General features: G+C 41.1%; 2 protein-coding genes across 4 annotated transcripts in view; both read left to right on the top strand.

The window, feature by feature from the left end:
* LOC124123905 (protein MTO1 homolog, mitochondrial-like) overlaps positions 1-36,407 on the top strand; it is a 203,011-nt gene extending 166,604 nt beyond the window's left edge. For both annotated transcript variants that reach the window (XM_048381332.1, XM_048381333.1), the window contains exons 9-17: positions 19,391-19,464; positions 24,441-24,557; positions 25,483-25,613; positions 26,008-26,212; positions 28,413-28,575; positions 30,824-30,942; positions 32,683-32,779; positions 34,746-34,800; positions 35,295-36,407. In XM_048381332.1, coding sequence (XP_048237289.1) covers positions 19,391-19,464; positions 24,441-24,557; positions 25,483-25,613; positions 26,008-26,212; positions 28,413-28,575; positions 30,824-30,942; positions 32,683-32,779; positions 34,746-34,800; positions 35,295-35,432 — 1,099 coding nt within the window. In that variant the 3' untranslated portion in view covers positions 35,433-36,407. The remainder of the gene's footprint in view (positions 1-19,390; positions 19,465-24,440; positions 24,558-25,482; positions 25,614-26,007; positions 26,213-28,412; positions 28,576-30,823; positions 30,943-32,682; positions 32,780-34,745; positions 34,801-35,294) is intronic.
* A 5,346-nt stretch (positions 36,408-41,753) lies between these two features.
* On the top strand, positions 41,754-70,324 carry LOC124123901 (sodium-coupled monocarboxylate transporter 1-like). Of its 2 annotated transcripts, none has more exons than XM_046487095.2 (16): positions 41,754-42,123; positions 42,540-42,608; positions 51,433-51,484; positions 52,040-52,107; positions 52,844-52,924; positions 54,878-54,951; positions 56,581-56,721; positions 57,423-57,558; positions 58,416-58,501; positions 61,491-61,606; positions 62,771-62,841; positions 65,587-65,673; positions 66,465-66,655; positions 67,646-67,746; positions 68,104-68,228; positions 70,030-70,324. In XM_046487095.2, exons 1-16 carry the CDS (start codon positions 41,779-41,781, stop codon positions 70,117-70,119), a joined length of 1,833 nt encoding a protein of 610 aa, XP_046343051.2. In that variant the 5' UTR covers positions 41,754-41,778; the 3' UTR covers positions 70,120-70,324. The 2 variants fall into 2 exon arrangements, with proteins under 2 accessions (XP_046343051.2, XP_046343053.2); XM_046487097.2 differs by having other exon boundaries at positions 42,001-42,123; positions 42,521-42,608.
* Positions 70,325-72,089: the final 1,765 nt, after the last annotated feature.

Genomic DNA, 72,089 nt, shown 5'->3' with positions numbered 1-72,089 from the left:
GACACTTTTTTATGTACAAGTGTTTCTTACCAAAAACCAATATAAATAAAAGAGTGTATCTTCAAAAGATATTTTTATATCATGAGTTAGAGAGGTAATGTACAATATATAAACATTATTTACATAATATTTTTTATTTTTAGCAACATTAAACAATGTTGATGTGCAAACATAGGGTTACGGACACACCATTCAGCTCAATTTAACCGCAATTAAGCAGTTTTAATTAAAATAAAATACCTAAAAAGAATTACTGAAACTTAACTTTCAGACACCATGGTATGTTCTACGAAAAACACTTGTGTTTAAACATATCGAAAATAAATATTTTAATTGTTATTCAACTCGGACTAAAAAACTCACTTTTTTTGAGAATGACCCATATACTGATATACTGCATGGCGGTGTTCATGTATACCGATATACTACCTGGCAATGTTCATGTATACCGATATACTGCCTGGTATTGTTCATGTATACCAATATACTGCCTGGCATTGTTCATGTACATACCGGTATACTGCCTGGCGGTGTTCATGTATACAGAAATACTGCCTGGCATTGTTCATGTATACAGAAATACTGCCCGCCATTGTTCATGTATTCAGATAGGCAACATAATAGAATATGTCAGCTCATATGGGTAACAGAGTCTTCATGAAGCCTATCTGCCATATGGGTAATGTTGTCTTCATGATGCTTATCTTCATATGGGTAACAGAGCCTTCATGAAGCCTATCTGTCATATGGGTAACAGAGTCTTCATGATGCCTGTCTGTCATATGGATAACAGAGTCTTCATGATGCCTATCTGTCATATGGGTAATAGAGTCTTCATGATGCCTATCTGTCATATGGATAACAGAGTCTTCATGATGCCTATCTGTCATATGGGTAATAGAGTCTTCATGATGCCTATCTGTCATATGGATAACAGAGTCTTCATGATGCCTGTCTGTCATATGGATAACAGAGTCTTCATGATGCCTATCTGTCATATGGGTAATAGAGTCTTCATGAAGCCTATCTGTCATATGGGTAACAGAGTCTTCATGAAGCCTATCTGTTATATGGGTAACAGAGTCTTCATGAAGCCTTTCTGTCATAGTGGTAATAGAGTCTTCATGATGCCTATCTACCATATGGGTAATAGAGTCTTCATGAAGCCTTTCTGTTATATGGGTAACAGAGTCTTCATGAAGCCTTTCTGTCATAGTGGTAATAGAGTCTTCATGATGCCTATCTACCATATGGGTAATAGAGTCTTCATGAAGCCTATCTGTTATATGGGTAACAGAGTCTTCATGAAGCCTTTCTGTCATAGTGGTAATAGAGTCTTCATGATGCCTATCTACCATATGGGTAACAGAGTCTTCATGAAGCCTATCTGTTATATGGGTAACAGAGTCTTCATGAAGCCTTTCTGTCATAGTGGTAATAGAGTCTTCATGAAGCCTATCTGCCATATGGGTAACGTTGTCTTCATGATGCTTATCTTCATATGGGTAACAGAGTCTTCATGATGCCTATCTGCCATATGGGTAATAGAGTCTTCATGAAGCCTATCTGTCATATGGGTAACAGAGTCTTCATGATGCCTGTCTGTCATATGGGTAACAGAGTCTTCATGAAGCCTTTCTGTCATATGGGTAACAGAGTCTTCATGAAGCCTATCTGTCATATGGGTAACAGAATCTTCATGATGCCTGTCTTTCATATGGGTAACAGAGTCTTCATGATGCCTTACTGCCAAACGGATAACAGAGTGTTTTTCTTGAAGCCTATCTGTCTACTCATATGGATAACATACTGTCTTCATGATGCCTATCCTTTTGTTGTGAAAGCCTAGTGATAGGGAAAAGGTGCTTACCTTACAGCGTAAGCTTGATGATGGGGAGATTGAGATCGTAAGCTTCAGTCGGTTTCGTCTGTTCAGTCTGCTGTCTCGTCTCAATCTGTCCAATGTCACCTGTCAGATTTGGCGGGTAAGTTGATCACGTGCCTCGATCACACCCGGAAACATACGAGTAACATCGGGTGGCCAATCCGATGTAACCCAATGTACGAGTGTGGAAGCACCAATCACTACGGGTTCGGACAAGACAACCCAGTTATCATGACATTTACCTACACAATTGGGATACAATGACCAGCCTAGCTATGACAGTTTGCATGTATTAAGTACAATACTTAATTTCCATTCTTACAGGTGGCATGGGTGGCCCAGTCGTCTAAGGCGCCGGGATTCCCTGTGCAGAGTTGCATCCCTTGGGCACGCCAGAAACCTATGATTGTGGGTTCGAATCCCGGTTCGCCCTGATTATGTTTTAGGTTTGTCAGCACCATACCCGTGCTCGTGGGTTTCACAGAAGTGGTAAACGTCTGAGACCTGCATCACTTCGGGCTTTCCTCCCACATTAAGCTGACGCGCCGTGTTGTAACTGGAATACTGTTAAAAGCGGCGTTAAACCCAACTCACTCACTTACTCCATTCTTACAGGCTGCATTTGAACCAAATACACAACCAGGCAGCATAGTTATACAGGCATCAAAGATGTTTCGGTTCAGATCCTTACACCGTTAACAAGCTTGACTGACAAGACAGCCTTGCTTGACAATGGTATAAGGATCTCTACCGAAACGTCGCCTTTACAGTAATACAAGAAGTTGTTATCCATAAATTGTGCTACTTTGTCATCAGTCAGCTTCTAAGGAATGCCTATCAAACAGTTCATGATCATGGATGATCGACGACTCACCTCACCTCATATTGTAGACAATACAGCAGGCGTCTCTCATGAGAGAGTTGAAAACAGGACAAAGGTACCAGGGCTGCAGACTCCTGATCAGAAACTCAGAAGGTTCTTCATCTCTTGGGATAATTTACGTTGTTTTGAAGCCGAGTCAGCTGATTTGTTGAGCAATTTGTAACCATGAATGAGCCTTGGGTTTATCCATTGTCAGCCAGAGACTACACAACATTCAAAGCAATCCTTTTTTGATACATACGTAGACATGTGGGTAACAGAATCCTTTATGATATCTACCTGCACATATGGGTAACAGAATCCTTTCTACTACCTCTCTACACATGTGGGTAACAGAATTCTTTATGATATCTGCCTGCACATATGGATAACAGAATCCTTTCTAATACCTCTGTACACATGTGGGTAACGGAATCCTTTATGATATCTGCCTGCACATGTGGGTAACAGAATCCTTTCTAATACCTCTGTACACTTGTGGGTAACATAATCCTTTATGATATCTGCCTGCACATATGGGTAACAGAATCCTTTCTACTACCTCTGTACACATGTGGGTAACATAATCCTTTATGATATCTGCCTGCACATGTGGGTAAAAGAATCCTTTCTACTACCTCTGTACACATGTGGGTAACAGAATCCTTTATGATATCTGCCTGCACATGTGGGTAACAGAATCCTTTATGATACCTCTGTACACATGTGAGTAACAGAATCCTTTTTAATACCTCTGTACACATGTGAGTAACAGAATCCTTTATGATATCTGCCTGCACATGTGGGTAACAGAATCCTTTATGATACCTCTGTACACATGTGAGTAACAGAATCCTTTATGATACCTCTGTACACATGTGGGTAACAGAATCCTTTATGATATCTGCCTGCACATGTGGGTAACAGAATCCTTTATGATACCTCTGTACACATGTGAGTAACAGAATCCTTTATGATACCTCTGTACACATGTGGGTAACAGAATCCTCTTTAATACCTATGTACACTTGTGGGTAACAGAATCCTCTTTAATACCTATATTCACTTGTGGGTAACAGAATCCTCTTTAATACCTATGTACACTTGTGGGTAACAGAATCCTCTTTAATACCTATGTACACTTGTGGGTAACAGAATCCTCTTTAATACCTATGTACACTTGTGGGTAACAGAATCCTCTTTAATACCTATGTACACTTGTGGGTAACAGAATCCTCTTTAATACCTATGTACACTTGTGGGTAACAGAATCCTTCATAATATCTGCCTGCACATATAGCTAACTGTAACCTTTACGTTTTATAACACCTGCATATATGGAGAGTTTGTGTGTAATAATGACTCCCTAGCTTGTCCGTGGATGTTCAACACTACAACTGATACATTCAGATATTGACTGTGCACCAACACCACCAATAGAATATTCAGAAACATTTTTACAGTAAGCATGTTAAGACAAATTCCCCAGTACACCAGTACCATGGCCGTCCATCCCCACAGAATATACATTCCAGGTAAACATGATGCACAAAAAATATTACTGTGGAATTTTAGGAATCTGGTCAACATGCTACAGAAGGAAGCCAATCCATTTCTCATATATTTCCCTCCCACGACACTCTCCATATAACGTTCCTCCCCATATAACCTTATTCCCAAATATCCTGCTAATTTGATAGAATTACCATGTTGATCTCATGGCAGCTCAGAATTCACACTGAGTTTTACAGCAGGCGGAAAGAAAAATGGGCAGATAATCATGCTATTGTTTAGTGATCTTTCCTGTTCCCTCTGCCACCCAATAGTCTGTGGAGGTGTTTTTCACAAGAAGGTATACCCTCTGTTATAAATGTGTTTTTTTGTGGGTGTTTACTCCCAGATATAACGCCCATCCCATGTTATCCAATGGGATGTTGAGATGGGGTTTTTAAGCATCAGGCATTTCCCTTTTACTATCCAATATTTTGGTATCTGATATTTACCCACTGTTATCCAGTGGGGTGCTGAGCTGCTTTTTTTTACCAGATATTTCCCCTCTGTTGTCCATTGGGATGTTGAGCTGGGAATTTTATACAAGGTATTTCCCCTCTGTTATCCAATGGGTTGTGGAGATGTTTCTTTTATATTTGGTATTTCCCCTCTATTATCAATGGGGACGTTGAGCTGCATTTTTATACCAGGTATTTCCCCTCTGTTATCCAATCAGGTGTTGAGCTGGTTTTTTTACTACCAGGTATTTCCCCTCTGTTATCCAATGAGATGTGGGAGTGCTATTATACTGCCCCCTTTGTTTTCTAATTGGCTGTTTAAGAAAATACTGGATACAAATAGTTTTACAAATAAGGTAGTTGTTTGCTGGATGTCTTGAGAAACATTCATGCTCAGCTCCCCCATTCTGAGGAAATAGTTGCGTCTTGGGGCGGTGAGAAATAACTTTTTCTGTCTCTAATGAAAAATTGTTATTTAGTTAGTTCCTAAATAAACAATCTGAATATGCGACACTTAATTATGGATCAATTATAGACCAGAGAATGGGAATTTAATTGGTTGGAGGGGTACAGCCAGGGGCATTATTTTTCAAAAATAAACATTTGTTTTAGAGACTGACTTAAAAACATGGTCTTAACACATTCTGAACAGTTATAAACATTAAACTCACTCACTCACTCACTCACTCACTCACTCACTCACTCACTCACCCTTCCATTCACGCACTCACTCTTCCACTCATTCATTAACTCACTCAGCTCAGCCTAGTTCTCTCTGTAGGAATCCCATGGTGCTATTTCTATTTTAAGGAGTCTTTAAATAAAGTATTTGAGACTGTTATGAACATACGATTTACTCACTCACTCACTCTTCCACTCACTCACTCTTCCACTCACCCTTCCACTCATGCACTCACTAGTACTCACTCACCCTTCCACTCATACACTCACTCACTCACCCTTCCACTCATGCACTCACTCACTCACCCTTCCACTCATGCACTCACTAGTACTCACTCACCCTTCCACTCATACACTCACTCACTTACCCTTCCACTCATGCACTCACTCACTCACCCTTCCACTCATGCACTCACTCACTCACCCTTTCACCTATGCACTCACTCACTCACCCTTCCACTCATGCACTCACTCACTCACCCTTCCACTCACTCACTCACTCTTCCACTCATTCATTAACTCACTCAGCTCAGCCAAGCTCTCTCTGTCCCATGGTGCTATTTCTATTTTAAGGAATCTTTAAATAAAGTATTTGAGACTGAAAAAGGTTAACAAGTTGGAACTCGCCGTATATCACCCCATATATCATCCCGTATATCATCCCGTCTTGCCTTCAGACACTTTTATCAGAGACACCCCTTGAACAATACTGCGTGCTCCAACTTGTCAACAGCTCATTTGGCTTCATGAGAATTCTAGCTCCTACCACTAACATCCTAAGATTTCAGTGATAAAAATTGCACATGGTAACTGTTGTGAGAGTGTTAAATTACCCATTAAACTCATCACAGACAGTGTAATTGCATTCAAATTCAAGGTTACTGTGAGGTGAAAAGACTTAACGAGCAAAAATCCTGAATGGTTTAGAGGTTCCCGAGATAGTGACTACCCAGCAGCTGCTGAAGCCAAGAGCTTCCTTCCATTTGAACCCCCGGTCCTTTGTCATCTGTATTTACCAGCACTGCACCGATGCTGGATGGGAAGTTGAATAAGTTCCAAAATGCCCCTGGCACAGCAGTGCGAGGAATCCCCCCTACAGAGTTAGCTAAATGACAATGATGCCAGTCTCAGAGATTTGGCATGGTGCCATCCTCCCGTAGAGTCTCAGACTACATGTACTTTCTGCAGGAACAGCAATATGCAAGGGAGATCACTCTAAATGCACAGTAAATCTTGGCAGGGAATGTCTATGGAATTCTTGCAGACAGAAATCATCTTTCACGCTATATATTTCTCTGTATTGCTGAGTGTTGGTGAAAAACATCTTGTCATGATTTTTCTTCTGAGCTTGATTCAGTCTGATAACATGACACTATCAGTGCTTCGCTCTTTTTTTCAAAGATAGCACTGGTGTTTTTGTCATGATGATTGTTGTGTTTGGGAAACTTATATTTAATCCCACCTGTTTCGTCTGACATGTTTTTGTATTACAGGACATTAACATAGTGATGTGCAATTTTGATGTGATAAAATATATTTGCATTTTAGCCCTATATGGACAGGGGTGGTCGGGTAGCCTAGTGGTTAAAGCGTTCGCTCGTCATGCCAAAGACCCTGGTTCGATTCATGACATGGGAAAATGTGTGAAGCCTATTGCTGGAATACTCACTCACTCACTATATGGGCAGATGATATTATTTAGTGACTAACATCACAGTTTTGACTTTATTATTTTGATCATTACACCATCCATTGTCACCATGCATTTTTTTCATTTAGCATAGTTTATAGTTTCAACAAATATATTAATATTTTAGGGGTAGTTTGGAATTTTTTATCCCCAAAATCTGGTTGGAAGGTTGAAAAAATTTCAATTTCGATTTAAATTTCGAATACATTTTTTTAATTTCTTCAAACTGTTAAGTAGGAAGGAAAAAAGGTGGAGGTAGGAGGAATAGAGAGGGAAGCAAGTTTAGAGTTACCTCCCTTCCATTATAGACACTGATCTGTCGTGATTAGTGATAATTTATTGTTTATGGATGTTTATAAACATAAATGTTCAAAAAATTTAAAGTATAACTTTTTGAATTATTTATTTATACTGATTGTGATGGTAAATGAGGTTGGTTTTTAACATTTTGCTTATTTTATGGTCAGCGAAATACAAAAAGGTTGGTGGATTAATGTAAAGCAAGTTTTAAAAGTCTAGCCTTAGATGTGTTAGATTTAATTTCTCATGATATTGACCAGGAAACATCTGATTTCAAACTGGGGCCTAGCTTGTGCTGTGAACAATGCTGTGTTGAGATGATATATCTCAAAGGTATCAACCAGTCACTGTTTCTTGAGAACACTGAATCGACTTTGTGGTCCATGACATATTAGTGATTGTGAAAGGTTATTTTTTGGTACAATTATTTCATTACATGGTGAATAAACACAGACAAGTTACAAAGTCCAACGATGAACTGTATATTGTACTCAACTTACACAAATGTGATTTTCAAGAGTACAGTTGACCGTTACACTGTTTTGATGTCACAGTCACTCTAATGTAATATTGTGATGTCACAAGCGGACGCATCACATTGTGTGGGGAAGGCATACAACACATACAGAAATGCAGAAATAAGTATTGTAGTGGCAGGAAAATGTCCAATAATTGTATAAAATTATTCAATTATTTGAGGCCATTTAATTTTGGTTTGAAAGTATCAGATGTTCTGTAACATCTATTAGCATGACAGATCAACCTTACATCAAAGGTTTCCGTTACACTGACATCTTACCCCTTACATCATAGGTTTCTGTTACACTGACATCTTGCTCCTGACGTCCTAGGTTTCTGTTACACTGACATCTTACTACTTATGTCCTAGGTTTCTGTTACACTGACATCTTACTCCTTACGTCCTAGGTTTCTGTTACACTGACATCTTACTCCTTACGTCCTAGGTTTCTGTTACACTGACATCTTACTACTTATGTCCTAGGTTTCTGTTACACTGACATCTTACTCCTTACATCATAGGTTTCTGTTACACTGACATCTTACTCCTTACGTCCTAGGTTTCTGTTACACTGACATCTTACTACTTACGTCCTAGGTTTCTGTTACACTGACATCTTACTACTTATGTCCTAGGTTTCTGTTACACTGACATCTTACTCCTTACGTCCTAGGTTTCTGTTACACTGACATCTTACTCCTTACGTCATTGGTTTCTGTTACACTGACATCTTACTCCTTACGTCATTGGCTTCTGTTACACTGACATCTTACTCCTTACGTCATAGGATTCTGTTACACTGACATCTTACTCCTAACGTCCTAGGTTTCTGTTACACTGACATCTGACTCCTTATGTCCTAGGTTTCTGTTACACTGACATCTTACTCCTTACATCATTGGTTTCTGTTACACTGACATCTTACTCCTTACGTCATTGGTTTCTGTTACACTGACATCTTACTCCTTACGTCATTGGTTTCTGTTACACTGACATCTTACTCCTTACATCCTAGGTTTTTCCTACACTGACATCTAACTCCTAACGTCATTGGTTTCTGTTACACTAACATCTTACCTCTTACATTCAAAAGAGTACACCCTGAACCTTGCTGAATCTGAAAATGTTTCATCAATCAGTTGCTACTTACCTACAACTTTACAATATGAGATTATATAGATTATAATAAAAGGGTAAACATGAATATTCAAAAACATGTAACAGATGTTCCCATCCACCAAAACAGGAATCCTTCATAATCATACATGCAGAAAACTCAGTGTGAATGCCAGCAGAGTTCTGTAGACAACTTTTATGAGATACAATTACCTATGGCCATATAAACCAAATTCAGCTTCATAATCCCAGCAGTTTCGGGGGAAATGTTGAACATATAGTAGATCTAGATAAGACTATCCATATTTTTGTATGTGTTTTTCATCTCCAACCTCAACCAGCAAGAGAGCGGGCAGGGGAAATAAAATATACAAAAAAAAAATAAAAAACCAACCTTTTTCTCACTAATTGTGTAAATTATTTTATAACATTTTAATATTTAAACACTTGGTACCAGTTTTTAGATTTATTTATGATGTAGATCAAGTCGCTTTGCTTCGGAAATGAATTTTTATCAACATTTTATAAACAAAAGGTCAAGCTGACCTGGTCTTTTATGAGTGTGCACTGGTAGTAGTATTTTTTTTATCACATTGGTGCATGATTTTACACAGACGTGGGGAAATTTGAGATACTAAAACTTTTCATTGTTTCATGTCGGAATGACAATTCGGGCAGGGCAGGGGCTGGAAACTCAGATAAAAATACTGGGAATGTTAATGTCAGTGGACATATTATGTTATTCTGATACAACAAACCTATACTAAGTATCAAATGATATGTTGATGCGTCCATATTTTAATGTTCCAAAATGGCTGCCATGGCAACCATGTTTTTAAACGGATAAAATGCTGTGAGTTGGAGACATCTTTTCTGGGATCCTCCACATCAAGTTTCAGCTCCAGAGTAGATGTAAAAAATGTAAACATTTACAAAAGCAGATTGATGATTCATAAACAGGCAGATCAACTAATAATGTTAGCTCACTTGAACGTTCAGTTCAGGTGTGCTAAGGCGATGGGGAAGCCCTGTTGTTAAAGCATTCGCTCGTCATGTCGAAAACCCAGGTTCGATCTCCAAATTGGCAAAATGTGTGAGGCCCATTTCTGGTGTTCCCAAATATTGCTAAAAGTGGCGTAAAATTATACTCACTCACTCACTCACTCACTCACTCACTCACTCACTCACTCACTCACTCACTCACTCACTCACTCACTCACTCACTCACTCAGGTTAACTAGGGGTCGTTGGGAACCCTTTGGTTAAAGAATTCGCCCGTCACGCTGAAGACCCGGGTTCGATTCTCGACATGGGTACATTGTGTGAAGCTTATTTCTGGTGTTCCCCTTTGTGATATTGCTGGAATATTGCTAAAAGCGGCGTAAAACCAAACTCACTCACTCACTCAGGTTAACTTAAACAACTAACTTACAGATAATACAGTGTCACACACTTGTACAGATATTAACCCCATACATGATATAAAAATAGATGGGACCTATTTGTTTTCTAAAGTAAACATCCCAATTTTAATAATATGCAACATTTAACTTTGTAGGCATGAATATTTCCAAAACTAACAGCTCACATGCACAGCCTGGTTTAGGCATTAGGGTCACACCATCACGCCCACATACCAGGTGAATAATTTGGGGAATGTTTTGTGAATGAATGTGTGAACGACCATGCAATGCGCAAGTGCTTCACCAGCTTGCAAACAGCTGTCAATGCACAGAGGTGCATGAGTAACGACACTGCGCACCCCGGCCCAGCGTTGTTGAAGATGTCTGTCAGCTATGGCTTGGAAGTCTACAGTCCCTGTGACCCTAGACTTACCCTTGCTATGTTCAAGGGGATGCAGGGTAGAGGGAGATACAGTAACGACCCTTTCAAGGATGCTGGGTTGCTGGTGGTTGAGGAGTTATATAAGTCTCAGCTTGTCGAAAAGTTTTTATTTGTCACATGGGTATAATTTGTGAAGCCCATTTCTGATATTGCTGGAGTATTGCTGACATATTGCTGACATATTGCTGTAACGGCATAAACACTGCTCGTTCCTTTCTCCCACTCCCTCTTGCTCGCTCATTCACTCACTCACTCACTCACTCACTCACTCACTCACTCACTCACTCACTCACACTCACTCACTCACTCACTCACTCACTCTTACTCACTCATACATTCATTTCTGCCTTATTCTGCCAAATGGATAGTACCTCCAAAGAGAATAGGAATTAATAATAATAATAATAATAATAATAATAATAATAATAATAATAATTTAGAAGTTGATCATTGATTCATCTAGATACATTGAATCTTCCTGCTGAATCTCCATTGCCTTTTGATTAACACTGAAAATGTAATGCTGAGATCTGTTGGCTTTAAGTATAATGAGCTTCATCATCTTTTGGGGACCTCCTTTAAGTAAATTACCATATTTCAATCTGAGAGATCTTTAAGTAAATTATTGTCTTCTCTTCTCAGAGACCTCCTTTTAAGAGAATGCGACAAATCCCATCTGAGTCCATTGCACGATATCATAAGCACGTTTATAAATGAATATCAAAAAGTGATAGCAAGTGTTCACAAAAAGGTGAGATTTACCTGCCCCATGACTGGCACATGTCATAAACGCATGCAAAGGCAAGTCAGTTGTTCACCTGAAGAAAAACACTGGAACAAATGGTAATTGAGGGAATCGTATCAGATGTCTTTTTGGCACTGATGCATCAAATTTCGAGATGTCCTCCACATGACTTCCATAAAACAAATTGACCTTCTTTTCATTTAAGATATTTTCTTTCTGTAAATTTCAATCTTCCCCACTTGGAGACCTCCATTAGGTAAATTACCATCTTCCCATCTAAGAGACTTCCAAGTAAATTACCATGTTCCCCACTCAGAGACCTCGATTAGGTAAATGACATCTTCCCCACTCAGAGACCTCCATTAGGTAAATTACCATCTTTCCCACTCAGAGATCTCCATTAGGTAAATTACCATCTGCCCCACTCAGAGATCTCCATTAGGTAAATTACCATCTGCCCTCAGGGACCTACTCTGAGTAAATTACCATCTTTCCCACTCAGAGACCTCCATTAGGTAAATAACCATCTTCCCATCTAAGAGATCTCTGAGTAAATTACCATCTTGTCATCTAAGAGATCTCCGAGTAAATTAACATCTTCCCCTTGGAGACATCCATTAGGTAAATTACCATCTTGCCATCTAAGAGATCGCTGAGTAAATTAACATCTTCCCCTTGGAGACATCCATTAGGTAAATTACCATCTTTCCCACTCAGAGACCTCCATTAGGTAAATTACAATCTTGCCATCTAAGAGATCGCTGAGTAAATTAACATCTTCCCCTTGGAGACATCCATTAGGTAAATTACCATCTTTCCCACTCAGAGACCTGTATATCCCGAGACACCTCCATTGAAAAACTTACCTCCTGTCCTCTTATTCAGTCGCCTTTAGTAAAATAGTCATCTTCTCCTTTCAAAGATTATCTTTAAGTAAAGTGTCACTATTATCCCCTTTCAAACACATACTTTTATAGTTAGATAATGATCTTCCCTTCTCAGATACCTCCTTTGAGTGGAATAACCATAATCACATTGAAAAACCTCATTGACTAACATGTGATTTTGTAGTTAGGAATCTATGCTATGTAATCAAGAGTATTTGTTGCTGACTCAGCTGGTTACTGCGTGGGAGGATGAGGATGAGGCGACATGTGGCAGAGTCACGCTGATCACTACCTAATTGATAGGCTGTTGGAGTTGCCAGCTAACACTGCAAAATTATTCTCTTTGTTCTCCTGGTCAATTAGATTATGAAAGCTAATAACATCAAATATTGCCAAATACACTTCTCCCTACAGCAAATGTTTAAAAAATATCTCAGAATTTTATTTAATATAGTAATTCATTCTGATATTTTTTTAAAATATAAAAAATATATCCATAAGTAATTATCTGTTATGTATGTGCTGAAGCGATTGATGGAAGCTGAAAGTGCTTGCCTGTAAAAGGATTTATTTATTCCAAGTTTTTATTTACTGCTGAGGAGTTAAATCTAATATACAAATCTTATATACCGTATTCGACGTAAAAAGCGCCCAGGTCGCTCTCAAAAATAGAAATAGGGGGCTCTTATTAGAATATTATTTTGGTGGAAAAAACAGAGTTGAAAGATAAATTTCATGGTTTATGCTGACGGCCTGAACTGTTTATATACGACAGATATAATTTTCCTGAATTTAATTGCCCTTAATTAAGGGTGTATATAACACACACGTGCGTATTATACATGAATAAATAAGTCTTGTGTACATTGATCAATTGGAAGGGGTGCTAATTGGGATTGTTCACTTGCCAATATATTAGCAAATATCGCCGTGGGCGCTTATTAGAGCGGGGCGCTTATTACGTCGAATACAGTATCTTGTATTTCAAATTTGACCCCAAAATACATATTACTCCACTTTTGATAGAGATATTTTCTATTTTTCCTGTACATAGCTGATTATTCCTATCAAAAGTTGAGTAGCATATTTGTAAAAGGGGGATTCCACATGGGCCATTTGTAACTTCAGTTGGGTGATGGGGGTGGGGTTGTGGTGGTGTTTGGAGTGGTTCCTCAGTTACCCCCAAATTGCAAAGACTATATGTAAACCATTATTGATCATTATACTCATTATAACAGGAGTGGTCCCGTAGCCGTATGGTTAAAGCGTTTGCTCGTCATGCTGAGGGCCCGGGTTCAATTCACGACATGGGTGCAATGGTTGAAGCCCCGTCCTTTTGTCTCTCACCGTGATATTGCTTAAATCGGCGTAAAAAAAACTCACTCACTCACTCACTCACTCACTCACTCACTCACTCACAAATTATAACAGCCAAATCAACATAGTAAGAAACGCACATACAAAATATCATCAGATGTAAAAAAAGGAGGGGGAGGGGGGGGTGGCCACTGCCAGATGACCCTCCACCACCACCATCACCACCACAACCACCACCCCAACCACCACCCCAACCACCACCCCAACCACCACTCACTACCCAACCCCAACCCCAACACCCACCCTCCTCTGGATCAGCCACTGATACACACTGTATATCCTGAAAAAATGATGTCATAGAAACAATATTATGTTTTAATCCATGTATTAAAAGATATAGTCAATCTCTAACAAAAACCCAGTGCTACCTCCTCACAAGACTACCATATCAAAAGGTTGTTACCCCAACAAGAACATCTCGCAGGAACACCCCTGGAGGAAAGGCGGTGGTATAGGAGCAGTTATTTTCAGTTTTGAACATCCGTAGTTTGATAGAGTAACCATCAAGACAAAGGGATCCCTTGGTAGATCTATTTATATCATGATTTGATCAATTAAGCTGTTAACCCCATTCCTAAGTTAGAATACTATAAGCTCGGGATTATCGCTCTTTAGCTTGCATCAAAAATACATTTTCCTACACTTATGTGTAATTCAACCTGCCATCCAACTATTTCAGACAAACAAGAGTTGTGTTCTGTTCTAGATATTCACCTCCATGTCATGGTAGGAGTGTTGTTCACCATGTCATGGTAGGAGTGTTATTCACCATGTCATGGTAGGAGTGTTGTTCACCATGTCATGGTAGGAGTGTTGTTCACCATGTCATGGTAGGAGTGTTAATTCACCATGTCATTGTAGGAGTGTTAATTCACCATGTCATGGTAGGAGTGTTATTCACCATGTCATGGTAGGAGTGTTATTCACCATGTCATGGTAGGAGTGTTGTTCACGATGTCATGGTAGGAGTGTTATTCACCATGTCATGGTTGGAGTGTTATTCACCATGTCATGGTAGGAGTGTTATTCACCATGTCATAGTAGGAGTGTTATTCACCATGTTATAGTAGGAGTGTTATTCACCATTATTATTAATTATTAATTATTATTTATTAACCTAGTTATTGATAATTATTTGATATTTTAAACTGCAATTATCATGAAAAAAACAGATGTAGATTTTTCTTACATCATTTTATAGCCAGTGTGATGTATAATACAATGGCCAAGAAAAACAGTGTGAAAATCTAAACTTAGCGCTGTTGCACTTGAAATTATGATTATATGTTTTGAGGTCTGTATTTATAACAACTCAAATGAATCTTAAAAACGCTAATGAGAAGCTGTGGCTTAATTAGCACCGCCAGCTAGGCCTGCAAGCTGATTAGGTATTACCACCAGCCGGGGACCGAATAATTACATGATCATAACATTAGTTGTGGTTAGACATGCATCGTATAGGGGGCACGGGTGGCCCAGTCAACCAAGGCATCGCGATTCGCGGTGCAGAGTTGCGTCCCTTAGGCACGCCAGAAACCTATGATTGTGGGTTCCAATCCCAGATCGCCCCGATTATGTTTCTAGGTTTGTCAGCACCATACGTGTGCTCGTGGGTTTTACTCACTCACTCACTCACTCACTCACTCACTCACTCACTCATAGAGTCCATGATATGTTGATCATCCTGGTTATTTCGTCACTAATTAATGTTGGTCACAGGTTCCAACATGTAGGGGTTCACATGTTCTCCTTCCACAGAAATCACCAAATTCATCTTCCGCGATACATTCAATTTCCATGACAACTCAAAAACTACGATCAACGTCAGAGTTGGACATATCGGCAAGTGATGATCGATTTTAGCTCACGATACCGTAAAAAGGAGCAATGTAAGTGTGATTGAAGCTTCATCATTTGATACAGATATCAGTCAATATTTTAAGCAAAGAAAGCCTCACAACAAAATAAATAAAGTACTGAAACATGAACAATAAACACACTTCAAGAAATATCATATTTCGGACATCCTTTTCCCGAGGAAGAGTGAAATCATTTTGTGATATAAATGGCCTTTGTCACATTTCCATTGTGGAAAGAAAGAGGAGTATATTTTAATCTTTTAATCCGAAGAAGGAATTACGAAGGAAAGTACAGTGTACAAATGGTCATTCACAGTTTCATTGTGGATAGGAGAATTTATCATATAGGGGTAGGTTTATCGGCAGGTGAAGCCAACGGCTAAAAATGTTATAGGTTGGGGTTATATACGGACAAAGATGCAAATTTGAAAGGTCAGGTAGGTACTACTTTCAGAGTTTACAAACAAACATGGCATCATCCTTGTCTAAACCATTGTGAATGTGGAAAAATTACTGGGATAATCGGTATTATTAGCAAAACAATAGTCTAAGCTCCTGAAGATCAGTGTCTAGGCATTTTACAAGTTTGGGCAATTTTGGAGGTATAAATTGCAAAACAATTTAGCAAGGACACGGGCCTAGCGGGATCACTTTCCAACCCTCTTGTAGACCTTGAGGGTTGGGTCCTTTTTCCCCTGATTGATTTATTTGGATTAAGCCGAAATATGTCTGAATCTTGTCGCTGTGTGTACATCTGACTGCACTTCATAATGTTGTGGGTGTGGCTGTATTTATGCAAGGAAACAATTCAAATCAGTATTAAACTGCAATAAATCATTATTGTTGGGGCATAATAATATAATTTCATCCATGCCAACCTCAATGCGAAACACCCACTATATATCATATTGTATTACTTTATCATATTGTTTTTTAATTACGTACCTACAGATGAACAAACTCAACGGTAGTTCCCTTCTTTGAATGCTTGATGAAAGACAACATGTACATTTTACCAAACATTTATTCTTCTCGTTAATCTGTGGATCCGTCAACAGTTTATGTACACAAATACGTTTCATTTTGTCAAAAAATAAATATAATAAAAAAAATATAATGCCTCCCTCCTATATTTTAAAACAATAATATAAAAATGTATTTAATTTATTTTGGCCTCCTCAGTGAATGATGCAATGTTCTGTAACTATTACTGTTGGTCTTTGAATCCTCCGACCTAGGATCTGAACACCTGATCAGGTCAGACTGCCATTAAATAGTCAGACAGTCTTACGATCGACATGTGTTAACACAGATAGTATTTTCCTAAAACCTACCTCTAGTGGACATGGCGTCTCAGACATCAGGCGGCTCCCAACCCATGACTTCTCACTGTATTTTGCCATAGATAACAATGATTACACGGAAGTGAAGAGTGGGTGTAAGGAAAGCAGCATAACACATGATGAGCTGTAAGAAGTGTGCAGGAATATCCTATTTCAGTAAATGCTTCGCATTAGTAAATGCTGAAGCTTGATATTTGCCGTGGCGTGCCACCAGAGCTTATGAACAGTTCGTGTGTGGAGTTTTCATGCCATTAAGTAACAAAACACAGCTAGCTGAAAACACCTGTGGCAGTGTGTTTTGCAAAGGACGCAGAAACATCCTTCGGAGAGAAGTTAGCCAGTTAGTGTATTGAGTAAGAAGCTAAGTAACTAGCAGCAGGTGAAGTTGCTTCGAGAAGATTAACAGACACATGCGTGTACATGAGACAGACCATTGTATCAAAGTGTTTTCATGCAAAATGAAAAAAACAAAATTTACTTGAAATACTGCAACAGAATTTAATTTGTTTAGGTTAATGTTCTCAAGGTGTGGTTTAATTATGTAAAATAATCTAACCAATATTTTATTTATTTTCAGTCATAAACTAAATATGTTTTAAGTATCAAATTACCATGATGCCACACATAGTTTCCCATCATGCCACATATAGTTCGACATAATGCCACACAGAGTTTCCCATCATGCCACACATAGTTTCCCATAATGCCACACATAGTTTCCCATAGTGCCACAGATACTTTCCCATAATGCCACATATAGTTTCCAATACGGGACCAACCAATTGATGTTCTCTGGGGGAGGGAGCCAGAATTTTTCAGGGAGCTCTTTTTCGTAAAAATCCCAGCCCTCTCAACCACCACCCACCCCCACCCCCCATCGTGATTATCAGAAATGGTTTGGCCACATCACATATAGTTAGAAATATATTCAAAGAAAATCATATCTAGATACACATTTTGGGGGAATTAATTAATTTACATGCTTTGTATGTAAGTTTGGTTCAACATATATCTGTGAAAAGAGGGGGCAAGGGTGGCCCAATCGTGTAAGGGCGCCACGATTCGCTGTGCAGAGTTGCGTCCCTTAGGCACGCCAGAAACCTATGATTGTGGGTTTGAATCCCGGATCACCCCGATAATGTTTCTAGGTTTGTCAGCACCATACCTGTGCTCGTGGGTTTCACCGAAGTGGTAAACGTCTGAGACCTGCATCACTTCGGGCTTTCCTCCCATATTAAGCTGACATGCTGTGATATAACTGGAATACTGTTAAAAGCGGCGTTAAACCAAACTCACTCACTCACTCACTGTGAAAAGATTGAAAGACCAGCCCTTAAAAGGCCTTTAATTTAAACTCCATATCATTTGAGGATGCCTAATGGTTTCGTGTTAACTGAGCAAATTGAAATGTTGTGTATTTGGGTGTTTTTGCAACATCATCAACATGATGCAGCCGAGAATCATAGGATATTATATATATGAGTGTTCATGTCACACTATGTTTATGACACAAGTGTTTTAATACCAGAATTTAGTCACGAGTGTCGTAAACATAGTATGACTTGAACACGAATGTAATGTTCTATTAATTACCGAAGAAGATGTCTACATACAGTGACATCGTGTTTACTTATAATGACGGCACGTCGCAACAGCAGCGGAACCACAATTTGTCGAATTACATCAACAGTCGTCAGCTATGACGTTGTTTCTAGTGTGACGTCATTCCGACCTCACGTCACAATAAGATTCGAATGACGTTAACAATGCTGTCCAGATGACGGAAACAATATACTGTTGTCTCGTGACGTGATATGACCCTAGGGCAAACATGATTTTTATGAACCCTGATATGTTTGCCCTCGTAGCTAATAAATCATGCTATTGACCACAAGTTTTCTCTTTCAGATTTGTTTCCACTGCATGTTTTTTTTTTTTTTTATAACCAAGGTGTTGCTCATGCTTTCATGCTGTGCAGAGTTGCGTCCCTTGGGCGCGCCTGAAACCTATGATTGTGGGTTCGAATCCCAGTTCGCCCCAATTGTGTTTCTAGGTTTGTCAGCACCATACCCGTGCTCGTGGGTTTCACCGAAGTGGTAAACGTCTGAGACCTGCATCACTTCGGGCTTTCCTCCCATATTAAGCTGACATGCCGTGATATAACTGGAATACTGTTAAAAGCGGCGTTAAACCCAGCTCACTCACTCACTCATGCTTTCATAGATATGGGTATCTAATTTACAAATGTGACAAAATTATATTCTTTTCCAGATATTGTCCCTCCATTGAGTCCAAAGTGCTGAGATTTAAAAGGAAACAGCACCAAGTATGGCTAGAACCTGAAGGTAAGACTGTCACTCATCACAGAAACATTGATCCCAAAGACCATCATTTACATAAAATAAGATACTTTATCCTTTCTCTTGCTTATCAGATTCTCTATTTTTATCCAAAGAAACTGTCTTACAATAATAAGATGCCATCTTATTATTTCACTAATCTCATTGAAATTGGACACTTCTCCTTTAAAGGTCTGATGCTCCCTCCAGAGTAAGTCTGATTAACCCTGAGCCAAATTTTACTGCCCAATTAAAATGAAGGATGCTTGTGTTTTTGAGCCAATGAGATGTCTATTTTCTGAAAAAGTTTGGCTTCATTGTCAAACTGGTTGCCTTGGACAGATCATTGTTTGGTGGAAGAGAAAAGAAACAATATTACAAAATAGCCCAGTCATTTCTTTCTCCATTTGGAACTGCCCATTTACATTTGCTTCTCCCACGTATAAGATGACACATCGCAATACACAATTAATGTGGAGGGTACCGTTTCTAGTGAAATCGTCCAGAATAACAGATTTCAGAGAGATAATTAAAGCTCAACATCAACAAAAATCTTGGCAATGTCATCAACTGAAGACAACACCATCATTCCAGGTATCTCTTTATAGTTTATGTTGTTGGATTGAATATATATTTGAATTCTGAACTTCTCAACATGATCCTTTTACTTAAGAAATAAACGACTCATGGTTGTTGTTTATTGTACAATAAAACACTGCAGGGAGACTCAACCATTTCTAATATGAGATATCATCATTATGGACTGCCTCTTTAAGAATGTTGATAAATTGTACAAGTTTAAAAAAATATTTACCCAAATGTTAATAATGATGACTCCCTGAATAAAAAGTCAAGTTTACGAATAGGTGGGTTAGGTTTGGTATTACCCGTATATACTCACAATCCTCACGTTGATTGTCTGTATCTTTTCTCCTCATACTGATTGTCATATCTCGCCTAATTTTGGATGCGATCATTCTGCCACTACATTTATCTGCGTAGCCCAGCTAGATCTTTGGGAAACAACTTACTTGACACTTCCCTCTAAAAAATAACGTTGTCCAATATATGACGTCAGGAATTTGCAAGCGCATATTAGAATCTCCAGAAATGACGTCATGATTGAACAATGTTTTTTTGTGAAATGAACCATGCTTCGTTCTTCATTGTGCCTTTACAATTTATCGTGTAGTAGAGCTAGGACGGGTAACACAGGTACTCGGGTCGGGTGGGTCCTCAGTAGGACCCGGGTACCGACAGTACTACCCGGACCCGTGGTTAGTCACGGGACATATTGTTTAATGACAAAAACTCTCTAGAGCTCAGTGGTTACACTACAAGTCGCTATTGTTCCCATTTCTTTATGATGATGCACACATTCCTTTTGACTTGTATATGTTTGAGTAAAGATAAAGCTTCAGTCAACTTCAGTGTACGCATGATTTGATCGTTACATAAGAGACCATAGATCTATTATATGGTCTCTGGTTTCATACATGTATCTCAACAGTTTTTGCCAGGGCAACTGTTAAACTATTCCCAATTAGACATTGTGTTCCCAACTCTTGAGACCTACAGTGGGTACTCAGATAGGGTCAGGTAATAGGGGGTTGGGTACCTGGGTAGTAAATTTGGACTCGTCCCAGCCCTATCGTGTAGCTATCTTTTGTTATAAGGGTAATGTTATTTTTCAGGGCATTATTATTTGCAGAAGCCTGAGGTCTTCCATTAACTGCCCGACGAAGGAGGGCATTTAAAAAGACCGAGGGCTTCTGCAATATGAAGGCATTATCAAATTACAGTGGCCCGCTCATTTCTGATAACATACGGGCCGTTTAATGATAATTCTATCCATTTTAGCTATAATACATGATATATCTACAAGCTACACAATCACTTCTAGTGAACATGTGGGGATGCTGGGTTGGAAAGCTTGCCAGCATCCTGTGCTTGTTGTGAGGCAACTAAATGGATCGGGCGGTCAGGCTCTGCGACATGGCTGATAGTGTCATCGTACCCTCATGGCTTGGGATGCTGCTCATAATATCAATCACTGGTTTGTTGGGGCCAACCTGATTATTCACAAGCTCTCATATTGCTTGAATAACAGTTTGGTGAACACAACAAACAAACATGAATACTCAGACATTCCTCTACTGCACACTGATAAGGCCCAGTAACAGTGCATGTGCTATGTGATGTTGAAATATTGCTGGTTAATGTGTAAACCATACTGACCTCTCTCACTAACACACAAGGAACCCTGCAAAAATTTAAACAAAGAAACATTTGGAGACATTGTTATTCCCAGGAAATCATGGACATATCCTTGTTCAGAAATAACATTAACAAATCTGAAGGACAAAAGCTGCTTGCTCTGCAGAAGCAGTACTGATCTCTTCACAATGATTTTGCAGCAGATCATCACTGTGCTGAAAGAACTGAAGCCAGGAGGAATTTTATGTCGTTTCAGCAGAGTTGAGTTATACAAGAGTTACCTCCCTTCTACCACCTGCCCAATATCATGCAAGACCATGCAATACCTTTTGAAGAAATTGGAAAAATTAATCCAAAATGTTATCAAATTATTAGTGTTTATCCAAATAGAATATCCTGCACCTTGTTACTGTAGTTTAAGGGTTCTCCAGATCCTGCATTGTGTTACTGTAGTTTAAGGGTTCTCCAGATCCTGCATTGTGTTACTGATGTACCCTGGTTCTCCAGATCCTGCACTGTGTTACTGTAGTTTAAGGGTTCCCCAGATCCTGCATTGTGTTACTGTAGTTTAAGGGTTCCCCAGATCCTGCATTGTGTTACTGATGTACCCTGGTTCCCCAGATCCTGCACTGTGTTACTGTAGTTTAAGGGTTCCCCAGATCCTGCATTGTGTTACTGTAGTTTAAGGGTTCTCCAGATCCTGCATTGTGTTACTGATGTACCCTGGTTCCCCAGATCCTGCACTGTGTTACTGATGTACCCTGGTTCTCCAGATCCTGCACTGTGTTACTGATGTACCCTGGTTCCCCGGATGCTGCACTGTGTTACTGATGTACCCTGGTTCCCCAGATCCTGCACTGTGTTACTGATGTACCCTGGTTCCCCAGATGCTGCACTGTGTTACTGATGTACCCTGGTTCCCCAGATCCTGCACTGTGTTACTGATGTACCCTGGTTCCCCAGATCCTGCATTGTGTTACTGTAGTTTAAGGGTTCCCCAGATCCTGCATTGTGTTACTGATGTACCCTGGTTCCCCAGATGCTGCACTGTGTTACTGATGTACCCTGGTTCCCCAGATCCTGCATTGTGTTACTGATGTACCCTGGATCTCCAGATCCTGCATTGTGTTACTGTAGTTTAAGGGTTCCCCAGATCCTGCATTGTGTTACTGATGTACCCTGGTTCTCCAGACCCTGCACTGTGTTAGTGATGTACCCTGGTTGCCCAGATCCTGCATTGTGTTACTGATGTACCCTGGATCTCCAGATCATGCACTGTGTTACTGTAGTTTAAGGGTTCTCCAGACCCTGCACTGTGTTACTGCAGTTTAAGGGTTCCCCAGATCCTGCATTGTGTTACTGATGTACCCTGGTTCTCCAGACCCTGCACTGTGTTAGTGATGTACCCTGGTTGCCCAGATCCTGCATTGTGTTACTGATGTACCCTGGATCTCCAGATCCTGCATTGTGTTACTGTAGTTTAAGGGTTCCCCAGATCCTGCATTGTGTTGCTGATGTACCCTGGTTCTCCAGATCCTGCACTGTGTTACTGTAGTTTAAGGGTTCCCCAGATCCTGCACTGTGTTGCTGCTGTTTCCCGGTTCTCCAGATCCTGCACTGTTACTGTTGTTTCCTGGTTCTCCAGATCCTGCACTGTGTTACTGTAGTTTAAGGGATCCCCAGATCCTGCACTGTGTTACTGTTGTTTCAGGGTTCTCCAGCAGGGTGGTGTACCCCAATGGCATATCCTGCAGTGTGTTACTGTTGTTTCAGGGTTCTCCAGCAGGGTGGTGTACCCCAATGGCATATCCTGCACTGTGTTACTGTTGTTTCAGGGTTCTCCAGCAGGGTGGTGTATCCCAATGGCATATCCTGCACTGTGTTACTGTTGTTTCAGGGTTCTTCAGCAGGGTGGTGTACCCCAATGGCATATCCTGCAGTGTGTTACTGTTGTTTCAGGGTTCTCCAGCAGGGTGGTGTACCCCAATGGCATATCCTGCAGTGTGTTACTGTTGTTTCAGGGTTCTCCAGCAGGGTGGTGTACCCCAATGGCATATCCTGCAGTGTGTTACTGTTGTTTCAGGGTTCTCCAGCAGGGTGGTGTACCCCAATGGCATATCCTGCAGTGTGTTACTGTTGTTTCAGGGTTCTCCGGCAGGGTGGTGTACCCCAATGGCATATCCTGCAGTGTGTTACTGTTGTTTCAGGGTTCTCCAGCAGGATGGTGTACCCCAGTGGCATATCCTGCAGTGTGTTACTGTTGTTTCAGGGTTCTCCAGCAGGGTGGTGTACCCCAATGGCATATCCTGCAGTGTGTTACTGTTGTTTCAGGGTTCTCCAGCAGGGTGGTGTACCCCAGTGGCATATCCTGCAGTGTGTTACTGTTGTTTCAGGGTTCTCCAGCAGGGTGGTGTACCCCAATGGCATATCCTGCAGTGTGTTACTGTTGTTTCAGGGTTCTCCAGCAGGGTGGTGTACCCCAGTGGCATATCCTGCAGTGTGTTACTGTTGTTTCAGGGTTCTCCAGCAGGGTGGTTTACCCCAATGGCATATCCTGCACTGTGTTACTGTTGTTTCAGGGTTCTCCAGCAGGGTGGTGTACCCCAATGGCATATCCTGCAGTGTGTTACTGTTGTTTCAGGGTTCTCCAGCAGGGTGGTGTATCCCAATGGCATATCCTGCAGTGTGTTACTGTTGTTTCAGGGTTCTCCAGCAGGGTGGTGTACCCCAATGGCATATCCTGCAGTGTATTACTGTTGTTTCAGGGTTCTCCAGCAGGGTGGTGTACCCCAATGGCATATCCTGCACGATGCCAGAGGAGCACCAAGTACGGCTTGTCCAAGCAATCCCAGGACTGGAAAAATGTGACATAGTGCAACCAGGTATGTAGTAACCATGTTTCAGTCCCGTGTTTCATTCCCGAGTTTCACTCTCTCAGGTCAATGGTTTACAATGTTTCAGTCCTGTTATCATGTTTCAGTCCTGTATGTTATCATGTTTCAGTCCTGTATGTTACCATGTTTCAGTCCTGTATGTTACTATGTTTCAGTCCTGTATGTTATCATGTTTCAGTCCTGTATGTTACCATGTTTCAGTCCTGTATGTTACCGTGTTTCAGTCCTGTATGTTACCATGGTATAGTCCTGTATGTTACCATGTTTCAGTCCAGTATGTTACCATGTTTCAGTCCTGTATGTTACCATGTGTCAGTCCTGTATGTTACCATGTGTCGGCCATGTATGTTACCATGGTACAGTCCTGTATGTTACCATGGTACAGTCCTGTATGTTACCATGTTTTAGTCCTATATGTTACCATGTTTTAGTCCTGTATGTTACCATGTATCAGTCCTGTATGTTACCATGTTTCAGTCCTGTATGTTACCATGTGTCAGTCCTGTATGTTACCATGTTTCAGTCCTGTATGTTACCATGTGTCAGTCTTGTATGTTACCATGTTTCAGTCCTGTATGTTACCATGGTACAGTCCTGTACGTTACCCTGTTTTAGTCCTGTATGTACCCTGTGTCAGTCCTGTATGTTACCCTGTTTCAGTCCTGTATGTTACCATGTTTCAGCCCTGTATGTTACCATGTTTCAGTCCAGTATGTTACCATGTGTCAGTCCTGTATGTTACCATGTTTCGGTCCTGTATGTTACCATGTTTCAGTCCTGTATGTTACCATGGTACAGTCCTGTACGTTACCATGTTTCAGTCCAGTATGTTACCATGTTTCAGTCCTGAATGTTACCATATTTCGGTCCAGTATGTTACCATGTTTCAGTCCTGTATGTTACCATGTTCCAGGTTATGGTGTAGAGTATGATTACATTGACCCCCGTCAGCTGAATCCCTCCCTCGAGACTCTTCTCATCCAGAACCTATTCCTGGCTGGCCAGATCAACGGAACAACAGGATACGAAGAGGCCGCAGCACAGGTGAGTGTTCTGCCCTGATATGAAGTGGATGCATCATAGGTGAGTGTTCTGATGTGAAGTGGATACGTCATAGGTGTTCTGCCCTGATTTGCAGTGGATAGATGACAGGTCAGTCGATGGAGAGGTGAGTGTTCTGATGTGAAGTGGCTAGATGTGAAGGTCGATCACAGCACAGGTTAGTGTTCTAATGTGAAGTGGCTAGATTGCAGGTCAACACTTCACAGGTGAGTGTTCTGCCCTAATTTGCAGTGGATAGATGACAGGTCAGTCGATGGAGAGGTGAGTGTTCTCCTGAATACATGACCCAGGGTACCCTGTAGTGTCCTAGACAACAGCCGTTTCCACAACAGTATTCTGTTAATTGTCCAATACTCTTCTACCTGTCTCTTCAAAGGGCATCATGGCAGGAATCAACGCTGCCCTGAAGGCTGAAGACAAGTCTGCCTTCACACTGGACCGGACTGAAGCATACATTGGCGTTCTGATTGATGACCTGACAACTCTTGGAACCAATGAACCATACCGAATGTTCACAAGCCGAGCCGAGTTCCGCCTTGCACTCCGGCCAGATAATGCTGACACCAGGCTCACAAGCAAAGGTGATCTCTGGAATATTGTTGGACTGAATGCGTGAGTGAATGTGAGTGTGTCATGAGGTTGGTGAGTGAGTGAGTCATTGGGTTGGTGAGTGAGACAGTTGTTGTTTTGGTGAGTGGTTGTATTGGTGGTTGAGTCTGGGGTGAGTGAGTGAGTCTGGGGTGAGTGAGTGGTTCTGTGATCAGCATCATTTCATTTGTCTGAGATTTAACCATGTCTGCTTGAAAGAATCTTTTCAAGTCTTCTTCCAAGAAACAGCAAGGCCAATTAATCTGAAACATTGCTCATGCAAGTAAATATTTCAAAATAAAAAATTAATAGGAAAATCTTATCAAATCCTCTCCTCAGAATGTAAAAGACCCTGAGATCTGAAACTTTTTAAAGATGAGTATGACCATATTAATACTCATGTATTCATGGCGCAGAATTGTAAAAATAAGACATATATTGTAGAATTGAAAAAAATGTATCTTTAAATGTTAGATTATCATCTTCTCAAAAGTCAAAAAGCTCAGAGATTAAAGTAGGATATGTATAATTTGTATCTACATGTGACTGGTATAATCTCCCGTGGCAACAGCGTGTCATCATACTGACAGCAAGGATCGTTGCTCACAATATCAATCACTGGATTGTCTGATCAGGACTCAATTATTTACAGGCCGCCATCATCTAGCTGTAATATTGCTGGTGTGGTGTTAAACAACAAACATAAGATAGATACGAGATACATCGCAATGAAGAACGAAGCGTGGTTTATTTCACGATAAAACATTGTTCTATCAAGACATCATTTCTGGAGATTCGAACATGCGCTTGCAACTCGATGACATCGTAAATTGGACAATGTCATTTTTTAGAGGGAGGTGTCTATTGAGTTGTTCCCCATAGATGTAGAATGGCAATGTGGATATACTCAATGGCTGAAGGATCGCATCCAAAAGTGGAAGAGATATGACAATCGGTATTGGGAGAAAAGGTACAGAGAATCGATGTGAGAATTGTAAGAATATGCAGGAAATACCAAACTTAGCTCACCTGTTCGTAAAATGGACTTGTCTGACATTTCCAAGGTCAGATTCTGTTCAGACAGTCATCATTATTAAAATTTGGTAAATATTTTAAAGCTTGTACATTTTATCAACATCCTTAAAGAGGCTGTACATAATGTTGATATCTCATATACAAAATAAATGACTCGTGGACATTGTTTATCATACAATAATTAAATTTCCGTTTTCGAAATTCCTGCATTCTGATTAGCTGAATTGGTCACGTGTTATTGCATTCATTTCCCAATGACTTAAAAAATTAAGCCACGCCCACTGAAGCGGACTACTTTAATTTCGAATGTCGGGGAGTCCCAATTTACAGTCAAGGGAATTCCCTTTCTGCTCACGTGTTTTGTCATGCACAGACATTTAGTGAAATTCATGCATATTCATTGTCCAAACAACCCTTTGAGACCGAAGGCCGAGAAGGAATGAAACAGCAAACGTGCAGGCTCGCTCGTCTGTTTTTTGTTCCAGCTTGACTCGGTTCCACAACTTTCATGTTCTTGGGTTTCATTTCTAACTAGCATTTTTCCAACTGTGTCTTCCCGTTCTCATGGACCTAATGTTTGAATCTGGCAGTAACTGACCATGTCATTTGAAACAGCTGCCTTCTCCAGGACTATATTTGTTCCGGCTTGCCACAGTCTGACTTTTGCTGTGTGAATATTGTTTTGATCTTACACTCCGTTGATTGGCTACTGACTTTGTGGGTGTGTCAAGTTATGTGCATAAATTAAACAATCACCTGATTCATGTCACACCACAGTATGTATTCCTACATCTGGAATGTTTATCAATCTCGTCATTTTTGTATGCTTTCACATTCAGCTGTTTTTGGTTAAACTGTTGTAGATAAAACATGTTTTCGTTGTCGAATTTAATTATAGGCATTGACTGTGTATTTTTTTCAGTTCATTGAGGTATGAATCGAAAATTCGATGTGCAAACTTTTGTAAGAATTTGCTTGGCGGATTCATACAGTTCAATGAACCGAAAAAAATACAGTCAATACTTAAATAAAACACTGCAGGGAAAAAAAAACACTACCCACTTGTCGTTTATTTCTTCAATAAACAAACAAATCAACAAACATGTATACACTCATTGCTTGTATACACTGAAGTCACCACTGTAGTTGTTCCTGCAGGTTACGAGGTTGGCTGTGTCAGAGAGGTCAGGTTCCGGAAGTCGGAAGCATCACGTCATGAGTTGGAGGAAGCTGTAGCAGTGCTGTCGTCCCTGACGATGACCTTGGCACGTTGGTTCCAGCTCCTCAACCTGCCGTCCACAAACAACAGGAACACCAAAAAGTAACAATGTTGTCCGTGGAATTCTTAAACTGGAAGGCGATCAGTGTTTTAGCTTGTTCTCAACTATAACAGGAATGTTTATTATTTTGAACGTGCCATTATCATAGGTTTGTATCCCGGTTCGCTCCCAATGTTTCTAGGTTTGTCAGCACCGTACCTGTGCTCATGGGTTCCACCAAGTGGTAAACGTCTGAGACCTGCATCACTTCGGGCTTTTCTCCCACATTAGGCTGACATACCATGATATAACCGGCTTCCTGAGGCAAGGGTGTTGAAGTCCAGTTTCCATCCTTACCGAACTATGCTGGAATTCTGTGCCTCAATCGTAGCAGCACCAGTGGCCATTACGAGTTATGTTCCCTCCATGTCCCTTCTATTGACCAATCCGATTGCATCTCTAATGTCACTTGCATTTTCTTCAAACAAAATAGCAGCACTCAGTCAAGATATTGATAATCAAGATCTATCTATTGCAATAAAATGGGCCTTACCTCGCGAAGTGTATCACATTATTTGAGCACCTTGATTAAAAACATAATTTTTTTTCTGTCAACGCCCAGTTTACGGTACACTTGCTTTGCAAATCCTGCAGTCAATAGAAATAGAAATCCATGTTGTTTACGAAACAGATGTCTAGTTTGTTGCATATACTATGCATAGACTCCAGCCAAAATATAACTCTGGAATTACAGCCTAGCTCGGCAAGGGTGGAAACTGGACTTTTACAGTCAGTTAACTCCCTTGCCTCAGAAAGATTTGATATAACTGGAATACCGTTAAAGCGACATTAAACCCAACTCACTCACCCTATAATGAACTTGCTAAGACATGCATTGCTTCTGGCCTTCATCCACCATCAAGCTGCACAATGTTATATATCTGAAATACTGTTTGAAGTGTCATTAAACCCAACTCACTCACTCACTCACTCACTCACTCACTCACTCACTCACTCACTCACTCACTCACTCACTCACTCACTCACTCACCAAACCCACCAAACCCACCAAACCACCAACCCACCAACCCACCCACTCGCTCGCCTGCCCGCCTGCCCGCCCGCCCGCCCATTACAACGGTATGTGTCCTGTGTCTATAACCAACCAAGTCTGACACTGTGGCCTAGTAGATAGAGCATCTGCTCGTAGACAGGAAAGGTCAATGGTTCAATCCCTGTCTGCGTAATTCCAAAAGACGTTAAGAGGTGGTACATGCAATTAACAAGGATATTTGTTGTTTAACGATTTTATATGATGGCGGTCTGTAAATATGAGTCTGGACCAGACAATCCCGTGATTAACATCATTAGCATCGATTCCCGTTACTGGGATATGATAACATGAATCAACCAAAAGGCGAGCAGGAACACAGTACTCCATGATCATTTTTTTTGTATCATCATGTTGTATAAAATAAAAGCATGGGTGACATAGTTTAAATTTTGAGTTTTCGAAACATTTGTTTTTCATTTTTTCTTCCTTAGTATGTTCCCATGAAAACAGCATGTTGATTTTGGAAATACCTTTGACCGAGACTGGCCACAGCATGGAGAGTTTCTGGACAAATGCGTTTCCAGAATTAAAATGGGACGTGTTAAATACTATATATCCATATTCAGGGGTCAGGGTTGAGGTCAGGGTGATACAATTATCAAGACTTTCACTGCAGTCTTTGTATGTAGAACTTTTTCTCGCGTACAGTTTCTGTTCTGGGTGATATGACAAAGGTCAATGATATGCCCCTCACTCACAGCCTCAAAGACCCAGCTGGCAATATATGTGTGTCATGTATTTTTTATTTGTTTGCTGTTTAACGCCGCACTCAGCAATATTCTAGCTATATGACGGCAGTCTGTAAATAATCGAGTCTGGATCAGAAAAAACAGTTATTGACATCATGAGCATCAATCTTTGCAATTTGGATACGATGACATGCATCAACCAAGTCAGCGAGTCTGACCACCCGATCCTGTTAGTAGCCTTTTATGTCAAGCATGGGTTGCAGATGACCTAGTCTATTCCATGATCTTCATGGGTCTAGCAAGGACTGGTCGGCTCAGAGTCAGTATACTGTGTCTGAGTGGGGTATTCATGTCATACTATGGCATAGCATCTCAGTGGTCTAACACTAGAAAACTGGCATTATAGCCACACACGTGCATGCATGTCACATATAAGTGCAATCATCTTGAGTGCGTCATTAAGCCCCATTCACCTTACCTTGTAACCAATGTTGCTATTGTGTGCAGTGGTGTTGATCTCCTGAGTCTGCCCTACATCACAGTGGAGCAGCTGATCCAGGTGTTCCCGGAGGTCCTTGGCTTCTTGCATGATGACACCAAGCTGAAAGAGAGGCTAAAGACAGAAGGTAGTGTACAATTAGGAGCACAGCCTGATCCTACTGTAGATATTTTGTACCTAGTAGTCTCCTCTGATCCCCGATGCATTATTTGCCCCTCTGATCCCTGATGCATGATTTATCCCTCTGATTCCTGATGCATTATTTGCCCCTCTGATCCCTGATGCATCATTTGTCCCTCTGATCCCAAATGCATTATTTGTCCCTCTGATCCCCAATGCATTATTTGTCCCTTAGATCCCCAGTGTATTATATTCTCCTCTGATCCCCAATGCATTATTTGTCCCTCTGATCCCTGATGCATTATTTGTCCCTCTGATCCCTGATGCATCATTTGTCCCTCTGATCCCCAATGCATTATTTGTCCCTCTGATCCCTGATGCATTATTTGTCCCTCTGATCCCCAATGCATTATTTGTCCCTCTGATCCCCAGTGCAATATTTGTCCCTCTGATCCCCAATGCATTATTTGTCCCTCTGATCCCCAGTGCATTATTTGTCCCTCTGATCCCCAATGCATTATTTGTCCCTCAGATCCCCAATGCATTATTTGTCCCTCTGATCCCCAATGCATTATTTGTCCCTCTGATTCCCGATGCATTATTTGTCCCTCTGATCCCCAATGCATTATTTGTCCCTCAGATCCCTGATGCATTATTTGTCCATCAGATCCCCAGTGCATTATATTCTCCTCTGATCCCCGATGCATTATTTGTCCCTCTGATCCCTGATGCATTATTTGTCCATCAGATCCCCAGTGCATTATATTCTCCTCTGATCCCCGATGCATTATTTGCCCCTCTGATCCCTGATGCATTATTTGTCCATCGGACCCCCGGTGCATTATATTCTCCTCTGAACCCCGATGCATTATTTGTCCCTCTGATCCCTGATGCATTATTTGTCCATCAGATCCCCAATGCATTATATTCTCCTCTGATCCCCGATGCATTATTTGCCTCTCTGATCCCTGATGTATCATTTGTCCCTCTGATTCCCGATGCATAATTTGCACCTCTGATCCCCAATGCATTATTTGACCCTCTGATCCCTCATGCATCCTTTGTCCCTCTGATTCCCGATGCATTATTTGTCCCTCTGATCCCCAATGCATTATTTGCCCCTCTGATCCAAACTGGATTATTTGTCACTCTGATCCCCAATGCATTATTTGCCCCTCTGATCCACACTGCATTATTTGTCCCCTGATCCCCAATTGATTATTTGCCCCTCTGATCCACACTGCATTTTTTGTCACTCTGATCCCCAATGCATTATTTGTCACTCTGATCCCCAATGCATTATTTGTCACTCTGATCCACACTGCATTATTTGTCTCCTGATCCCCAATGCACTATTTGTCCCTCTGATCCCCGATGTATTATTTGTCCCTCTGACCCCAATGCCTTATATGTCACTCTGACCCCAATGCCTTATATGTCACTCTGACCCCAATGCCTTATATGTCACTCTGACCCCCAATGCCTTATATGTCACTCTGACCCCAATGCCTTATATGTCACTCTGACCCCAATGCCTTATATGTCACTCTGACCCCCAATGCCTTATATGTCACTCGACCCCAATACATTACTTGTCCCCTGATCCCCAATGCATTATTTGCCCCTCTGACCCCAATCTGATCTGACTTTAACATGGTGCCCATGGTCAAAGACATAATTCTGAGCTGGTTTCTCTCTGATCCCTGATGCATTATTTGTCACTCTGACCCAATGCATTATTTTCCAGCTATATATGTGAATGAGCTGAAGGACCAGCTGGAGGAGATGGAGGAGGTCAGGCAGGATGAGGAACTCCTCCTGCCAGACGATCTCGACTATGATAGGTCAGTTATCTCCCTTGTTCGTATATCAGTGCCAGTAGGCCAACTGTGTATAAATTCTTATTCAGATATCATGTCATCTTAATGTCTAGAACCTAAGTTACTGTTCAATTCAATCACTTAATTCTGTTAATCATACAGCCAGATGCTAATCCCAAAGAGGGTTATGGGTGACCCAGTCATCTAAGGTGCCCCTTTTGCAGAGTTACCATCCCTTGGGCATGCGGGAAATGTATGATTGTGGTTTCGAATCTCAGTTTGTCTGATTATGTTTCTAGGTTTGTCAGCACCATACCTGTGCTCATGGGTTTCACCAAAGTAGTAAACATCTGAGACCTGCATCACTTCGGGATTTCCTCCCACATTAATCTAACATGCCATGATATAACTGGAATACTGTTTAAAGCGGCATTAAATCCAACTCACCCTGTAATGAGCTTGCTCTCTTAATCAAATATCCATGAAGTGCAATGTCCTGTACCTCTGCTGTCAGCCATCCTCAACAAGCTTGGCAACTATATCACTTTAGTTTCAAGGAAGTTAAAAATGATTTAATGGTGATGTGACCATGACTAAAATAGCCAGATCCAGATTGAGTTTATAGAAAGAGAGAGGTCATATCTCTCCCTTTGCTTTGATAGGGGTACCACCATGATGTGATTGCGTGGCACAATGAATCTTCCCTAGGCAAGGGCGGTAACTTACTGTAAAAGTCCAGTTTCCACCCATGCCGAACTAGCCTGGAATTCCAGAGTTATATTTTGGCTGGACTAATGAGCCTATGCATATTCCGATCAAAATCATGCAACAAACCAGACATCCGGTTCATAAACATCATGGATTTCAACATACAGATTTCCATCAACTGCAGGATTTGCAAAGCATGTGTAATGCCAACTGGGCGTCGACAAATATTTTCCAAATCTTTTCATGTTTTTAGTCAAGGTGCTCAAATGATTTTTACACTTCGCAAGGTTAGACCATTTTGTTACAGTAGATAGATCTTGATTATTGATCAAATCATCTTGACTGGGTGCTGCCATTTTGTTTGAAGCAAATGCAAGTGATATGAGAGGTGGGTTTCGATTGGTCAATAGGAGGCAGATAGAAGTGACATAACTCGTAATAGCCTCTGGTGGTGCCACGATCGAGCCATGAAATTCCAGCATAGTTCGGCAAGGGTGGTAACTGGACTCTTGTAGTCAGTTAACGCCCTTGCCTCAGGAAGATGGGCACAATGTTGTTATTGTATGAGATCTATCCTTCTGGGATGCTGCAGTCTCTCCATCCTTTGAACCATGCGACATATTACGTTCGCATATTAATAATGAGAAGCATAAACATGATTGTTTATTGTGGTACAATCAGGATACACCCGAATCTAACCAATCTCATTAAAATCAGATCTAAGTTCTCGCTGCTGCTAATCAAAGATCTGAGGACATCCCCATTACGGGTCACGTCAGACCAACCTTGCGCGAACTTTGACTGACCAATGGAATGACCAATCAGAAGGAAGTTTTCTCGTGCTTTACATCACTAATTTCAAATTGGCGACTACGCTTTCAAAACATATTTTGACAAATTCTCGATTAAAAATTTGAAACCTGAACAAAAGAACATTCTGGAATCGCTAATAGAGGGTTTAGATTGTATGGATTCAGTCGTTAAACCCGTAACTATCGTTCGGAATACCCCGTATTAAAGTTTTCGAGGATGCATGATTAGAAATCACATTCCAACTGTCACTTTCATGATCTGGTAGGCGACACTCTGAAGAAAGGTCGTTCTGACGTAACCCCAACTGGGGTGTCCTCAGATCTTTGTTTAGCGATAGCGAGAACGAAATTTGATTTTAATGAGATTAAAATCTAACTATCTGTGATGGTGTGTGGCTTTTCAAATGATGTAAAACCCTGACAGGAATTTGTATCGATTGTGACCACATATATTTGACCCTCTGTTTCAGTTTGTGCATTTCAACAGACGCCAAGAGCAAACTCGCAGAAGCCCGGCCAGCTACTGTAAGTTTATATCAAAATAACTGATGAGGTGAAATGGGTTTTAAATGACATGTTCAACAGCACTGAGGTGAAATGGTGATTTGTCTCCACGATCAATATTATTTCACTCATATGGCGTTTGGTGAAATGGGGTTTAAAAGATATTTCACTTATAATGCAGTGAAGAGAAATGGGTTTAACTTTGCGTCCATTGAGGCGGTCTGAATGACAGTAGACATGAATAAATGTGTAGATTCATACTTTATCAAGTGAGTGAGTATGGTTTTACGCCGCTTTTAGGAATATTCCAGCAATATCACGGCGGGGGCACCAGAAATGGACTTCACACATTGTACCCATGTCGGGAATCGAACCCGGGTCTTTGGCGTGACGAGCGAATGCTTTAACCACTAGGCTACCCGACCGCCCCTCATACTTTATCATAAATCACTATATGAAATTTATGAGTGATTGCCTTTAGATTGGCCATCAGGCTTTCATCCGAAATGTTCCAGATTGCCTCTGCTAGCAGAATACCAGGAATGACACCAGCAGCCATCTTGATTCTTCTGCGACATGTTAAAAGAAGAACCCAAATCAAGGTCAAGGACAGCAAGATGGCTTCTCAACCTGCAACAGAAGATCTTTCATAAACATCACTTTGGTGCCAGGAAGTCAACAATTCTTTGTTTGACAATAAAAGCAGATTCCTGAGGTCAAACTATGGTTGCATGTTCAGGACTGGTTCCTACGTGGTATCTATTGATATCTGTGTCTCAAATCCTCATCTATTCCCTACATGATTAACCTTGTACTTGAATTCTGACTCTGAGCAGGGCCTACTTGCACAAATCGATCTTAGTGCTAAGATGATCGTAACTCCCATACTTTAACATAGGCTTACAATAGTCGTAACGCTAAGATCGCTTTGTGCAAGTGGGCCGAGGTCCCCAATACTCTGTCATGAGAGGCAACTAAGTTGGATCAGAAACAACTGATTGAATCTCATGGTACCTGTATGTGTGTGTGTTTGTGTGAGTGGCTGCTTGCACTAGTCCAGACTAATGCTAAATCTATAGTGCTAGCCCACTGAGATACTGGCTCCAAGCTGAGCCGACTTTGTTTCATCCCCTAAATGCTGAGCACCAGGAAGGGTAACAGCAACTACATATACCATCTTTTAGTGTGTTTTGGTATGACACAGGCAGGTATCGAACCACTGACCAGCTGCTCTCCGGGCTGAGACGCTCTATCCACTAGGCCTCGGAGGCAATCTGACTGCAGTGGATGTGGCTCATGATATCAATCACTGGTTTGTCTGGCATAGACTCTATTTTGTACTGGGCTGATCGGATATTGCTGAAAATTGCTGTCTGCAGTGTAAAATAACAAACAAGTAAAGATGCTTAGCTATACACCATCCAGAGACTTCCAAACATAATTATTAGTGCGTTTGTATTAAGAAACTTTTCTTATTGGGTGGATATGTTCTACCCAATGGCTGTATAAGTACCACGAAAACTATTACTTTCATGTTTTTGATTGTTTTGAAAAAAACATGTGAATATTTTTAGTGATGTGTTTTATTTTGTAAATAATTTTAGAACAAAATACACTGTACATTGTCACTTCAGTTGTCATGTTGTATTTCCCAACAACCACATGTTGATTCTGGGTTAGAATAGATCCCCAGCAACATAACTTGGTTGTGGGATTCCTGGTTAGAATAGGTCTCCAGCAACATACCTCAGTCATGGGATTCTGGGTTAGAATAGATCCCTGGCAACATAACCTGGTCATGGGGGATTTCAGGTTAGAATAGGTCTCCAGCAACATAACTTGGTTGTGGTATTCCGGGTAAGAAAAGGTCCCCAACAACATAACCTGGTCGGGGGGGATTTCGGGTTAAAATAGATCCCCAGCAACATAGCTCTGTCATGGGATTCTGGGTAAGAATAGGTCTCCAGCAACATAACCTGGTTGTGGGGGATTTCGGGTTAAAATAGATCCCCAGCAACATAACTTGGTTGTGGGATTCCGGGTTAGAATAGGTCCCCGGCAACATAACCTGGTCGTTGGATTCTGGGTAAGAATAGGTCTCCAGCAACATAGCTTGGTTGTGGGATTCTGTGTTAGAATAGGTCCCTGGCAACATAACCTGGTCGTGGGATTCTGGGTTAGAATAGGTCTCCAGCAACATAACTTGGTTGTGGGATTCTGGGTAAGAATAGGTCTCCAGCAACATAACCTGGTCGTGGGGGATTTCGGGTTAGAATAGATCCCCAGCAACATAACTTGGTTGTGGGATTCCTGGTTAGAATAGGTCTCCAGCAACATACCTCAGTCATGGGATTCTGGGTAAGAATAGATCCCTGGCAACATAACCTGGTCATGGGGGATTTCGGGTTAGAATAGGTCTCCAGCAACATAACTTGGTTGTGGTATTCCGGGTAAGAAAAGGTCCCAAACAACATAACCTGGTCGGGGGGGATTTCGGGTTAAAATAGATCCCCAGCAACATAGCTCTGTCATGGGATTCTGGGTAAGAATAGGTCTCCAGCAACATAACCTGGTTGTGGGGGATTTCGGGTTAAAATAGATCCCCAGCAACATAACTTGGTTGTGGGATTCCGGGTTAGAATAGGTCCCCAGCAACATAACCTGGTCGTGGGATTCTGGGTTAGAATAGGTCTCCAGCAACATAACTTGGTTGTGGGATTCTGGGTAAGAAAAGGTCTCCAGCAACATAACCTGGTCGTGGGGGATTTCGGGTTAGAATAGATCCCCAGCAGCATAACTTGGTTGTGGGATTCCAGGTTAGAATAGGTCTCCAGAAACATACCTCGGTCATGGGATTCTGGGTAAGAATAGGTCCCCGGCAACATAACCTGGTCGTGGGGGATTTCGGGTTAGAATAGGTCTCCAGCAACATAACTTGGTTGTGGGATTCTGGGTAAGAATAGGTCTCAAGCAACATAACCTGGTCGTGGGGGATTTCGGGTAAGAATAGATCCCCAGCAACATAGCTCTGTCATGGGATTCTGGGTAAGAATAGGTCTCCAGCAACATAACCTGGTTGTGGGGGATTTCGGGTTAAAATAGATCCCCAGCAACATAACTTGGTTGTGGGATTCTGGGTAAGAATAAGTCTCCAGCAACATAACTTGGTCGTGGGATTCTGTGTTAGAATAGGTCCCCAGCAACATAACCTGGTCGTGGGATTCCGGGTAAGAATAGGTCTCCAGCAACATAACTTGGTCGTGGGATTCTGTGTTGGAATAGGTCCCCGGCAACATAACCTGGTCGTTGGATTCTGGGTTAGAATAGGTCTCCAGCAACATAGCTTGGTTGTGGGATTCCGGGTTAGAATAGGTCCCCAGCAACATAACCTGGTTGTGGGATTCTGGGTTAGAATAGGTCCCTGGCAACATAACCTGGTCGTGGGATTCTGGGTTAGAATAGGTCTCCAGCAACATAACTTGGTTGTGGGATTCTGGGTAAGAATAAGTCTCCAGCAACATAACTTGGTCGTGGGATTCTGTGTTAGAATAGGTCCCCAGCAACATAACCTGGTCGTGGGATTCTGGGTTAGAATAGGTCCCCAGCAACATAACTTGGTTGTGGGATTCCGGGTAAGAATAGGTCTCCAGCAACATACCTCAGTCATGGGGAATCTGGGTTAGAATATGCCTCCAGCAACATATGATGGTTGTCGGGATTCTGGTTGAAAATAGGTCCCTGGCAACATATGCTGGTCGTGGGGATTCCGGGTTAGAATAGGTCCCCATCAGTGTATGCTGGTCATGGGGACTCCGGATTAGAATAGATCCCTGGCAACTTAACCTGGTCATAGGGTATTCCGGGTTAGAATAGGTCCCTGGCAGCGCATTGCTGGTGGTCGGGATTCCTGGTTAGAGTAGATCCCTAATAGCATATGCTGGTCGTCGGGATTCCTGGTTAGAGTAAGTCCCCCAAAACATATGCTGGTCATGGGGGTTCCAGGTTAGTGAGTGAGTGAGTATGGTTTTACGCCGCTTTTAGCAATATTCCAGCAATATCACGGCGGGGGACACCAGAAATGGGCTTCACACATTGTACCCATGTCGGGAACCGAACGCGGGTCTTCTGCGTGACGATCGAATCCAGGTTAGAATAGGTCCCCAAAAACATTTGCTGGTCGTGGGGGTTCCAGGTTAGAGGAGGTCCCCAATAACATATGCTGGTCGTGGGGGTTCCAGGTTAGAATTGGTCCACAAAAACATATGCTGGTCGTGGGGGTTCCAGGTTAGAATAGGTCCCCGACAGTGTATGCTGGTCAATCAGAGAGCAGTGAGTTTGGTTTACTGGAACATTATTTCAGTCACATCACTGCTTAATTGAGATTACCAATTTGGTAAAAAACACGAGCTCTCGTGGCGCTGACAAACCTAGAAACATAATCAGGATGAATCTGGCATTCGAACTAACGATTATTGGACAACACCAGGAGGAAACCAACTCAAGCATCCAGTATGGTTGGCAGAAGTGTGTGGACCTGGGAGTGGATTATGTTGAAAAATAATTACCAACCAACTCAATCATAGTTAGTGTCAACTTTTCACATCCGCAAGACTTCAAGTCAGATGCCTGTTGGCATAACCATCGTATTTGCCATACATGTCCAATAGCCGAACGTGAGATTGAATGACATCAACAATCTTCAGATAAGACGTCATTTCTAATGTGACGACTTTACGTCACAATAAGATTCGAATGACGAAAACAATACAGTGGTGCGCGTAAAGTGATGTTTGCACCAGTGCAAGTTGGATTTTTATGAACTCGGTTATTTCTAATACTGTCTATGGGTAATAATTCATTTATGTGTCATCGTAGTAACCAAATACCTTACAAAGTAATGTGTTCTTGAAAACAGCGTTACCAAACGTAGAGATGTCCCCTGCCACCAGGCGAGCTAAAGCGGATTAAGTTTGTGTAGATAAGAGAACTGTAACCAATACCGGGATTATGGGGGTCGACGTCCATAAACCATGATAAGTATCATATGCTCGGAATTAAGATTGTGTTATGCAGGAGTGAGTGAGTTGGGTTTTACGCCGCTTTTAACAGTATTCCAGTTATATCACGGCGTGTCAGCTTAATGTGGGAGGAAAGCCCGAAGTGATGCAGGTCTCAGACGTTTACCACTTCGGTGAAACCCACGAGCACTGGTATGGTATGGGTATGTCCTTCGTGTATTTGGTTAGACGGTATTCAACTTAAACCGTCTTCTATTAATCATGGTTTTGGAATATGCATAGACATGCCAATACGGGCCAAGATGACAGAAAGTCGACCTATGTCAGGATAATATGAAAACACCCAAATAATATAAAAAGATGCTATGTATGGGATAACACTTTCTTAGTAAAGTACAGATTCTATTACTTTTCTATTACCCATCCGGGATTCGAACCCACACTGCCAGAGTGAGGCACCTGATCACCAGCACACAAAGTCAGAGGTATAACCCACTCAGCCATCGAGGTTTCCACTGAGAAAAGTGTTATACACTGTACCAAATATAACATTTGTTACATTTGACCACTTTCTAAATGGCATTGTGTGTTCGTGCCCATATAATAACATAGAAAACAGACTCCTAGATGCAAAGTACCCATGAAGGGAAATGAACCCGGGTCTTCGGTGAGACGAGCCATCACTATAACCACCAGTCTACCTAACACCCAGCGTTTGTGTTTTCCATCACATTCCAGAATACTTTAGGCAGTGATTAAATGTGAGCGAGTGAGTGAGTTGGGTTTAGCGCCGCTTTTAACAGTATTCCAGTTATATCACGGCGTGTCAGCTTAATGTGGGAGGAAAGCCCGAAATGATGCAGGTCTCAGACGTTTACCACTTCGGTGAAACCCACAAGCACGGGTATGGTGCTGACAAACCTAGAAACATAATCGGGGCGAGCCGGGATTCGAATCCACAATCATAGGTTTCTGGTGTGCCCAAGGGACGCAACTCTGCACAGCGAATCGCGGCGCCTTAAACGACTGGGCCACCCGTGCCCCCTGTATTATGCGAGCCTTTGGTGGGCACAGTATATAATTTCTTATTCCTGATATATGTTTTTAAACTAATTGATGTTTTTGACGTATATTTAATCAATAATGTAACTTTAGAAACCGCGTATGAATACAATGTGTGAGTGAACTGCCCCATTTTTCATATAGTCCAAAATCATTTACATCCATGTTTGTCTAAAGAAACATTTTTAGCGATCTGATATGATTTGATTAACTTTCAATGTTGAATACATGTACGTTGTATAAACACAGTCATCATATTCCATTTTATTTTGAAATGTACTTTAAATAGACCATAATGGCAAATTTTCACCAACATTCCACAGTCTTTCTTTCTTTCTTGTTTAACGCCGCACTCAGCAATATTCAAACCACATGACGGCGGTCTGGACCAGACACATTCCACAATTAAAATATATTTTCTTCGGTAAATGCATGACAGCGGCTCATTTTTATATTTTATTACATGATGTGCAGAATACATTATGTCCCTAGACTTGTTTTATGTTAGAGCAAAGCATAATAAAGGCAGAGAGCTAGATTTTCAGTACACGTTCCGCTTCTTGTGGCCCAAAAAGATAAACGTTATTCTTACTGGGATTAAGGCAATATGTGTCTTGTATATAGTTTTTACTTAACTGTTTATATGCAGATCAAAGTAGTAGGAAGTGATATCCGTCCTCTATATAACTATAATTAAAACATTTACATAATCGATCACTTTGTGGTACATTAACATATCTTCTAGTTTCAATACGCATTTAGCGGAAAACACAATGAAATTGTGCCAGGGCCGCTTTTACTTTCTTGACAGCCATACAGTTGAGGTTCACCTATATATAGCTATGTATGTATACAAAGAGCAATCTGACATCCCCTTTCAGGTCAGCTATGTTCGGTGGTGACGTGTTCACTATTAGCAATGGCGGCGACGAACAGATCGTTCGGGTCTGCGGATTATGCTGTTTTTGTTATATCTCTGGTGATGTCAGCTGGTATTGGCATATTCTATGCCTTCAAAGGGGGGCGACAGAAAACGACAGGAGAGTTCTTGATGGGAAACAGAGATCTGCAAATACTGCCGGCATCAGTGTCAATTCTGGTGTCCTTCCTCTCGGCGATCACCATCCTAGGCACAGCGGCAGAGATGTATACCAATGGAACGGAGTACTTCCTATACGTGTTTGGAATGGTCTTTGGTATCATCCTGGCAACCGTGTTGTACATCCCCTTGTTCTACCCACATGGCTTTACAAGTTCTTTTGAGGTTTGAGATTAAATCGTTTTCCACTATTTCGTCGACGGTTACATGGTATTCATACTTGTGTCGTTTGTATATCGTTTTTACAGCGGAAGCATGTTGTTTAACGCTGAGGAGTGACCTTTGCCTGTAAGTGACGACGGAGAGGATCGGTTGACCAGGTCCGTGACGTGGTAGATTGCGTGTCATCATGCGCAGCGGCGTTGGACATTGCTCTTAATATCTATCACTGGTTTGTTTGGTCCAGACTCGCTTATTAACAGCCGCTGTCATAAAGCGGCGTACAACATGCATTAATAAAGTCTTGTTACACAAACTATTGGACTGTCAGCAAAAACATTTAAGACCGTAATGCTAGCTACAGGGTCATAAAACAATATTCATTCGCACACTTATCAAACAGGATTCGACCTTCTTTGCAGTATTTGGAGAAGAGGTTCAAGTCTAGAGCGGCCAAACTAACCGGCACTGCTATAACTATATTCCAACAGGTATGTACACTGTCAAAAACAATCTTCACGCGTCAAGTTGTAGGTGAGGTGAGGTGAGGTGAAATGGGGTTTAACGTCGCGTCCAAGATTATTGCACTTATATAGCGACGTGCATGTACGTGTGTGTGTGTTTGTGTGGCTGCTTGTACTAGGCCGGACTGATGCCGATTTATAGTGCTAGCTCACTGAGATACCATGCCGCAGTTTAACATGAATACCCCACTCAGACACAGTATACTGACTCCGAGCCGACCAGTCCTTGTTTTAGCCCCTTAATGCCGAACGCCAGACAGGGTAACAACAAGTACCATCTTTTAACGTCTTTTGGTATGACGCGGCCGGGGATCGAACCCCGGACCTTCCCCTCTCCGGGCGGACGCTCTACCACTAGACCACGGAGGCGGTCTCAAGTTGTAGGCTTATAAAGGGGATAATACGGTACGCTTGATTTAACCTCAGTGGCCGAAAGGAAAGTGGTGCACGGTCACACAAAGGGTACATCAAACCGTATTGCCCGAGCGATAATGCCACAAAGAAATACTCTTACCACCACATTACCGGGTGAGAATGGTTAATGTTTAGGCTCTGGGCATAACGTGCATCATGAGTCAACGTCTATGTACATAACGCTACGTCGTACATGTCGCCGTAAAGAGCTTAAATTGTCGGGATTCCAGGGATCGGATAGAGTTCGGCATATATCTGTTACCATGACTGCAGGTTAATTTTTCTTCCAGGTGTACACTGCTGTAGCGGGGTATATGGAAATTTATAAAAGCATTATTGACCAATAAAATTCAAGTAAGAGGCGACTAACTGCATCGTGCGTAGATCAATATTCATGATGTCAATCTTTGTATTGTCAGGTCCAGGGCCCCGTTCCACAAAACAACCTTAGCGCTAAGACGATCGCAAACGGGATTGCCTAAAAGTCGGGCCAAGAAAAGTCGGGCCGGGCCGGGCCAGCGGGTAATACTAAAAATGGATTGCAGAATAATAAAACGAAACGCGCATATCTAGGCAGATCTCAAATGTCCACAAACGTATAGTTTTGCTCATTTAATTGAGTTTGAATAAAAATGCACCTTCAACAATGTAATTAACTGATGATTATGACTACATACCGTGAGTCTCGTAGAAAAGTCAGCGTCTTGACTGTGTATTCTTTGATTAGAATGCTTCTCACCGACCTTAGTCGTGTAGGGGTGTGATGTCCTGGGCAGGAAACGACAGTGTTTTGACTACTCTTCTTTCATTAATTAACGTGTTTAGGTAATTAACCTTTACTAATTCGTGTTAAACCAACACAGGATGTTTTCTGGAAATGGATATTCTCGAATGTCAAAAGACTGACACGACACGTGTTAATAACTGTCCAAGCACTTCTAAAGTTCCTAACATTATTTATATCTAAACACTAGTATTTTATCTAATTATTTACCACTTTATTGTCTCATATTTCAGTAGTTAAAGAAAACACAGAACTCAAAGTGAAGCCCTTTTCCCTCTACATTCTCAACATAGTCTCTATCAGAAGTGTTTGGCTTGTGTTGGGTCCGACTTGGCCCGGGCGGTCAAAATCAACTTTAAACACACAGATGTAACTTCAAATGTGATTAAATCTATAGATTAGTGTTATATCTACCTATACACCAATTTATAATGTCCAGGTGTATCGCATTTAAAGAAATCTGCGCCCTTAAAGTGAAGCATTTTTACTTTATTTTCTTTAAAAAATCCAAGTCAGAAATGTTCGGTCCGACCTGGCCCGGGCTGTTAAAATCAACTTAAACCTCACAGATGTATCATCAAATGGATTCACATCTATAGATTAGTATTATATCTACCTATACACCACTTTATAATGTCACAGATTGCAGTCTTTATAGACAACAAGGGGCTCGAAAGTGAAGCCTTTTTCCCTCTACATTCTCAACATAGTCTCTATCAGAAGTGTTTGGCTTGTGTTGGGTCCGACTTGGCCCGGGCGGTCAAAATCAACTTTAAACACATAGATGTATCTTCAAATGTGATTAAATCTATAGATTAGTGTTATATCTACCTATACACCAATTTATAATGTCCAGGTGTGTCGCATTTAAAGAAATCTGCGCCCTTACAGTGAAGCATTTTTACTGTATTTTCTTTAAAAAATCCAAGTCAGAAATGTTCGGTCCGACCTGGCCCGGGCTGTTAAAATCAACTTAAACCTCACAGATGTATCATCAAATGGATTCACATCTATAGATTAGTATTATATCTACCTATACACCACTTTATAATGTCACAGATTGCAGTCTTTATAGACAACAAGGGTCTCGAAAGTGAAGCCCTTTTCCCTCTACATTCTCAACATAGTCTCTATCAGAAGTGTTTGGCTTGTGTTGGGTCCGACTTGGCCCGGGCGGTCAAAATCAACTTTAAACACACAGATGTATCTTCAAATGTGATTAAATCTATAGATTAGTGTTATATCTACCTATACACCAATTTATAATGTCCAGGTGTGTCGCATTTAAAGAAATCTGCGCCCTTAAAGTGAAGCATTTTTACTGTATTTTCTTTAAAAAATCCAAGTCAGAAATGTTCGGTCCGACCTGGCCCGGGCTGTTAAAATCAACTTAAACCTCACAGATGTATCATCAAATGGATTCACATCTATAGATTAGTTTTATCTACTTATACACCACTTTATAATGTCACAGATTGCAGTATTTATAGACAACAAGGGGCTCGAAAATGAAGCCCTTTTCCCTCTACATTCTCAACATAGTCTCTATCAGAAGTGTTTGGCTTGTGTTGGGTCCGACTTGGCCCGGGCGGTCAAAATCAACTTTAAATAGACAGATGTATCTTCAAATGTGATTAAATCTATAGATTAGTGTTATATCTACCTATACACCAATTTATAATGTCACAGATCGCAGTATTTATAGAAGACATGGGGCTTAAAGTGAAGCCCTTTTCCCTCTACATTCTCAACATAGTCTCTATCAGAAGTGTTTGGCTTGTGTTGGGTCCGACTTGGCCCGGGCGGTCAAAATCAACTTTAAACACACAGATGTATCTTCAAATGTGATTAAATCTATAGATTAGTGTTATATCTACCTATACACCAATTTATAATGTCCAGGTGTGTCGCATTTAAAGAAATCTGCGCCCTTACAGTGAAGCATTTTTACTGTATTTTCTTTAAAAAATCCAAGTCAGAAATGTTCGGTCCGACCTGGCCCGGGCTGTTAAAATCAACTTAAACCTCACAGATGTATCATCAAATGGATTCACATCTATAGATTAGTATTATATCTACCTATACACCACTTTATAATGTCACAGATTGCAGTATTTATAGACAACAAGGGGCTCGAAAATGAAGCCCTTTTCCCTCTACATTCTCAACATAGTCTCTATCAGAAGTGTTTGGCTTGTGTTGGGTCCGACTTGGCCCGGGCGGTCAAAATCAACTTTAAATAGACAGATGTATCTTCAAATGTGATTAAATCTATAGATTAGTGTTATATCTACCTATACACCAATTTATAATGTCACAGATCGCAGTATTTATAGAAGACATGGGGCTTAAAGTGAAGCCCTTTTCCCTCTACATTCTCAACATAGTCTCTATCAGAAGTGTTTGGCTTGTGTTGGGTCCGACTTGGCCCGGGCGGTCAAAATCAACTTTAAACACACAGATGTATCTTCAAATGTGATTAAATCTATAGATTAGTGTTATATCTACCTATACACCAATTTATAATGTCCAGGTGTATCGCATTTAAAGAAATCTGCGCCCTTAAAGTGAAGCATTTTTACTGTATTTTCTTTTAAAAATCCAAGTCAGAAATGTTCGGTCCGACCTGGCCCGGGCTGTTAAAATCAACTTAAACCTCACAGATATATCTTCAAATGTGATTAAATCTATAGATTAGTATTATATCTACTTATACACCACTTTATAATGTCACAGATTGCAGTATTTATAGACAACAAGGGGCTCGAAAGTGAAGCCCTTTTCCCTCTACATTCTCAACATAGTCTCTATCAGAAGTGTTTGGCTTGTGTTTGGTCCGACTTGGCCCGGGCGGTCAAAATCAACTTTAAACACACAGATGTATCTTCAAATGTGATTAAATCTATAGATTAGTGTTATATCTACCTATACACCAATTTATAATGTCACAGATCGCAGTATTTATAGAAGACATGGGGCTTAAAGTGAAGCCCTTTTCCCCTCTACATTCTAAACATAGTCTCTATCAGAAGTGTTTGGCTTGTGTTGGGTCCGACTTGGCCCGGGCGGTCAAAATCAACTTTAAACACACAGATGTATCTTCAAATGTGACTTAATCTATAGATTAGTGTTATATCTACCTATACACCAATTTATAATGTCCAGGTGTATCGAGGTAAACCCAAGTACAGTACAGAAACTGAAGTAATTTGGGCTCTCTTAGTTTTCTGTATGCTTATACGTCATACTGTATTTAATTATGTTTCTTATTCTAAGAGGGCGGTCGGGTCGCCTAGTGGTTAAAGCGTTCGCTCGTCACGCCGAAGACCCGGGTTCGATTCCCAACATGGGTACAATGTGTGAAGCCCATTTCTGGTGTCCCCCGCCGTGATATTGCTGGAATATTGCTGAAAGCGGCGTAAAACCGTACTCACTCACTCACTAACTTATTCTAATACTGCTAATGTTTGTCAGTGGCCAGTGATAGTATGTTTTATGGAATAGTATCTTTCATACCAATATGGTGATATGTTATAACTTTATTTCGTACTTGCGAGGGACACGACACTATCATAGCTTACAAAAGTATTCTGGAAGCATTTTAGGACAAACATGTTAACGTAAGTTCAAAAGAAAATAAATGGGTTTTGTTAATTAGCCTCACCAAATGCATAAGTTATCAATGAAACGGTCTGCTATTAACTACAGCTCAAGACAGCTAATTAAGGGCAAATGGTTGATTGATTACGCAACACCTACTTGATTGCAATTAAGCAAGGGGCAATTAAGCAAGCTGGGTACAGGTGTAATTTGGATTAATTCCACACTTAACGTGCATATACGGACGCAATGAGAAGGATCGATGAGACACAAGACTTGAAGTAAGGCAAAAACGTTTCTCCAGTATAATCGAATAATCAAATTAGCGCATTGTGAGACGATGCTTGAACTGTGAAACCAAACATTAATGTTATCAACTCAAGTTCGGGTGCAGGAAGTGTTTTTCTTGCAAAAAAAGATGTACATGTGCATATAGGTACGAAAACCTGGTCCCTAAGTGGTACCTCAGATGTAAGTACAAATACTAACAGTTCACGATAATCTTCAACATTGAGATGTGTTCACATGTGTTAACCAGTAGTACGTTACGAATAATTCTCAATTGGAAATATTATGCGTATGTTTTATGAGTACATGTGAATCAGTTTTGTAAATGCATTCTCAACCCGCATCGGTATATTTCTAATTACAGTTTAGTTTGCGTTCGGGAAAGAAACCGTAAGTGTCTACACCTGATGTAAGAACAAATATTGCGTAAAATGGCAAAACATAATTGAGAAAGTTAAAACACATGTTTAAAATTCACATTACAATAAATATGAATATGAATGTTGCGTTTTCTGAATCAGCATAAAAAAGGAACATGTGTGAGTCTTGAGATAGTGTTTTTTTACATTTCTTATAAATTCAAAACACGTTTGACTAAAGATCAAAGCTTATGACACCATATAAACATGCCAAGACTTCAACACGCGTTATCTGTTGTTGGAATAAACAGCTTAAGTTACAATTTATTCAGCAACATAGCTGCAAAACTTACTCTACAATGAGATCAAACAACGTATACAAGCTTAGATTAATCTCGAGAATGGGGAAGTCAAAAGCATTTACTCACTTATTTTGGAATTATAAATATTGTATAACTAATAACGGGAAGTGGAATGGCATGTAGTACATGCATCGTACTAATAGTGACACAATTAGATGCCAACAACTACGCCCCGTCTACGCAGCCTGCCAGTTTCTAATTATTTGGAATAATCCTTTCCGGCGTTTCTTTCAATTATAAAGGACTCATTTCATACGTAGGGGTCTGTGATCTAAAAAACACAATTGGTATGTTTACGTAGACACAAACACGTGGTGTGGTTTGGTATGGTCAGTAACTGACAACCTGCTGATGACAAATGTCAACACACCGGGTCAGTAAACTGACCACTACAATGATCGAAGGATGTGTTACGTCCATGCATCTAACAGTTGAAACATTTGTTTCTCTTTGTTGAAGTTCACGGATGACAAGGTAGACACAACTTTATGGGTAACGTCTACCTTGTCAATCGTTTTCTACCAAGGATTTACGATTGGGAGGCCTCTAAACGTGTAAGTTATTTTCCTTTTCAAAAGAATAGGATTTCAATCAAAAGGTTACAGTTAAAATGACATATACAACGTTTAAATCTATAAGGTTATGGTGAATTTTGGCTCAGGCGAAACAATGCTTCACTTTGTATACATGTTAATACATTTGATACATCTGTGAGCTTTAAGTTGATTTTAACAGCCCGGGCCAGGTCGGACCGAATATTTCTGACTTGGATTTTTTTAAGAAAATACAGTAAAAATGCTTCACTTTAAGGGCGCAGATTTCTTTAAATGCGATACACCTGGACATTATAAATTGTTGTATAGGTAGATATAACACTAATCTATAGATTTAGTCACATTTGAAGATACATCTGTGTGTTTAAAGTTGATTTTAACAGCCCGGGCCAGGTCGGACCAAACAATTCTGACTTGGATTTTTTAAAGAAAATACAGTAAAAATGCTTCACTTTAAGGGCGCAGATTTCTTTAAATGCGACACACCTGGACATTATAAATTGGTGTATAGGTAGATATAACATTAATCTATAGATTAAGTCACATTTGAAGATACATCTGTGTGTTTAAAGTTGATTTTGACCGCCCGGGCCAAGTCGGACCCAACACAAGCCAAACACTTCTGATAGAGACTATGTTGAGAATGTAGAGGGAAAAGGGCTTCACTTTGAGCCCCTTGTTGTCTATAAATACTGCAATCTGTGACATTATAAAGTGGTGTATAAGTAGATATAATACTAATCTATAGATTTAATCACATTTGAAGATACATCTGTTAGGTTTAAGTTGATTTTAACAGCCCGGGCCAGGTCGGACCGAACATTTCTGACTTGGTTTTTTTTAAAGAAAATACAGTAAAAATGCTTCACTTTAAGGGCGCAGATTTCTTTAAATGCGATACACCTGGACATTATAAATTGGTGTATAGGTAGATATAACACTAATCTATAGATTTAATCACATTTGAAGATACATCTGTGTGTTTAAAGTTGATTTTGACCGCCCGGGCCAAGTCGGACCCAACACAAGCCAAACACTTCTGATAGAGACTATGTTGAGAATGTAGAGGGAAAAGGGCTTCACTTTCGAGCCCCTTGTTGTCTATAAATACTGCAATCTGTGACATTATAAAGTGATGTATAGGTAGATATAATACTAATCTATAGATGTGAATCCATTTGATGATACATCTGTGAGGTTTAAGTTGATTTTAACAGCCCGGGCCAGGTCGGACCGAACATTTCTGACTTGGATTTTTTAAAGAAAATACAGTAAAAATGCTTCACTTTAAGGGCGCAGATTTCTTTAAATGCGATACACCTGGACATTATAAATTGGTGTATAGGTAGATATAATACTAATCTATAGATTTAATCACATTTGTAGATACATCTGTGTGTTTAAAGTTGATTTTGACCGCCCGGGCCAAGTCGGACCCAACACAAGCCAAACACTTCTGATAGAGACTATGTTGAGAATGTAGAGGGAAAAGGGCTTCACTTTGAGCCCCTTGTTGTCTATAAATACTGCGATCTGTAACATTATAAAGTGGTGTATATGTAGATATAACACTAATCTATAGAGGTAATCACATTTGAAGATAAATCTGTCTGTTTAAAGTTGATTTTGACAGCCCGGGCCAAGTCGGAGCGAACTGTGTGACTGTCGAGAGTAGAGGGAGAAGAGGTCTACTTTAACCAACGTGTCTGCTTTAAATACGATGAACAGTGACGTTATAAAGTGGTATTTACTTAGATATAGTACGTTCCTATAATATAAACGCTATGCCGACAGATGGAAATTCGTATGACGATAGCTAGAAGTATTTGATACGTGTCAAATCCTATTTCGTTTAACGATTGCTCTTTTACATGTTACCTAGATCAGCGACGCTAACACACAGCTCCACTTTCTAGTTTTTAAGTGATTTACTCCGAATTACTTAATTATGCTGCACGTTTTGGATTGGTGATTGTTCAGTAGTGTCATGTGTGTATGTTGCATCAATAATATGTAGATATGATCGCCGATAATTAAGTAATTAGCCAATAACACTTTGGCCCGTCTTGGCCCGGCCCGGCCCGACTTTTAGGCAATCCCATCGCAAACCCATACTTTAACATAGACTCCCGACAATCGTAGCGCTAAGATCGCTTTGTGGAACAGGTCCCAGATTTGAGTATTTACAGACCGCCGTAATATAGATGGATTATTGCGGCGTTAAACAACAAACAAACAAACATACGTACAAACAATCTTCTGATAAACTGGATCATTTGCAAAAGGATACCTTAATGCTATGGCCCCAATTCAGGGGATTGGGGAGCCATAAATGAAGGTGAATAAGGGCTACCTTTGGACCGATCTAGCTCCGAAGAACTATTGGATTAAAGAAAAAATAAATTGTTTAATCCGATTATCCGATTTCAGATAATCTACATGGGGATTGCTTCGTATGCGCCGTCCACTGCCTTGGAAGCAGGTAATTGATCTGATGTAACATACTGCAACAGTCTCTCTGTGTACCTGTTACAATTTGTAGCTCACCAGTCGTCTAGCATATGGTTGGTTGTTTTGTTGTTTTACGCCGCACTCAGCAATATTCCAGCTATATGACGGCGGTCAGTAAATAATCAACACGATGGCTGCGAGGATTAGATCGCTGACTTTGTGTGCTGGCGAGCAGGTGCCTCACTCTGGCAGTATGGGTTCGAATCCTCAACCCAAAAGAAGTACAGTAAACTACGGTTATAACGAACTCAAAGGGACTACTAATTTTAGTTCGTTATAACCGTAGTTCGTTATAAGCATGTATACAGCATAACTACAGCAAATAGTCGGGACCAAAAAGTAAGTTCGTTATATCCGTCAGTTCGTTATAAGCGTGTTCGTTTTAACCGTAGTTTACTGTACTTGAATCTGTACTTTACTAAGAAAGTGTTATCCCAAATATAACATTTGTTAAATTCATGTTTATTGAACTTTTTATGAAGCACACTTTTTTTCCGTGTATGTACATGAGGATTTCACGTTGCAGTAACAGGATTCCCAGTCTGGGCGGCTATCGTTGTAGTGGGTGCAGTCTCCAGCTTCTACACGGTACTGGTACGTATTTCAAAACACAAACTGTCTGATCAGCACTTGTAGGTGAGCTAAAGCTAACCTTGCTTCACTCGTTGTCAGTAGATCAAAACATTCCAGCTATTTCATGGCGGCCTGTACACAATCGAACGAGCAAACCAATGGATACCGTGACGATGACTGCCCAGGGGTGTGTAGCGAGGCCATTTTCAAGTGAGCCAAAATTGAAGATGTCAAGTATCAAGGAGGTTGCGGCTCCCGAGAACGCTACTGGGGTATATCTGAGCACATAGTCTGCGTCTTGGGGTATTTCCCCAATTTCAGAAGTTTTACTTTGTTTAATGTTGTAGTGTAGGACATTGGCATCTGACGTATTAACGTCATGACAATGTAATGTAGTGTCCCCTTGATGCACGGCAATTACACGAGCGGCTGTACCGATCGATCACCGCGAAAGGCGGCCATTGACAAAGATGTTTTTGTGCTTCAAATCAATACTAGAAAACTAATGTGCAGACAGTTGCCCTTTTGCCTATATGGTAGTTACGCGGATCATAAGTAGTCACAATCAGCCATTGTGCCCACCCGATCCTCATTTCTGTCAGCTTTTACAAGTGTGGAGTTCGTAGCTATTCTTCCCCGTAATCCCAACTAAGAAATTGTTTTTTTTAAAAATAAAGTTTATGCTTCTCATTACCTATATAATCGTCTCTATTTCTACTGTTTTAACAATATGATCATTATTATCATTACATTCTAGGGTGGGCTTAAGGCTGTGGTATGGACGGACCTATTCCAGTCGCTGGTTATCGTGAGCGGTCTACTCGCTGTTGTGATTCAGGTAAGAAGCAAGGATTTGGTTCAGGATGAAGCGGCCTACTGGGCATTATCACATAAAACATTTCAATCACAAGAAGAAATTTGTATTTTACAAGTCCATATGTTATTCACACACATACACACACACGCGCGCGAGCACGCATGCACGCAAACACACACACAAACAAAAGCAACACACACAAAACAGCAAGAGAGTTAACTGACTTTAAAAGTCAAGTTTCCACCCTTGCCGAACTAGGCTGGAATTCCTGGGCTCGGTGGTAGCGCCACCAGTGGTTATTACGAGTAATGTCCCTTCTAAGCCTCTCCTATGGACCAATCAGATTCTCTCTCGTATCATTTGCATTTGCTTCAAACAAGTTTGCGGCGCCCATTCAAGACGATCTAATCGATAAAAAGATCTATATTGTGATAAAATGGGTCTTACATCGCAAAGTGCATCAAATCACGTGAGCACCATGATTAAAAACATGAAAAGATTTGGAAAATATCTGTTGATAACGAGTTGGCGGTGCACAACCTTTGCAAATTCTGCTATCGACCGAAATCTGCACGACAGTTAATGAACCGGATTTCGATTTCGTTGCGCTGTTTTGATTGGCCTATGTATAGACTCGTTAATCCAGCCAAAATCTAACTCCATAATACCAGCCTAATTCGGCAAGGGTGGAACCTGGACTTTTGTAGTTAGTTAACTCTCTTGCCTCGGGAAGATGCGATTATCATGATTAGTATTTATTTTCAATCTATTATAACACCCTGGACCCATTCGCCGCCATAGCTTCGATTTGAGATCAGTTCGAGTGACACGACGCTAAGTATTGCCGTCTGAGGGCTCCCCTCCCCATGTCCCCATCTATCCAGCTAAACGTTCAGTTTCAACAGCCTTCTTAATTATTATTTCGAAAGGTGATCTGTGCCGAACTCACTTTCAGAAGAGGAATTTTGATTGCTTGTTGATCTTCAATCTCGGGTCACTATACACGTACATGTGTAAGTTCCTCTCTCCATCACCCTTGAATACATAAAGCCTCTGTTGTGTTATTGCTATGTTTCAACAACGAATCCATCCATGGCCTAGTTTCTGAGAGAGGTAAATCAGCGAGTGCTCAGACCAATGAACACTGAGAAAACATCGGCAACACGTCGCCTACAACCCGTGAAGATCCGGGGTAGAATAGGTCTTCAGCAATCCATGCTTGCCGTAAAAGGCGAACATGCTTGTCGTAAGAGGCGACTAACGTGATCGGGTGGTCAGGCTCGCTGACCTGGTTGATGCATGTCATCGATCCCAATTGCGTGGATTGATGCTCATGATGTCAATCAGTGGATTGCCTGGTCCAGACTTTGTTATTTTCAGACCGCCTTCATATAGCTGGAATATTGCTGTTTGTGGCGTTAAGCAAAAAACAAACAACGTCAACAGCCTTGCTGCTATGTACTCTACACATTGCTCCAGGCAGCTGTAGGGTTCGCACAAAGTTCATGCATGGCGTTGGGCTCATTTGACTTCCGTCATGCGTGATTGACAACAGACACAGGTCGCTACAACACGACAATGCGGCAGTATTTATTCACGGATGATGGAGGAACGCTGTGCATACAAACCCGGAAGTATTGACGAGAGTTGAACGAGAGAAAGTCTGCGCTAAATGTGTTGGCGATATTGGAGACGGATATACCATATCTCCTCTATTAAACGCCCGGCTGTTTATTTCTTTCAACCATCATTTACCGCATGTAATCAAAAAGATAATAAAAACTATCCGGGGTTTATTCGAGGTCCGGCGTTCGAGGAAATACGGTATGGTGACTTCGATTCTGAAACGAGGCGTTGATGGCCATTGGTATATAATATATAATCATATAGTAGGGATATGATACACTACATTATCCGCCACTAGGCTCTGTAAATTCTCATCCTCCGATATATGTCTTATTTGGTGTCAAATAGGGCACCATGCTTGTTGGCGGCGTCGGAGAAGTTTGGCGGATCAACAACGCCTGGGGAAGAATTAACTTCTTTGAGTAAGTTAAAAATAATAGCTCTACATTGTCCTTCAAATAAATGCACTGATGGTCTGATTGTAATGAGATTGCAACTGTCTTGGCCTTCACTACACCCGTTTTACCTAATGAGATTGCTATTGTCTTTACCCCCACTATACCAGTTTTACCTCATGAGATTGCTGCTGTCTTGGCCTTCATTACAAAAGTTTTACTTTATGAGATTGCTACTGTATTGGCCTTCACTACACAAGTTTTACCTAATGAAATTGCTGCTGTCTTGGCCTTCATTACAAAAGTTTTACCTAATGAAATTGCTGCTGTCTTGGCCTTCACTACACAAGTTTTACCTCATGAGATTGCTACTGTATTGGCCTCCATTTTCACCAGTTTTACCTAATGAGATTGCTACTGTATTGGCCTTCATTACACAAGTTTTACCAAATGAGATTGCTGCTCTCTTTTTCTATACCAGTTTAACCTAATGAGATTGCCACTATCTTGGCCTTCATTACAAAAGTTTTACTTTATGAGATTGCTGCTGTCTTGGCCTTCATTACAAAAGTTTTACTTTATGAGATTGCTACTGTATTGGCCTTCACTACACAAGTTTTACCTATTGGATTGCTACTGTATTGGCCTTCACTACACAAGTTTTACCTATAGTAATGAGATTGCTACTGTCTTGGCCTTCGCCAATCCCAGTTTTACCTAATGAAATTGCTGCTGTCCTGGCCTTCACTACACAAGTTTTACCTCATGAGATTGCTACTGTATTGGCCTCCATTTTCACCAGTTTTACCTAATGAGATTGCTACTGTATTGGCCTTCACTACACAAGTTTTACCAAATGAGATTGCTACTGTCATGGCCTTCACCAATCCCAGTTTTACCTTATGAGTTGCTACTGTCTTGGCCTTCAATCATTCCAGTTTTGTGACCTGAAGAAGCGGAAATCGGTGTCCCCTCAACAGTGGTCACAGTGATTCTAAATTTGGCCGCCACTACAGCCATATTGTATTCTACCCCGGATCTTCACGGGTCCAAAAGAAATGTGTGTACTAAGGCATTATAACAGTGATGCAAAACGAACATATTTCAAGGTCTTCAGCAACCCATGCCTGCCGTAATAGGCGACTAACGGGTTCGGGGTGTCACTAGATTGTGTGGTCCATATTCGACTATTTATGGCCGTCATATAGCTAGAATATTGCTGAGCGGGGCGTTGTACCAATAAACAAAACTAACAAATTATATACTTATTAGCAGTAAAATCTCTACCCTTGTTCAAAGCAGACGAAATTTAAAATTAACTTTAACGTTTTTAGAAAATCAGTAAATGCGCTATCGTGTGCCTGGATATGTGATCCATCACTTGATTGTTTGGTTTGTTTGCATGTCGCCGTCGCTTGGCAGGAACACTGTTGTGTTGGGTCGGACAACAAACACATACTTCTTTATGCAAATTGTGTGAGTGGCGGGTGCTTCCTGTTGAGCAGGACCTGCTTACCCTTTTCACTTGGTGTCATCACTGATTTTCAGTGATCCATTCATATAATTTTCACTGCTATTTTTCCTTTTACGCACAATGGAATCTGTTTCGGCAGATAGTCGTTTCGTATTTGTGTAAACTTGTTTCTATCGCTGTAGTTTCGACCCCTCTCCGACAACCCGGCATACATTCTGGTCTCTAGTTGTTGGGGGAACCATAGCCTGGACCGGAACTTATGGAGTCAATCAGGCAAGCATACAGCGCTTCTGTGCTGTGCCTACACTGAAGAAAGCCCGGATGTAAGTATGAACTGAGGGCAGATAGGAAACAGTGTAAAGTTAAAAACGATTTTTTTCAAATTTTGTGGTTGTGAAAATGTTCAGATTAATTTGAATCATATATCGCAAAAAATTGATAAAACTGGGTTCTTACCCAAGACGGGGTCGTTAACCGATAATAAAGGTCCAATTTCTACCCTCGTCGAACTAGGCTGGAATGTCGTGACTCGATCGTAGCGCTACCAGTGGCAGTTACGAATTATGTCCCTTCTATGTCCATCTTATTAACCAATCAAATTCCACCTCTCTTTTCACTTACATTTTCTCCAAACAAAATGGCGGCGTCCAAATCTGCACGGGTTTCGCAAATGTTGTGAATGAACCCAATGTCGATTTCGTTCCGCGATTTTGATTGGACTTTACATAAACTCGTTAGTCCAATTAAAATACAACTCCATAGTTTCCGCCTAGTTCGGATCGCTGACTTGGATGATGCATGTCAACGTATCCAAATTGCGTGGATCGGTGCTCATGACATCATTCACTGGATTTTCTGGTCCAGATTCAATTATCTACAGACCGCCATCATATAGCTGGAATTGCTGAGTATGGCGTTAAACACCAAACAAATAAACTATGTATAAACCGACGTGCTTCAGCTGGAATAATGTGACTGCAACGACCCAACGCACAAACACACCACCTACTGTTCCCCACTTCAGATCACTGATGCTCAACGCTGCTGGAGTGCTGATCCTGCTGACCATTCTGTGCCTGGCAGGGATCACCATCTTTGCCTACTACGCCATTAGAGGCTGTGACCCTTTGTCAGCTAAATACATCGGAAATTCCAACCAGGTACATTGTGTTTCAAGTGTTCGATTCTCAAAATAGGTACACGGTGTGAAGTCAGTTTCTGCTGTACCTCGTGATATGGCTGAAATATTGCGAACTGCGGCGTATATCCATACTCGCTCACTGGCTCCAACCATATCACCAAAGGAGAGTCAGTGAGTAAGTTGGGTTTAACGCCGCTTTTAACAGTATTCCAGTTATATCACGGCGTGTCAGCTACATGTGGGAGGAAAGCCTAAAGCAATGCAGGTCTCGGACGTTTACCACTTCTGTGAAACCCACGAGCACGGGTATGGTGCTGACAAACCTAGAAACATAATCCGGGTGAACTGGGATTCGAACGCACAACCATAGGTTTCTGGCGTGCCCAAGGGACGCAACTCTGCACAGCGAATCTTTGCGCCTTAACGACTTGGTCACGCTTGCCCCCACCAAAGGAGAGACTGTGGTCCAGTCGAGATCTGTACAATAGGGAGCACTATCAAGAACTTACACAAAATAATTGCTTTGACTTAAGGCACAATTCCTTAGACTTAAGGCACAAACTTGTAAGAAGCGACTAACGCGATCGGGTGGTCAGGCTCGCTGACTTGGTTGATGTATGTCATGGATCCCAATTGCGTGGATCGATGCTCATGATGTCAATCACTGGATTGTCTGGTCCAGATTCGATTATTTACAGACAACCTTCATATTGCTGGAATATTGCTGAGTGCGGCGTTAAACAACAAACCAACTAAGGCACAAACTCGCACTTAAACTCTGAAATACCTACTATTAGACAGGCTGTGGGGATCATACATCAGATCGAGACAGTCAAGGTGCTGATGGAGATTTCTTTGTGTACTGTTTGACCCCAGCTTTTGCCGTACTTCGTGATGGAGGTTCTGGACTACCCCGGAGTGCCTGGATTGTTCATCGCCTGTTTGTTCAGTGGGACGCTAAGGTATGTTTCATTGAGTTCAGATGGGGCACGGGTGGCCCAGTCGTCTAAGGAGCCGCGATTCGCTGTGCAGAATTGCATCCCTTGGACATGCCAGAAACCTATGATTGTGGGTTCGAATCCCGGTTCATCCCGATTATGTTTCTAGGTTTGTCAGCACCATACCCGTGCTCGTGGGTTTCACCGACGTGGCAACCGTCTGAGACCTGCATCACTTCGGGCTTTCCTCCCACATTAAGCTGACACGCCGCGATATAACTGGAATACTGTTAACAGCGGCGTTAAAAACAACTCACTCACTCACTCATTGTGTTCAGTGTACTCTCAGTAGACACTTGACTACAGTTTCTAAATCCAACGATATTGCCCAAACGGCTTTTCTGTTCAGAATCATAATCTGCCCCTGTGACGTGTGACCTCGGGCATGACAGCAAGTAAATAATTCAGCTGTCAAGATTACCGAGCCGAGATCGTTTTGTCGATAGTTAGGGGAATAGGGTGTATAGTACGGTGCCCTTCTTCACTTAATCACTCTACCTATGATTTGGGTTTCGAATCCCGGTTCGCCCCGATTATGTTTCTAGGTTTGTCGTGGGTTTCACCGAAGTCGTAAACGTCTCAGGCCTGCATCACTTCGGGCTTTCCTCCCACATTAAGCTGACACGCCGTGACACAACTGGAATACTGTAAAAAGCGGCGCTAAACCCAACCCACTCACTTACTCACATTCAATTACTGCGTAAAGTATTCTGGAATGTGATGGAAAACATAGACGCTGGGCGGTTATAGCTGGTGGTTATAGCGTTGGCTCGTCTCACCGAAGACCCGGGTTCTTTTCCCTTCATGGGTACTTTGCATCTAGGAGTCTGTTTTCTATGTTATTGTATGGGCACGAACACACAATGCCATTTAGAAAGTGGTCAAATGTAACAAATGTTATATTTGGTACAGTGTATAACACTTTTCTCAGTGGAAACCTCGATGGCTGAGTGGGTTATACCTCTGACTTTGTGTGCTGGTGATCAGGTACCTCACTCTGGCAGTGTGGGTTCGAATCCCGGATGGGTAATAGAAAAGTAATAGAATCTGTACTTACTAAGGAAGTGTTATCCCATATATAGCACCTTTTTGTATTATTTGGGTGTTTTCATATTATCCTGACATAGGTCGACTTTCTGTCATCTTGGCCCGTATTGGCATGTCTATACATATTACAAAACGTTGATTAATAGAAGACTGTTTAAGTTGAATACCGTCTAACCAAATACACGAAGGACATTCTTTGTGTCCCCGCTGCAAAATGACCGATTGTTGCTTTTGTTAAAATTCACTTTTACTAGTCTGATCCAGACAACAACGCGTGAGCTTGATAAAGCGAATAATTGTTTGCCTGTCTTAGTACACAGTACACCTATTGTTTGCCTGTTGTAGCACCGTGTACACGTGTCTTAGTAAAGCAGTACACCTATTATTTGCCTGTTGTAGCACCGTGTACACGTGTCTTAGTAAACCAGTACACCTATTGTTTGCCTGTTGTAGCACCGTGTACACGTGTCTTAGTAAAGCAGTACACCTATTATTTGCCTGTTGTAGCACCGTGTACACGTGTCTTAGTAAACCAGTACACCTATTATTTGCCTGTTGTAGCACCGTGTACACGTGTCTTAGTACACCAGTACACCTATTATTTGCCTGTTGTAGCACCGTGTACACGTGTCTTAGTAAACCAGTACACCTATTGTTTGCCTGTTGTAGCACCGTGTACACGTGTCTTAGTAAAGCAGTACACCTATTATTTGCCTGTTGTAGCACCGTGTACACGTGTCTTAGTAAACCAGTACACCTATTATTTGCCTGTTGTAGCACCGTGTACACGTGTCTTAGTAAACCAGTACACCTATTGTTTGCCTGTTGTAGCACCGTGTACACGTGTCTTAGTAAAGCAGTACACCTATTATTTGCCTGTTGTAGCACCGTGTACACGTGTCTTAGTAAACCAGTACACCTATTATTTGCCTGTTGTAGCACCGTGTACACGTGTCTTAGTAAAGCAGTACACCTATTGTTTGCCTGTTGTAGCACCGTGTACACGTGTCTTAGTAAACCAGTACACCTATTATTTGCCTGTTGTAGCACCGTGTACACGTGTCTTAGTAAACCAGTACACCTATTGTTTGCCTGTTGTAGCACCGTGTACACGTGTCTTACTACACATTACATCAATTATTTGCCTGTCGTAGCACCGTGTACACGTGTCTTAGTAAACCAGTACACCTATTATTTGCCTGTTGTAGCACCGTGTACACGTGTCTTAGTAAACCAGTACACCTATTGTTTGCCTGTTGTAGCACCGTGTACACGTGTCTTAGTAAAGCAGTACACCTATTGTTTGCCTGTTGTAGCACCGTGTACACGTGTCTTAGTAAACCAGTACACCTATTATTTGCCTGTTGTAGCACCGTGTACACGTGTCTTAGTAAACCAGTACACCTATTGTTTGCCTGTTGTAGCACCGTGTACACGCGTCTTAGTAAACCTGTACACCTATTGTTTGCCTGTCGTAGCACCGTGTCATCGTGTCTTAATACATAGTACACCTATTGTTTGCTTGTTGTAGTACCGTGTCCTCGTGTCTTAGTAAACCAGTACACCTATTATTTGCCTGTTGTAGCACCGTGTCCCAGTGTCTTAGCAAACCAGTACACCTATTACTTGCCTGCCTCAGCACCGTGTCAACGTGTCTTAATACATAGTACACCTATTGTTTGCTTGTTGTAGAACCGTGTCCTCGTGTCTTAGTAAACCAGTACACCTATTGTTTTCTTGTTGTAGCACCGTGTACACGTGTCTTAGTACTCAGTACATCAGTTATTTGCCTGTCGTAGCACCGTGTACACGTGTCTTAGTAAACCAGTACACCTATTATTTGCCTGTCGTAGCACCGTGTCAAAGTGTCCTAGTACACAGTGCACCTCTTTATTGCTTGTTGTAGCACCGTGTCCTCGTGTCTGAGTGCCGTCACAGCGGTAGTCTGGGAGGACATGCTGAAACCATTCCTGGAAGACAGGCTCTCTGAAGGACACAAGACAATAGTGACTAAAATATTGGGTTGGTGTTCAGGATTTCCATTGTATATAAATGTTAACTTTATAGATAAACAAGGTCTCTACAGACACCACATACCAGTATATGGTCTCTGGTTACTGTTAAACAGGGTCTAGAAAGCTATTCCTGTCGTAATATTACCAATAAGGGTAGAATGATCGTGTGGAATAACTTTCGTATATTTGCTTTTTAGCAATTATCACTACTTAATAGTCAATTGAAGCCATATGATGCCACAATATTTTATTGTCGACAAACATACGATATGACGTCAGCCATTGTTCATGGCGTCACAAATGATTACATGACGTCATTTGAACAATAGGCTGACTTCTGTGAAGTTTATCTGTAGAGGAGACATTTCATACGTTTTTTCTACATTTTCTCTCTCTAAGATGTTAATGAGTAATATGCAGAATAACCTACTCGAAATTGTGGATTATATGTCACTCTTGAATGAATTGCCAAGGGCTTGGGAATAATACCATGCATCCACTCGGGAAAGATAATCCGACATTCCTCGTAGCTTGTGGGTTACCCTCGAATTCCTGCACAAACATATACACTGCAATGAGGATAAACGTCTTTAGACTAAGATTGTTTGGGCTCACACACTAGATCTTTTTTTGTTGTGACCCTGACTGTGAATACCTTTGGCGTGAGTCTTAGATTGTACGAGCATGTAACTGTCGAACTTATTGCTTCTTTGTTCACCAATTGAGGCCCACTCGGTTTATGTCCTTAACTGCATTATGCTCTGGCCTTCAATGGAGTAATGGTATTGCGATTGAACTGCAGCTGTAAACCACGCACAGACCAATTCCTTTGCATAAATGATCTTTCATGATAGCCGATATTTATTTCTTAAAGCTTTAATCATGGTTTACTTAATAAATCCTGACATAATTTGATATCGATGATTTACATGATTTTCACCACTTCTGCTAGATTGTTGTGTTATGTGATAGTCATGTGAACTAGTGAAACTAGTGAATCTCGCTCCAATATGGAGTTTTGCCAATGTTGGCGGATGTAATTATGGGATCGAGGTGAGCCGAGTGCCTGACCACCATGCGTGGAAGCACCCCGATCTTTACAGAAAATAGTAAATTATTGATCAGTGGCATGAAGTTTAACCTTGTGACACTGTCGCCATTGCAATTCCAGTACTGGTATTCGGCGCTGCCGGCACAGCTATGGCTTTTATGGCCAAGAACCTGGGAGGAACCGTGCTTCAGGTTGGTTAAACATTGCGACCTTGTGACCAGGGGCTAATGATTTTTGTTTCATACAGTGAACCCCCGTTAATTCGGAAACCCGGCTTTCTGGATATTTACTTCTAGGAACTAATGTATTATGTACATCTACCTGTACTTCTAAATTATTTGCAATGCCCAATTCATCTGTGACGACCAATGCATTTTGGAACCTCTCTCATGGGTAGGTCTACTTTATAATGCTTTGGTATGTGGCAAGGTTGTTATCAACATGGTTACGCGTTTTGCTGCACGTACACGTGTGTTGTTATCTGTGTGCACTTTAACCACAGTGTTTATCTATTCAACATTAAAAAGTCAATAAATGTGCGGCAAGTATGTCAGTCAAGAGTGAAATTTTTTCATTTTTCATTTTGATTGTCTTTACAGAAGCCCATCAGGGGCATATAATTGGGACTCGCGTGATTTAGTGAGTGAGTGAGTGAGTGAGTGAGTGAGTTGGGTTTAACGCCGCTTTTAACAGTATTCCAGTTATATCACGGCGTGTCAGCTTAATGTGGGAGGAAAGCCCGAAGTGATTGCGGTCTCAGACGTTTACGACTTCGGTGAAACCCACGAGCACGGGTATGGTGCTGATAATCCTAGAAACATAATCGGAGCGAACCAGGATTCGAACCCACAATCATAGGTTTCTGGTGTGCCCAAGGGACGCAACTCTGCACAGCGAATCGCGGCGCCTAAGACGACTGGGCCACCCGTGCCCCCTCGCGTGATTTAGATCAGTACATTGTTGATATAACCAGTGCAGACCAACAAATGGTGTTCACGTCCTGGATATGTGGTTATGATAATTCTAGTTCAAGCGTATTTGACAGGATAAATGCTGTAAATAATAATGCAACTACAGGGACAGTGGGAACAGACGAACACTATTGAGATTGTTATTAAGGTACATTCACTGTTGCACAGATAAGAAAAGGTTATGCTTTGTGTTGGAAATAGCTACTCACTAGCAAAAGAAATGCATTTGCTTGAAAACACAATGATATCGGCAAGGAGTGTCGACTTTAGTCATGTAAATAAAAACATTTTCCAAAGTTCCAAATCAAATTTGTTCTCATCGAAAGCACTTGACACCAGATCAAGGGATAGTGTTTAGGAGATCGTTCAATGAATAAACCTTTGCGATCATTTGATTTGCATTCGCTAGTGAATACATTATAAAGAGTTAACTCTTTTTTTCAAAAGCGTTTCAATACAAGTCACCTGGTGCTCAATAAATAGTAATCTCTGACAGGTTGGTACAGACTTGTTTGATAGGCACTTCTTTTGGCGTTGAGGGACGGAAAAAGTAGACACTAGTAAACAACTTCTTTATTGCACTGTTAAAGCGGCGTTTTGGTATAGATCCTTATACCTTTGTCAAGCTGGATAAGGTTTGTAATGAAAAGTTGCTGCAGCAATACAATAAAGAAGTTGTCATACAGTGTGTCTACTTCGTCTACTAAGTTTGTAGGGGCGGTCGGGTAGCCTTGTGGCTAAAGCGCTCGCTCGTCACGCCGAAGACCCGGTTTCGATTCCCGACATGGGTACAATGTGTGAAGCCCATTTCTGGTGTCCCCCACCGTGATATTGCTGGAATATTGCATATAACGGCGTAAAACAATACTCACTCACTCACCCACCCACTCAACTAAGTTTGTGGCGGTGAAGTGGTCATTGCAAGCAGGTGTGGAGCCTTATTCGTTATCAAAACATATTGATTGGAATATTCCACGCTTTTTCCAAGGGAACAATTCATATTAGGATGTCATACCTCCGACACTTTTTTTTATATATCTTGAGTGAGTGAGTGAGTGTGTATGGTTTTATGCCGCTTTTATCAATATTCCAGCAATATCACGGCGGGGAACATTGTTTCATACATTAACATAGCCATGTCACACAACAGATTAGACAGTGCTACTGTGATGAAAAACAGCACCCAACAAACATACACACTTCCATAGCGTCATCACCTTCTGGGGGCCACGGGTGGCCCAGTCGTCTAAGGCGCCGCGATTCGCTGTGCAGAGTTGCGTCCCTTGGGCACGCCAGAAACTGTGATTGTGGGTTCGAATCCCGGTTCGCCCTGATTATGTTTCTAGGTTTGTCAGCACCATACCCGTTCCATGGGTTTCACCGAAGTGGTAAACGTCTGGGACCTGTATCACTTCGGATTTCCTCCCACATTAAGCTGACACGCCGTGATATAACTGGAATACTGTTAAAAGCGGCGTTAAACCCAACTCACTCACTCACTCATTGTGTTCAGTGTACTCTCAGTAGACACTTGACTACAGTTTCTAAATCCAACCATATTGTCAAAACGGCTTTTCTGTTCAGAATCTGCCCTTGTGACGTGTGACCGCGGGCATGACAGCAAGTAAATAATTCAGCTGTCAAGATTACCGAGCCGAGATCGTTTTGTCGATAGTTAGGGGAATAGGGTGTATAGTATGGTGCCCTTCTTCACTTAATCACTCTACCTATGATTATGGTTTCGAATCCCGGTTCGCCCCGATTATGTTTCTAGGTTTGTCAGCACCATACCCGTGCTCGTGGGTTTCACCGAAGTCGTAAACGTCTCAGGCCTGCATCACTTCGGGCTTTCCTCCCACATTAAGCTGACACGCCGTGATACAACTGGAATACTGTTAAAAGCGGCGTTAAAACCCAACTCACTCACTCACCCATTTCATCATTACATCACTATGTTGTACATAGGCTGCACTCAGTTTTGCCGGTGCTGCTACTGGACCTCTCATGGGGATGTTCGCTCTAGGTGCCTTCTTCCCATGGGCCAACTGGATTGTAAGTCTCTAAAGCTGTTTGTAAAGCAATACAATTATACAAGCGAATTCTCCAAGAACTCCAACAGTCTTTGATTTAAGCTAGAAAATATGTCGGACTCATAGCCTATCCGACCCGTGAAGATCCGGATGAGAATTGGCCTTGTCGTAAGAGGCGATTAACGGGATCGGGTGGTCAGTCTGGTTGATGCATGTCATCATATCACAAATGCATAGATCGATGCTCAATCACTGGATTGTCTGGTCCAGACTCGATTATTTACAGACCGGCGTCGTATGGCTGGAATATTGCTGAGTGCGGCGGTAAACAACAAACAAATGATAGCCTATCCATTATTTCCAAGACTGTAAAGACAAGGAATGTTTAGGGATAACTTCCTTGTGGTTTGTAAATGTCTCCCAACGAATTCAAGACAGTACTAGACAACAGATACTTACTTTTTTACGTAAATTTTATTGGCGGGTTCTGCCGGTGCTTACCCTTTTCGCGATTCTTTTCACTGTTTTTTCAGTGATCCATTCATATAATATTCATTATTTTTTTGCCGTTTACGCTAATCTGGAATCTGGAATCTGTTTCAGTATATAATTCTGTCGTTTACATTTTATATTTAAAAGCCAATTTATGCGTGAAACGGGACTATAGGAAGATGGCAAACAGAAAGTAGTTCTTAACCCGTACGCTATTTCAAAAGGAGTGAGGTGCTCCACGTTGGAAGGCAACCATATATAAGTTGTATGTCACAATCTTTTCTTTTGTTCAAACTGAATATTATTGATGTGATGTCTCAGGGAGCGGTTGTTGGGGGAATCTGTGGCCTGGCGTTTCCATTGTGGTTAGGAATTGGAGCATACAGTGTGGTCGGTAGTCCCCCCGTCCTAGCCTTCCCCACAAGCAACTGCAGCGAGAGCAACTTCACGACCACAACCATCACCCCATCATACTCAACTAATGTTACAACGTCAGTGACGGACGTTAATACGTGAGTCTGACACCTGCGGTGTCATTGTTGATGTCACAAATAAATAAATTGCAAGTTAAACGTTGCATTTTATTGACTAACCATGCAATTCTATTTTCGTTTATGTTTCAAGAAACCGAAAAACAAATAGGAAACGCACACTGACGGACTGTAGTTTCTTGATTGGGTGATAAAATAATGGGCATGGCTTGTGCCGCATTATTGTGCGGAACGATGTCATGGATTCCGTTTTGCTGTCTACAGTGCTTTGAGTGTTAGTGATTAAATAAGCACTCTATTAAGTTGGTATTGTTGAATTTCTTACAATGAATCGACTTCAATATATTTTTGCGTTTTTCAAGTTAACAGCGAGTTATTCCGTGGCATTTGATTCGCTAACCAAGTATTATTTCTGCGGTTATTTTTACATAAACTTAAAAGAAAGTATGCCACGCCCATCACCGGACTATTTTTTCTGTTTGTCTGATAACATCGGGAGGGGGTTAGGTTGTATTATTGCGCTGAACGATGCCTCTGATTTCGTATTGTTGTCAACAATTTTGTGTGTGTTAATGATAAAATAAGTTTTCCGTGTCTGTAATTATAACTTGTGAACTTGTTGTTTATGACTATTTTTTTATAAGAACTGACTTGAATATATTTTTCGTTTATTGAGGTATAAACTTAAAATACTGATGCACATTTTACCTGAACCAACTGCACAGTATACACACCGGTTTGTAAAACTATACCTCCATAATCACCCCAAAATATTAAAGTCAGTTCCTAGATGAAGCTAACAAATTGAGAGAACTGGACGGAGTTTAACAACAGTTTGAATAATATATAGTGCCCATAGTATATAGTGCCAGTTGTCACTGATTGGCTGAGAGAGTGAGTTGCACCTGCCTTATTGGTAAGAGATAGAAATTTCTAAATGTATTCTGTGCCCCGTTTTCTAGTGACGAGACGAGCGAACACTTTAACCGCAATGCTTTCCGTCTGTTCCAGGAGCGGTCTGACTGGCCTGTACTCCATCTCCTACCTGTGGTACACGCCTATTGGTACTGCAACAGTCATCACAGTCGGGTTGTTGGTCAGCGTTCTTTCAGGTGGGTTCCGCACGCTTTTGACTTTGGGAGTGAGACATAATATGATACTTGGTATTCTTAGTATTCTTATGAAGAATCCAAGGCTCCAAGTTTCATTTAACATCGTTGTTCAATCAATGAGTGAGTGAGTGAGTGAGTATGGTTTTACGCCGTTTTTAGCAATATTCCAGCAATATCACGGCGGGGGACACCAGAAATGGGCTTCACACATTGTACCCATGTCGGGAATCGAACCCGGGTCTTCGGCGTGACAAGTGAACGCTTTAACCACTAGGTTACCCGACCGCCCCGTTCAATCAATGAGATTGAGGTACAAACTCCCATATATTTCACAAACTACTTTCTTCTTCATCACAGGAATGAACCGAGTCGGTGACGTCGACACAAAGTACATGGTGCCTTTCTTCGACCGTCTGATTTGCTGTCTCCCTACATCGATCAGCCGAGTCCTCCGGTGTAATCAGGAGTTTGACAGTCCTGAGGTATGTCATTGGTGAGGTTGCTGAAGAGACTGTTGTTGTCGTTGACATGTCGTTGAATTCCTAACCTTTAAATATTTAGAGTACGTCCAACGTAGGTTTGCGTCCCTTGGGCACGCCAGAAACCTATGATTGTGGGTTCGAATCCCGGTTCGCCCGGATTATGTTTCTAGGTTTGTCAGCACCATACCCGTGCACGTGGGCTTCACCGAAGTGGTAAACGTCTGCGACCTGCATCACTTCGGGCTTTCCTCCCACATTAAGCTGACACGCCGCGATATAACTGTAATACTGTTAAAAGCGGCGTTAAACCCAACTCACTCACTCACTCCAACGTAGGTTCTATTTACAATTTAATAGATTGTGAGGGTATCTCTCGATCACCCAGTGCGTTAATCATATATGTCCTATATCCTAATAGAATGGAGATATAACATACTGGGTAATCGACAGTGGACAAATGCAGGCGTCTCTAAGCATCAATATTCTTTGTTTAAATTGGCAAGCTTTAAACTTTTTTTACTTAAACGGTTCTGGTTATCGTGGCACACACATTCCTAGCACTGCTTAGTCCCACAAAGAAGGCTTAAATTATTCTTAATGGTAGTGTCCTGTCCAGAAAGGGAATTGTGTTATGTGTTTAGGTCACGTGATACTTTGGGTCTTCAAGCCAATGGGTATCGCTCGATGCCTTCCTTTAATTGCTGTCCACGGACCAAGGAAACAATGGCGCATCGTCTGGCCACCGCCTTGCATCCACGCATCTTGGCGTCATCTTAACATATTTGGTTTCGGGAGAATAACTTAAACACACATTGATGATTTTGACAAAAGTTGGTTTATAAGTATTTCTTCACGAAGAATCAATCTCATTACAATCGGATCTTAGTTCTCGCTACCGCTAAACAAAAATCTGAGGACGTCCCATTACGGGTCACGTCAGAGCGACCTTTCATCCGACCGACCAGAGAGTCGCGTACCAGATCAGGAAAGTTACAGTCGGAAATTGTTTTCTAATCATGCAACCTCGAAAAGGCAATCCCGAACGAACTTTACGGGTTGTGCGACTGATTCCGTCAAAATCATCGTCTTTCTCGCGGTACAATGGGATAAACATTTAAACTGAAAAAGACTTTACATATATATCCCTTGGAACGTATAGCCATATAATTTCGGCCATCTATTAGACATTCCAGAATGTTCTTTTGTTCTGTTCTCAAATTTTGAATCGAGAACTTTGTCAAACTATTTGTCAAACTATTTGTCAAAGCTTAGTCCGGAATTGAAGTCGCATTTGAAAGTAGTGCCGTATAACTGGTAAAAGCTGTTTTCCGATTGGCTATGGTTGACGCCTGTTAGTCATTTCATTAGTCGGTCGTTTTGACGTGACCTCTAATTGGGTGTCCTAAGATCTTTGGTTGGCGGTAGTGAGAACTAAGATCTTGCGTTAATGAGATTAATAAAGAACAGGCCATGTTCTATTATTATTCTGTTTGAACCTTGTCACACGAGCAACCTAAAACTGAGACTGGTGTCGGTTAACTTCAACAAATTCTAAGGCCAGCTTACCAAAATTAAGCCTGACAAACTTTCTGAAAAAATAAGATTAGACATATGACGTGTCATGTACCAAGGACGGCGAAAATGACTGTGACATATACAGCCAGTTGAGCACCAATTCGAAAATATTTCTGAATGAATGTATTTACATAACTGCTCTGCTTGTTGTCATGGGTGTTCTACTTACTTGTCTTGTGTTCTACTTACTTGTGTTGTGTTCTACTTACTTGTCTTTACGTCTCAGGTACTCTGTGCACAAGCGAAAGAATTACAGTCGGCAGAACAAAACATTCAGCACAAGGTGACTGACCACAAATCTGATACAAGACTTTGAATAAAAGCCGAGAGTTTTCCGCGAGAACAAACCTTACAATTGTCTACAAAGAAGAGACAGCCATCCTTGGTTGGAACTACTCAAAGACACGTTGACTACGTGAAACTTCATCCGGGTGTTACCATTCCAATAGAAATCTGGATTATCGGATCATGTGGGTGGATTAATGTTGATTAATGTTGCCTTAATACATACAACTAGAAAAAAACAACTAATAACTATTACTATTTTATAAACTTTTATAGCTAAAATGGATAGAATTATCATAAAAACGCCCGCATGTTATCAGAAATGAGCGGGCCACTGTAACTTGATAATGCCCTCATATTACTTGACGACGGGCCATTATCACGCCCGTTGTTAGGTGACTTCATGGGATAGGGATAGGTGACGTAACGTTCAATAGTGACGTCATCTGGTTTGTTCTATGACGTGTCCATATTTGTAAAAGTGGGTCAGCGACATTTGTGTTGATTGCAGTAAATGTTTCAAAATCGACATTGTTGTTTCTTTTTATTTGATAACAAATTCCATCCATTTTAGCTATAATAACGGTAAAGCTATTTTTCCTTCGTCGGGCAGTTAATGGAAGACCTCGGGCTTCTGCAAATGATAATGCCCTGAAAAATAGCGTTACCCTTATAGTATTAATTTTCTGTAAGTGAAATACAGTCAACTATGTTTATAACGAACTCAAAGGGACCACTAATTTTAATTCCTTATAACGGTAGTTCTTTATAAGCATGTGTGTAACACGTACACACAAAATGGACGGGACCAAGAAACAGTTCGTTATATCCGGAGGTTCGTTATAAACGTAGTTTACTGTACTCACATTAAAATGCAAAAACTAGTCCCCAAAAGACCATGGGACTTACACGCAATGTTAAATTTGTATTAAATGTGTTTAACTCGTGACATGTGTTGTATGTATTGAGTTTATTTTTGAAAAATCTCAAGCATAATTTTAAAGACAACTTGAAATCTAGAATTAATGTTACGCCCCAAAAAATATTAGAGGAAGAGGTGTTTTCTCCTCAGATACCGAGAAGTTGACTTCCTTAATCGTGCACAACCGTTTGTATGTCAGTATGTTGTATGTATATATTATGTCTACGTTTATATCGAACGCGCATATAACGAACTGACGGATATAACGAACTTTTTTTCACCGACCATTTGCTGTTTTTATGTTGTATCATACTGATAACGAACTACGGTTATATCGATCTAAAATTAATGGTCCCTTTGAGTTCGTAATAACCGTAGTTTACTGTATGTGTGTGCATGCGTGAGTGCGTGCGTACGTGCGTACGTGCATGCTTTGTCGGTCACGGTGACATGGATGAGAACATATCATCGAAGCCGGACGGCGTATAACGCCGTTCATAATATTAAACACAGGTTTGTCTTGCCCAGATATAACTGGAATATTCTGACAACTGCGTGAATAACAATAAAATAGAAAAAAAGAATGGAATGTCTCGAAATGATATCTCCCAAGAAAACATCTTTTCGGCGACAGTGGTGATGTCATAATCCTCTGTTTTCAACAACTCTTAAGATACGATTAGAACAAATATATTCACACGATCGATGGAATGTGGTAAAACCTTTAAACGTTTACTTTGATGTTCAAAGCTTGTGTATCCAATGAAGAGACAAAACATGCCCCTGGTAACCACTGCATACTAGCTTTGACAATCAGGAAGGAAATTCGTATCTGCTTTGATTTGCGCTGAGAGCCACATGTATCATTATTCATGATTAGTAGGCAATCTGCAAAATCTTACTGGAACAAGTACCTGTAGCTCCACAGGGTCCCCCCCCCCCCCCAAAAAAAAAAAATAAAAATAAATAAATAAATAAAATAAATAAAAATAAATAAATAAATATGAAAATTAAAAATAAATAAATAAAAATAAAATAAAATAAATAATAATAAAAAATATTCTGTTGACATCATAATG

This window comes from Haliotis rufescens, unplaced genomic scaffold, assembly GCF_023055435.1.
Source record: "Haliotis rufescens isolate VD_foot unplaced genomic scaffold, xgHalRufe1.0.p SCAF_38, whole genome shotgun sequence".
In the NCBI taxonomy this organism is placed as follows: Eukaryota; Metazoa; Mollusca; class Gastropoda; order Lepetellida; family Haliotidae; genus Haliotis; species Haliotis rufescens.
Note: the sequence above shows the minus strand (reverse complement) of the source record. Positions and strands in the feature narration are given on the sequence as shown.

What these genes read in the sequence shown, in the direction of transcription:
- LOC124123901 (XM_046487095.2), top strand. Translation starts at nt 41,779, where the DNA reads ATGGCGGCGACGAACAGATCGTTCGGGTCTGCGGATTATGCTGTTTTT. An exon ending in GTCCACTGCCTTGGAAGCAG is followed by an intron (nt 51,485 to 52,039) that starts GTAATTGATCTG and finishes TTCACGTTGCAG; the next exon opens with TAACAGGATTCCCAGTCTGG. An exon ending in TCCCATGGGCCAACTGGATT is followed by an intron (nt 65,674 to 66,464) that starts GTAAGTCTCTAA and finishes GTGATGTCTCAG; the next exon opens with GGAGCGGTTGTTGGGGGAAT.